Source organism: Lactuca sativa, chromosome 8, assembly GCF_002870075.4.
Source record: "Lactuca sativa cultivar Salinas chromosome 8, Lsat_Salinas_v11, whole genome shotgun sequence".
In the NCBI taxonomy this organism is placed as follows: domain Eukaryota; kingdom Viridiplantae; phylum Streptophyta; class Magnoliopsida; order Asterales; family Asteraceae; genus Lactuca; species Lactuca sativa.
The window spans coordinates 207,155,042-207,227,130 of NC_056630.2; the positions used below are offsets into that span (position 1 = coordinate 207,155,042).

General features: G+C 37.0%; 1 protein-coding gene and 1 non-coding gene across 2 annotated transcripts; one reads left to right on the top strand and one right to left on the bottom strand.

The window, feature by feature from the left end:
• Window positions 1–25,223: 25,223 nt before the first annotated feature.
• Window positions 25,224–25,297, top strand: TRNAV-CAC (transfer RNA valine (anticodon CAC)). The gene has a single exon. It is a non-coding gene; the product is annotated as a tRNA-Val (tRNA).
• Window positions 25,298–27,071: 1,774 nt separating this feature from the next.
• LOC111898980 (uncharacterized) lies at window positions 27,072–29,342 on the bottom strand. The gene is made up of 2 exons (XM_023894860.3): window positions 28,459–29,342; window positions 27,072–28,358 (listed from the first exon to the last, which is right to left on the bottom strand). The coding sequence occupies exons 1-2, from the start codon at window positions 29,300–29,302 to the stop codon at window positions 27,205–27,207; spliced, it is 1,998 nt and encodes a 665-aa protein (XP_023750628.1). The 5' UTR covers window positions 29,303–29,342; the 3' UTR covers window positions 27,072–27,204.
• Between the last annotated feature and the right edge of the window lie 42,747 nt (window positions 29,343–72,089).

Genomic DNA, 72,089 nt, shown 5'->3' on the forward strand with positions numbered 1-72,089 from the left:
TGTCAAATCATATGATAGAAATTACATCTAAAAAGTCAAGACATGAAATTGGAGAAACTAGGGTTCTAGCCATTCATGAATTGAACAAGATCACAAATCCAAAAAATGAAATTAAAGTTCTTACAAAATGAAATCAAATGTTCCCAAGTGCTAATCAACTCCAAAATCTTCAAGAAAATCGTCTTCTTTGCTCCATAAATTGATCTCCCTAAGTAAAAAATTGGTTCCCCCTTTTAAGAAAGGTGAAAAACTGCTTTAAAACTCACATTTACGTTTACACGGCCCGCGTAAATTAACATTGTCGTTTACACAACCCGCATAAACGAAAAAAGTAGAACGCTCAAGAGTCTTCGTTTACACAGCCCATGTAAACACAAGGCTTCCATTTACACGGTCGTGTAAATCTCTGAAATGCCAAAATCGTTAATTCTTTGATATCTTCCTGCTTGGTGTTCTGCAAGTCCCGAAATTTTGTCCGCAACTCTTATTTACCTCCTCAAACAAGATCCTACCTCCAAAAGTCCCTGAGATATCACAAAAATGTGTGAATGAAATTGCCTCATGTAAAATCCCAAAAAACATGCAAAATGCATGAGTTTAAACCTAAATGCAATGCACTTTTATGGAATAAAACTACAAAATGGGTGCATAAAATGCACCTAACAGTACTTGAAACCATAAACCACAAACTATAAGCAAAAAGCTTAGTGAGTTCCCCAAATACCACATACCATATCATACGAACCAAACATATCATACATATACCATAATCAATAAAAAGTGTTATGTGTCATCTATAGTCTTGTCATTATGCCACGAGCCGCCTCATGGCCTTCCTTGCCAGGCCGGGGACTAAAACCCTGGGTCTTACAAACAAGTGCCAGGAGCCACATCTTGGTCTTCCATGCAAGCATCATAAAGACAGGTAGCATAAAATCTACAGCTGCTCAACTTATAATTGCCAGAGTTCAGACTCTAGTCTTTCATACAGGTTGTCAGGAGCCGTCTCCTGGTCTTTCATACAAACTGCCAAGGGTTACCCTCGGGTCTTCCTAAAATACATAAACCAAAAGGGCCGGCATTGGTGCCTTTGACCCATAGAGTAGTGAGGAGACTCACCTCGAATGCTGAAGCTCACTAAAAGAAATCCCTAGCTGCTGCCCAGACGACTCCCCAAGCTATCAAGACCAAAATAACGCCCAATTAGCAATTGGTTTCCAACTATGATTCATAATCCATACTTGGGGTAAAATGACCATTTTACCCCTGACCCAACATAAATCAATACTGAGGCCCAAGCCTAAAACCAAAAAGGCCCAAAACCAAAATATCCACAAAGACCCACTAATGGCCTAATTTTCCAAATTGGGCCCAACCCCATATGGGCCTTATCCTAAGCTGATAATTTCCTTAGTATAATCCATATTACCTCAAGTAAGGACAAACTTAGTCCAAGACAAAAGTCAAAAGTCAAGATCAACAATCTATGTTGACCCAACACGCCGAGTTGACCAACAAACTCACCGTGTTTCTCCATCAACTTTAAATGGGGAAAACCAAGCGAGCATGCCGAGTTGACCAACAAACTCGCCGAGCTCGCCCAAGACCTGACAACTTAATACATTAAGCTGCCTTTATCGCATCCAAGAGCTCAAAAGCTCAGATCTCAACCAAAATGAGATCTAGAAGTGTAAATTTTCCAAATTTACCCCTAGGAACCACTGAAATTGGTCCAAACCCAAACCCTAGACTTAAAAGAGTGAGGGCTTAACCATTAAGCACTTAAACTTCAATGACAAAGCCCCAATTTGCAGATCTGACACCCTAGAGCTAGATGACCACGTAAAGTTGCCAATTTTACATTCATGCCTAAATCCATAAAGTTGGCACATTTATGCCAAAAGAGTCAATGGAAACCCCAGATCTGGAAGAATAAGGCTTTAGGACGTCCTAATCCCAACATTCATCCAATTCATGGCTAAAACATAACAATTTAACCCAAAAGAGAGATCTAAGCATCTAGCCATCAAGATAAGAACTTGATACCTTAAACTCCTTGCAAAAAGGGTAGTGATTTTGGATCCAAGACTTCCTTCTCCAAGCTTAGCAACTTCAAAATCTTCTAACTCCTTCACAATACACAAAATGAACACCAAACTTCCTTCCAAGGCTCAAATGCTTGACAATGGAGGCTATAACTCGTTTTGTTTTGATAACAATGGAGGCTGATAAGGAGGCCAACCAAAGGAATTTAAGGCCTTTAAATAAGGTGCAACACCCTAAACATTAGGGTTTCCTTCCCTATGGAAACACGTCGAGTTGAGGCACCTCAACACGCCGTGTTGGTTCATTTGATCCCCGCAATTCTTCCATCCTAAACACGTCGTGTTTGTCTATCCAACACGCCATGTCCAACTCGAAATAAGCTTTATTCTCAACAATTTTTCCTCAAGATTCCAAGCATTACAGGTGAAGCCATAACAAATGGTACATTGATAGAAGATCCCTTCATGTCTTTTCCCACAAGCACTACACTCGCATAAAATGGGCTTACGAAGGATATAACACATTAGCAGGTGAGGGTGGCAAGGATGATGGATGCCAATTTTTCCTACTTCTACGGCACAATTCACATGAATGTGAAAATAACATTTAGAACAATCACAACACATTTCATGACGATTGAGCTCTTGTTTACAAACACCGCATGTCTTATATATTTTTTCGCTGGGGATAAGAGGATGTGGGTGTAATGGGTGCTCTAACCTTGACGGGAGCTTAGTACAAAAATTTGTGCAATGAGAAATGACATGATGAATCTTCCATACATTTGTAGTAGTGCCTATGGTACATATGAATTTCTTGACCACGCCTACCACAAGTGACACCATGAAACCCCTTTTATCGTAATCGGATCACCGTCGTCATCTTTTTCATCATCATCATCATCTTTTTCTTCTTCATAGTAGAGTGGATACTCTAGTTGCAAATCAATAAGCTTTAGTGGATGCGCATGTTCAGGTACTTCAAATACCTCCATTATATTATATTTCTTTTTTACGATACTAATGTTAATCTTCCTATAATCGGATCACCATCGTCGTCATCTTTTTCATCATCATCATCATCTTTTTCTTCTTCATAATAGAGTGGATACTCTAGTTGCAAATCAATAAGCTTTAGTGGATGCGCATGTTCAGGTACTTCAAATACCTCCATTATATTATATTTCTTTTTTACGATACTTATGTTAATCTTCCTATCTTATTTATATAATTATTTATAACAAATAAAGAGAATATATGTGCGGCAAAAGAGCACAATCAAGTGATCCGTTTCTTTTTTCTTACTTATAGTTGTTTGTGTTATGCTTTTTTGGTATTAACTTTTCCTTTTACAAAGAAACAATCAAAAAAGTTTATTAGAAGTGGTTATAAAGAACAATCAATTTGTACCTTAAAATATGGAATTTTTGGTAATAATTTTTATATCAAGAAATTACATAATATATATTGTTGATTTATGAATGTTTTAAACATCGATAATTAAAAATAATAATATTGCAATGTGTACATTGTTTTCTCATAATTCTGAAAACATTTTCACATTTTGTTTTTTTTTTTTTTTAAGTTTCATGTTCAAGGAATAAATACAAGTAAAACACACAAAAACATGATTTTTTCTTCTTCTTCATTTTAATCACTAGAGTAAATTACATGAATTGTCCTTCGGTTAGATATTAAAAACCACGTTTAGTCTCTATTTTTAAAATTAACTTGGACCATCCCTATATTTTCATTTCCTTGCACGGTTAGTCCCTATCGCCGCTAGCCGTTAATGGTTTCCGTTTAATTGCCTCAAAAGCACGTTTAGTACCTGGTTTCTTTTAAATTAATCATTTCAGTCCCTCGTTTCTTTTTAAAAGACTATTTGCGATTTTTTTTCACTAGGTGTAAAACTCATGTATTATATGGATTCATTTAAAAGAAAAATTAAATATGAAATTCTAAACATTAAAAAGTTTGAAAGAAAAATATTGAATTATTAAATTTTTATTTATTTATTTTTTTTTAAAAAATTTAAACAAATAATTTAGATAAATAAACAAATGCACCTAATGAGGTTTTAATTTAGAAATTTTAAAATTAAAAGGAAAGTCAATTAATGACATTGATATGCATTTATTATTATTATATGGAATATAATAAAATGAAAAAAAAACACAAAATGTCATGTGGAAAAAATTTAATTGAAATTAACCACAAAATGACATGTAGCAAAATCAATAAGAGTGTGACATATGGCAAAAAGATTTTTCATTTATTAAAATAGATTTATTTATAATTTATCAATTAAATTAGATTAATTTTAAATTTTAAAAACTTATATCATTTTCATCTCTCTATCTCTCTGTCTCTCTCTCATTTTATCTCTATTCCATGTCTTCTTTCTCAATTCGAGCAACTATCTCATATCATTGCCGACAATCATCTCCTTTCACCGTCTGCACCTTCACTAACCACCACCCATCAACACTAAATTTGATACTATAACCAAAATCTAAAGCTTAAACCCAAATCTGATACTAGAAACAAAATGTGGAACTTATAAACAATACAAAATCCTAATCTAAAACCTTTAATCAACACTGATTTTCAAGATGAAGTCCCCAATCCTAAAATCAATCATGAAATCCCTACATCAATGTAAAATCCATATGGACTGTATATAGAATCGAAACCCTAGATTTGTATCCTATCTTCTTTCTCAGCTCTTGCAACCACCACTTATCACCACTGAAGAAGAGAGAAGACTTCTCGAAATATAGATCTGCGAATGGAGTATAGATCTGAAACCTAGATGTAAAAGGGTTGTTGATGGCATGCCCTAAATCCCATATTTGAATAAAGAAGACAAAAGAGGATGAAAACGAAGGGAGTTGTTATTGGCGTACCCTAAATCATAGATCCGAACGAAGTTATTGTCAAAATATAGATTTTCGTTTCTCTTTCTCCCTCTCTTTATATCATACCAACACATACATACAAGGTATGTGTGTTTTCTGTTTTTTTTTCTATGGTGAAATTAACATCACTGGCGATTAGTGGTCTGTTGGTGGTGGTCCGATAGTAGTTGTGATGTTGGTGATTTTTGGGAGTTGATCTTAAAGAAAAAAGAGGGATAAATATATATTATGTTAGAACTTTAGGGTGGGTGGAATCTAATTTCTGGTTAATACAAAATAAATTAGTTAGATTAAAAATAAAATTGTCAGGGCAATATAGTTTGTTGATACATGAAAGTGACCCTCGGCATGTAAATGGGTTTTTGAGAAGATGCGAAGAGTTTGAGTTGAGTTGATGCGGAGAGTTGTTTATTTTGATGTACCAGAGAGCTTATGAATATCAGAGATATGGAATGAGACTTAATGAAGAATTGATGACTATTTGTCTTTTTCTGATATCAGAGAGTCAGATCAATGATCACATCTTCTAACAAAGAGTGTTTGGTTGGTATTGTCAGATCCATGCATGGGAGGCATAGTTGTCTATTCCAACATTTCTTTTTATATTATCCAGTTGTAGACTTATACCTTTTGTGCTATAAATAGATGATAACTTTGATCGATTTAAGTGTCTCTCATCTCATATTCCTTGTAATTTTCTCATTTAAGTGTCTCCCATCTCATCTTCCTTGTAATTTCTTAATATTGAAATACAAGTCTCCTTATCTTCATTATCTTGTACTGTGTTGTTCATCACTTACTAACTTGTGTTTGAATGCAAACCATGTTATGATTCAATAAGTATCTTTAAGCTTGCGTATATTTATTGATGCATTTTGTTGCTATGTTTCATTTATAATTCCGCGAACTTATTATTATTGAGCATCTCTAAGATCCATGAGATTAACTTAAATTCCACACCCTAATCTCTCAAATCATAAGTTCTTCTCTCAACATAGTCATTTTATGTATGGTAAAGGATAAAACATGCAAATTTAAACTACGTGTGACGGGTGGTGGTTGGAGAAGGTGTCGACAGTGAAAGGAGATGGTTGCCGACAATGATATGAGGTGGTTGCCCGAATTGAGAAAAACGACAGGGAATAACGAGAGAGAGAGAGAGAGAGAGAGAGATGAAAATGATATAAAGTTTTTAAAATTTATAATTAATCTAATTTAATTGATAAATTATTATTAACCGAAGAAAAAAAATAAAAAAATTGGCAATATAGTATTTTAAAAAGAAACAAGGGACTAAAATGATAAAGTTAAAAGAAACAAGGGACTAAACGTGCATTTGGGGTACTTAAACGGAAACCGTTAACGGCTAACGGTGAGTTCCCCCATCGTACCAGAAGTACCTGAAACCAAAACTGAAAACCATAAGCACGAAGCATAGTGAGTTCCCCTATCGTACCACATACCATACAAACATAAAATGTAACACTCGTATTTCTAGCCTAGGCATTTATATTGAGTTGATAGTCTAGGTTAACCTTTGTAACTCATTTTGAAGAAATAAAAAGGAATTATGTGAATATTTTGTGAATTATGTGTTTTATGTTTAATTACTAGGGCTTAATTATTTAAGAATAAAAAATAAGTGTCAAAATTAAAGTGTGAGATAAGCCCGATATCTTTACATAAATTTGTAGTGGTCGAAACAAGGATTTCGGGGATATAAAGAATACCAAAATCCAAGTTATAACGAAGAAGTTATGATCTGTCGAAGTTTCGCGACAAAACCGGCACGGTGCTGAATGTCGTAAAAAGTAAGTTTTTGATAAACTACTTTTTAGCCTTAGTAATCTAAACGAAAGTCGTGGTAATCATTAAACCGAGAAGTTCGATAAAAAGAACGCCCAAATCTGACTTCGTATGACGAAGTTATGATTTTTCGAAGTTTCAGCTTAGCAGTAGACATCTAAAAACTCGAATTTTAGATCGAGTGATTTTTAGCCGACACAACCTAAACGAGAATTGAAGGTCTCATCATTAGGAGCACAACGGTAAAAAGTCTGACGAAAACGGACGTCGGATGAAGAAGTTATGAACTTTTAACGGATTTCCTGTCCCGGTCTGTTAAAAATAATAATATAAAATTTAAAGTCAAAATTAGCCAACGAAGTCTAAACGGAAGTTGTAGAGCATAATTTTAGCTATGCGTGCATATAAAGAACGTCAAAAACGGAGCTCGTATGCGAAAGTTATGGATTTTAGAAGTTTTGGCGCGAAAACCGAAAAATTTCGCATAGTCACACTTTGCCATGTCACCCTCGCTTAGAGTGTGACACGTGTCCTGCTGAGTCACCAGGCTGCTGAGTCACCAAAACTGCTGAGTCATGCGAAGCCACGTGTCCTCTTCTGATTCGACCGAGGATGAGGCCCAATCCGAAGCAGCCAGCTCCCCAGCCGAAGCTTCGCCCTGCTGCCGCGTGTTCCGAGGCACGCGTGTTCTGAGCCTCGCTTAGCCTAGCTCCGAGCCTCGCAGGTGCACCAGTAGACTCCGGTCCACTTAGAAGCTGCCAGCGAGCCCCCGCAGGTGCGAGCCATGGGCGAGCCTTCGCCTGCGAACCTTCTCAGCCGTTGGATCAGAAGCTTCTCAACCGTCCGATCAGAAGCTTCACCCTATAAATAGAAGGCTACGAGCCTTCTCGGATATTTTTAAGAAATTGCCACTTTTAACCCCTAAACCCATATTTTCTTCATCTTAACATCCCGCAAAGCCCCGGTATCGATTGTAAAGCCCGGAATACCCCACGAAGTGCCCGAGAAGCCCGGAAAATTTATCTTTTCGGTTTCGAAGCCCGACCTTTCGCAGAGCCCGATTTCTCAATAAAACTTCCGGTTTTATTAGAAATGATCGTTTTAGGAAACGAATTGCTGCTCAATTTTCACCAAAACACGTAAGTGTGTAGTTACTTTCAATTTACACATAGATATGAAGTATTTACCTCGAAATACGTGTTATGTGTAAATATGCTAATTGTTTATTCGAGGTGACTGTTGAATTAATGTTTTATACAAGTTTTAAACTGTATATGATTTTTATCTACAAAATATGTTGGGTAGAACATGGGTAGATGAAATAGTTGATGTGTGTTAAAATGGTGAGAGGCCTCGATGTTGTTGTTGTTGTTGTTGTTATTGTTGTAGTCATCTAGCGAAGTATAGATGACGACCACGGACTTTCTAGATAGTCCAGTGGAACACTAGTAGGTTCGCAACTTGTAGGTGTTGATGAATTAAATGTTCATTGGCGTACTTCATCCCCCTCATGGTTGCCTTAAGGACATGTATGGCTGAGGAAACCCCTTAGCAGTAGTGTCCATCCCGATGATATTCCTTAGGCTAGGTCCCTTGTGATAGGTGTTTAGGGACGTAATGTGAGGACAACGGGAATGGGTAATCAGGGTTATTGTTGATTGGTGAACTTAATAAGTATATTATTAATGTGGGTTGAAAACCCTATATGCTCACCAGGCTCCCAAGCCTGACCCACTCAGTTTTATGATTACAGGTAGTGGACCCCGAGCATAGTTGAAGGACGATGAGAGATTTTTGGATTATAGGCCAGTAGTTGTAAATAACTGTTGAAAGGCTTATAATGTCTTGTTTATGCTTTTGATCTATATCGGAACATGAAATCCCGAGGTTTTGATATGAAATGAAACTATACATTTCTTAAAGAAGGTTTTGATAAACTTTTGTCATATTTTGTTTGGGGACCAATTCCACAACATCTTTTAAAAATATTTCTCTGATTTTATTTTAAAAAGCATAAATTAAATCGGTCTTTTCTGGCTGAGAAATTAGGGGATGTCACAGTTGGTATCTGAGCATTAGTTTAAGCGAACTAAGAAATTGTAGAATTTCTAGACTTGAACTTAGAATGCTAAGTGATGATTATGAGATGAGTGTCTACCATATTTTAGACACGAGCACTAGTTTATTTTAGGGAAGATGCCTAAAATGCCCTTATGTGCTAAATGCTATGTGTTTGCCATGTGTGCCATTATTTGTTCGGATCTATGGTCTGTTGCCGACCGGATCTGGAAACTTTATGTGTGTAGGATTCTAAGCGTATGATTACAAGATTAGAACTAACATGTAAATGTTTCGGAGTGATAAGGGAATTGACATGTCTAACAAGAATAAAGACTTAAATTCACCTTATTCGGTATATAGATTGAAATGGCAAGAACTCGGAGTGGAGCTGGAAATGCAAACAGAAACCAACAACCTCAACCTCAAGTGGTGGAACAGGTGCCTATAGTAGGAGCTGCACCCGAACCCATCACCATGGCTGGAGTACGAACTATGATTCAGACCATGTTGGCTGAACAGAGGGAGGAATTGAGGCAAATGTTGCTGAACGACAGGGATGAACCTTCAGTTCCTGTTGAACAACATGAACTAAATGACGATCGATCCGAAGAAGGGAACAATAGTAGATCGGTTGGTCATAGTGAACCGCTTGTGGTTGGGAGGAATAACCACGAGGGTAGAGTGGAGAGAAATGAGTGCAAGTATAAGGACTTTATGACTTGCAAGCCATCGATCTTCAATGGAAAAGAAGATCCTGTCGGAGTAATGGACTGGATCTCGGAAATGGAGTTGGCTTTCATGACTTGTGATTGCCAAGGCAAGTTACAAACTACCTTTGCAGTACGTCAGTTCAGGGGTAGTGTTGCTCGTTGGTAGAGCACTTTGGGGAAAACCCTAAGCCCTAATGCGCCACTGCAATTAACTTGGGCAGAGTTCTTAGTGCACTTCAAGCGCAAGTACTGCTCGGCCCAAAACATACTTGAGTTAGAAAACCAATTTCTAACGTTGCAGAAGGGGAGTATGACCGTTGACGAATATACGAATAACTTCACAGACAAAATGGAGTTTGCTTTGCGTATTGTCCCAGATGAGTTGGAAAAAATAGACAGGTACGCAAAGGGACTTCCATGGGAATATGCGGTGCCAGTACATCAGGCACTTACTTTGGAGGCAGCTATCTGGGCTGTCAATTTTGTTGAAGATATGATAAAAGGGAGAGCCGCTAGCAAGGTTGAAGTTGGCGAAAAGAGAAAGTTTGAAGGAACTTCAGGTTCCAATAAAAAGAACAAATTCTTGAAGACTGGTTTGAGAAAGTTTGGAGGAGGAAGCGAAGCCAAGTGGTGTGAAAAGTGTAAGAAGAAACATGTTGGGAAGTGTAGCGTGGAAGTCACTTGTTACAAATGTGGAAAGCCAGGGCATTATGCCAATGAATGCACCTTCAATGAGAACATATGTTTTGGGTGCAATGAAAAAGGGAATATTTTGAGGGACTGCCTGAAGAAGAAGGACGCAGCAAAATCCAATCTACCACTAAAGCCGAAGGCGAGAGCCTTTCAGATGACACTCGAAGTTGCGAAAGAAGAAGCCGATGTTGCTTCAGGTACCTTTCTCATAAACGAATTGCCTGCCCAAATTTTGTTTGATTCTGGAGCCAACTACTCCTTTATATCGCATCAATTTGGTAGAAAGCTAGCTTTGCCTGTAGATATGCTAGTTAATGCTATAATAGTCGAGATTGTTAGTGGCAAGTTTGTAGCTGTTAGCCATCGTATGAAAAACATCCTCATTGACTTGGATGGGAATAAGTTCCAAGAGGAATTATTGCCTATCGAGTTAAATGGATTCGACATAGTTTTAGGAATGGATTGGCTTAGCGCCAACGATGCAGAAATATTATGTAGAAAGAAGATAGTAAAAGTAAACCCACCAGGGAAAGAGTCGTTTATGGTGTATGGAGACAAACGCAGAGTAAATTTTGGAATCATTTCTCTAATGAAAGCCAGAAAGTGTTTGGCCAAGGGATGTACATCATATCTAGCGTTTGTGGTCGATGCTAAGATGGAAAAGAAGGAGGTACAGAATATTCCGGTGGTGTGTGAGTATCCGGAAGTCTTTCCCGAAGATCTTCCCGGATTGCCCCCTGATCGACAAGTAGAATTTCGTATCGACTTGTTACCAGGAACGACGCCGATAGCAAAAGCACCTTATCGATTAGCACCAACCGAAATGAAAGAACTTATGACACAACTTCAGGAGTTATTGGACAAAGGTTTCATTCGACCTAGTTCATCACCGTGGGGAGCCCCTGTGTTATTTGTAAGGAAGAAAGACGGAAACATGAGAATGTGCATCGATTACAGAGAGCTGAACAAAGTGCCGATAAAGAATAAGTACCCATTGCCAAGGATCAATGACTTGTTCGACCAGTTGCAGGGTTCGAGCTATTTCTCGAAGATCGATCTTAGGTCGGGATACCATCAACTAAAGGTGAGAGAGCAGGATATCGAAAAGACTGCGTTTAGAACGAGATATGGACACTATGAATTTTTGGTTATGTCGTTCAGACTAACCAATGCCCCAGCAGCTTTCATGGATTTGATGAATAGGGTTTGTAAACCATTCCTAGATAAATTTGTGATAGTATTCATAGACGATATCTTGATTAATTCGAAAAGCAAGCAGGAGCATGAAAAGCATCTGCATGAAGTGCTAGAAGTCCTGAAAAAGGAGAAGCTGTATGCAAAGTTCTCCAAGTGTGAATTTTGGATTCAAGAAGTCCAATTTTTAGGTCATGTGGTTAACCAAGAAGGAATAATGGTTGACCCAGCAAAGATTGAAGTTGTAATGAAATGGGAACAACCAAAAAGTCCTACGGAGATTCGAAGCTTTTTAGGATTAGCTGGATATTACCTAAGGTTTATCCAAGGCTTTTCTTCGATTGCTACTCCATTAACAGCTTTGACCCACAAAGGAGCTAATTATGCTTGGAATGAGAAGCATAAGGAAGCCTTTGAGAAGTTGAAGAAGAGATTGTCTGAAGCACCGATTCTTTCGTTGCCTGAAGGAGTTGATGACTTTGCAATTTATAGCGATGCATCTGGAGTTGGGTTAGGTTGTGTTCTGACCCAAAGGGATAAAGTGATCGCGTATGCATCGAGGCAACTGAAGGAACATGAAAAGAACTACCCCACTCATGATCTGGAGTTGGCAGCGGTAGTATTTGCCTTGAAGATATGGAGGCATTATCTTTATGGCACAAAGTGTAAACTTTTCACTGATCATAAGAGTCTCCAATATCTCTTTAATCAGAAGGAATTGAACATGAGGCAACGACGCTGGCTAGAGTTACTCAAGGACTACGACTGTGAGATACTTTACCACCCTGGTAAAGCAAATGTGGTTGCTGATGCTCTCAGTCGGAAGGTAAACCTTGAAAAGAAAAGGCCAAGAGCGTTGAGAATTGAAGTTGTCTCGACAATAGTGGAAAGTATAAAGAAAGCTCAAGAGGAAGCTTTAGAGAAAAGTGACCGAAAGGAAGAACGTTTGGGCAAAAAGTTAGTGTTCGGTACAAACAACCAAGGGTTGAAGGTATTCCAAGATAGGATTTGGGTACCTAAGACGGGTGGAGTAACAGATCTTCTGATGGAAGAAGCTCACAAAACCATGTACTCGATTCATCCTGGCAGTACAAAAATGTATAGGGATCTAAAACCCTATTATTGGTGGCCGACGATGAAGCTCGATGTTGCTAAGTATGTGGCCGAGCGTGTAACTTGTGGGCACAACATCAGAAACCGTATGGGAGTTTAGAACCTTTACCCGTACCCATGGGTAAATGGGAAGACCTCACCATGGATTTTGTGACTAAACTGCCCAGAACAAGGAACGGTCACGACATGATTTGGCTGGTCGTTGATCGCTTCACTAAGAGTGCGCATTTCATAGCAGCCAAAGAGAAATGGTCTATGGATAAACTTGCGAATTCTTACGTGAAGGAAATTGTGAGGCTTCACGGTGTTCCGCTAACGATTGTATCCGATCGTGACAGCCGTTTTACCTCAAGGTTTTGGAGGAGTCTACAAGAGGAATTGGGTACTAAGTTGTGTTTGAGTACAGCTTACCATCCGCAAACCGATGGTCAGAGCGAACGAACGATTCAAACATTGGAGGATATGCTGAGAGCATGTACCCTAGAATTCCAAGGTAACTGGGATGAACACTTACCTCTAGTAGAATTCTCCTATAATAATAGTTTCCACTCAAGCATTAACATAGCACCTTATCACGCTTTGTATGGGGAAAAGTGTCGAACGCCATCATGTTGGCTGGAAGCTGGGGAAAAGCAGTTTATGGGACCTAAAATAGTCCATCAGACTGCCGAAAAGTTGAAAGTGATAAGGGAAAGGATGTTAGTTGCTCAAGATCAACAAAAGAGTTATGCTGACAAGAAAAGACAATCGATAACCTTTGAAGTTGGAGATTTGGTTTTACTTAAAGTCTCGCCGTGGAAGGGACTTATAAGATTTGGGAAACGAGGAAAGTTGAGTCCAAGGTTTATTGGACCGTTCAAAGTTCTTCAGAAGATCGGGAATCAAGCTTACAGGCTAGAGTTACCGGAAGAATATTACAATGAGATGATAAATGTTCAATAATAAAACATCCTTAGTGTTCCTTTCTCCAAAAGCTGGTGGTTACCTGTATTACTGATTCCCTGAGAAATACAAGTGGTTTCGAAAAAGTGTCAACAATTAAGTTGGTGAGTTCATAAGTGTTTTGCATTGAAAAGTATGTCCTTTTTGATAGTAAACCGATGAACGAGGTTTTCAGAAAATCCAATATTTTCTATAAATGATTTGAAAAGTTTCCCGTGTTGGAGTGCGTTTGTGTATTCCATACTTGAATAATAGTGATAAAATTTGTGTTAACGATAAAATGGAAAACTGAAATGCATATATGAATCTCGTAAATCAAACTTGTTTTTATACTTTTATGTGAGTTTTATAACCATGCTATTGACATTGATGGCCTGTAACAACGTTCTTCAGGCGTTGGAACTGTTATGACATTTGTCACCCCAGGCCTGCCGGCCTAGCTGTAGCTAACAGCTTAGGTGTGGGATTGTCAATCCCGTATAGATCTATACACAAGTATCACGCTCCCCCTACAAGGGATTATGGTATATAATACAGGACTTAATAATGCATACTCGAACGTACGTGAAGCTGTCTCACATTACTAGGTATAAAAGAATTTACAATAATAAAGACTTTACTTCTTTTGAAAGCATTTCATTTGTCGAGATGTATATGTAAAACGTATGAATCACTTGAATACTACACTCATTATAGTTTCTCAAAAGTATTTCCCATTTGGTAATAACAACTTGGTGATATAATAGCAGTTTAAACATAAGGTTATTTTTGTATCAAAACCTTATAAGAACGATATTTAAAAATGATACTTTGATTTGTAATGTACTTGTATTCCCCCCCTAAAACATGAAAAGAATTGAAAAGTAGGGGTATGAACTCACTTGTTAAGTTTGAAGAGAGAGGCTAGAGTTGAGCAGAACTTCGACCGCGGATGGTTGCGTCGTCGGGCTCTTCGGGGGTCTCTGCAGCGTAAATCTTTCGTCGGGGGCTCGAGTGCGGAAACCGAGGTGAGAAAATGGTCTCTGGAGCTGGGAGAATGGCTGAGAAATGGTGAAGGTGTGCCAAGACTCGAGCTCATGAGGTAGTCTAAGTTTGTAGGCCACTGGACCGATCCTGGCAAGGATCTCGAATGGTCCGATGTATCTAGGGTTCAGTTTTCCACGTTTTCCGAAGCGTATTAAACCTTTCCAAGGCGAGACTTTGAGTAGGACACGGTCTCCAACTTGGAATTCCAAGGGTTTGCGTCTCTTATCTGCGTAACTCTTTTGTCTATCTCTTGATGCTTTTAGACGTTCTCGGATCTGAACAATCTTCTCCGTAGTCTCCCTTATGATTTCTAGTCCAGTGAGCGTGTTGTCAATTGCTTGTCCTTTTGCTAGTTGCGTGTCCCCCACTTCAGCCCAGCACAAAGGTGACCTGCATTTGCGGCCATAGAGGGCTTCGAACAGGGCAGCCTTGATACTGGTGTGGTAGCTATTGTTGTACGAGAACTCGACCAATGGTAGATGTGTGTCCCATGCTTTGCCAAAATCGATTACGCAAGCTCTCAGCATGTCTTCTAGGGTTTGTATAGTTCTCTCGCTCTGGCCGTCGGTTTGTGGGTGATAAGCGGTACTCATGTCTAGTCTTGTCCCCAAAGTTTTTTGTAGCGACTGCCAGAACCTTGAGGTGAATCTACTATCTCGGTCCGAGATAATGGATATGGGCACACCATGCAGTCGTACAATTTCTCTGAGGTATGTCCTTGTTAACTTCTCCAATTTATCCGTCTCTTTGATCGGTAGGAAATGTGCTGACTTAGTTAACCTGTCGACAATTACCCAAATGGTGTCGAGTCCGCTTGTTGTCTTGGGTAATTTTGTTATGAAATCCATGGTTATCCGCTCCCACTTCCATTCGGGTATTTCTGGTTGTTGTAATAAACCCGAGGGCTTCTGATATTCCACCTTGACTTTGGCACATGTCAGGCATTTGCTCACGTAGGTAGCAATTTCGGCTTTCATGTTTTGCCACCAGTACAACTTCTTGAGATCGAGATACATCTTATCGGAGCCGGGATGTATGGAGTATCGTGTTTTATGGGCTTCGTCCATAACGATTTCTCTGTATCCACCAAACTTCGGTATCCAAATTCGATCCATGAAATAACGAATTCCGTTGTTCTTGGTCTCAAGGTTCTTATCCATTCCCTTTAGGGCTTCTCCTGTCACGTTTTCGGATTTCAAGGCTTCTATTTGGGCTTCCTTGATTTGCGTAGACAGGTGTGAATGGATCGTCATAGTTAGAGATTTTACTCGGCGACCTAAGTACTCCTTCCGACTGAGTGCATCAGCCACTACATTAGCCTTTCCAGGGTGATATCGAATTCCGCACTCGTAATCACTTAGTAGTTCTACCCATCGTCTTTGTCTCATGTTGAGTTCCTTCTGATTGAGGATATGTTGGAGGCTTTTATGATCAATGAAGATGGTACATTTTGTGCCGTAGAGATAGTGTCTCCATATCTTCAGAGCGAAGACGACTGCTCCTAGCTCAAGATCATGCGTTGTGTAGTTCACTTTGTGCGTCTTTAGTTGTCTGGAGGCGTAGGCGATGACCTTCCCTCTTTGCATTAAGACACACCCAAGTCCTTGGTTTGATGCATTACAATAGACCACGAAGTCCTCTGTTCCTTCTGGCAAGGTTAGGATGGGCGCACTACATAAGGCTCGCTTTAGTGTCTGAAATGCGCTGTCTTGTTTTTCTCCCCAGTCGAAGGTCGCATTTTTCTGGGTTAGGGTGGTAAGTGGCTTGGCAATCCTTGAAAAGTTCGGTATGAACCTTCGGTAATACCCGGCAAGTCCCAAAAATTGTCGGATTTCTGTAGGGGTTCTTGGAGTAGTCCAACTATCTATTGCCTTTATCTTGGAGGGGTCCACGTGTATTTCTTCTTTGCTTACAACATGTCCTAGGAAATCCACTTCCCGAATCCAAAATTCACATTTGGAAAATTTTGCGTAAAGTTTCTCTGCCCTTAATGATTCCAGTACTTGGCGGAGATGTTTGCTGTGTTCTTCCTGGCTTCTTGAATAGATGAGTATATCATCTATGAATACGATCACGAATTTATCCAGGAAGGGACGACATACTCGGTTCACTAAGTCCATGAACACTGCTGGAGCATTCGTCAATCCGAAGGGCATTACTACAAATTCGTAGTGACCATAACGTGTTCGGAAAGCCGTTTTGGGGATGTCTCCTTCCAGTACTCGCAGTTGGTGATAACCAGATCTTAGATCGATCTTTGAGAAGTAGCTTGCTCCCTGAAGTTGGTCGAATAGATCGTCTATGCGCGGTAATGGATATCGGTACTTGATCGTGAGTTTGTTTAGTTCCCGATAATCGATGCACATGCGAAAGGATCCGTCCTTCTTCTTCACAAATAGGATTGGCGCTCCCCATGGTGAGAAGCTCAGTCTGATGAATCCCTTGCTCAGCAGCTCGTTTAATTGACTGGATAGTTCCTGTATCTCGGCTGGGGCTAAACGGTACGGTGACTTTGCTACAGGGGTAGCTCCGGGGATTAAGTCGATTCTGAACTCGACTTGACGTTCCGGTGGGATTCCTGGAAGATCTTCTGGGAAAATATCCGGGAAGTTGCAGACTTCCGGAATATCTTTAATGTTTTTCGATTCTCGTTTCTTGTCTACTACGTGGGCTAGAAAGGCATGATATTCCTTACGAAGATATTTTTGTGCTTTAATACAGGAAATGATTTGTAAATTTGAACTAGGTTTGTCGCCATAAATGACCAGAGTTTCGCCGTTTGGCAGATTTAGGCGAACAGCCCTTTCGTGGCAAAGGATATCGGCATGGTGAAGGCTCAACCAGTCCATACCGATGATGACATCGAAACTTCTTATGGAAATGGGCATAAGATCGACTCGAAACAAGCGCTCGTTTAAACTTAGTGTGCACCCTACGTACAAATCGTTTACGTGTTCTGTTTTACCGTTTGCCATTTCTACAGTGAATATTTTATTGAGTGGTTGGGGTTTTTGATTAAGTAGGTGTTTGAATTTATGACTCACAAAACTTCTCTCCGCACCACAGTCAAAAAGTATGCATGCATAAGTGTTGTTGAGTATAAACGTACCCGTAACCACCGTGGGGTCCGCTATTGCTTCTCTCTGTCCTACTGCCAGCACTCTCCCCACACCGCCAATATTCCTTTCCTTGGGACAATCCCTCCTGAAGTGTCCAGTCTCTCCGCACCCATAACATGCCCGGCTTACTCCAGTGCCAAAAATTTGAGTGATTGGTCATGCCGGTGCTTTACAGAAATGGGCTGTGTGCCCTTTCCTGTCACAGTTCTTGCAGTACATCTCGCGACAAATACCATGGTGATGGTAGTTGCACTTGCTGCACTTGGGCAGAATTCTCGCATATGGTTTTGTTGGCGCAGAGGTAGCAGGAGTTGTGGTGGGGGTAATAGCAGCATGAACCGCAACCATTTGCTTCTTTGAAGGTTCTTGCGAAGTTTGTCCCTTCCTTTTGTTCCAAAGTTTCTTCTTGTTGTTGTTGTTGGCATTGTTTTCATTGTTGCTGTTCCCTTTGGTTGGTTCAGCCACAATAGCTGCGACTCCTTGACAGACACCATGATCAACAAGAGATTGCGCTAATTCCTTGGCACTGGCGAAAGTCAAGGGTCTGGAAGCTAGCACACTTCCTCGAAGTTGGGGTGATAGTCCCCATATGTATCTTTCGACCTTCTGGCTCTCCAGGGTTAACATTCCTGGGCAAAGTGTTATTAAGTCACTGAACCTGTTGGTGTAACCTGCTATATCCGAACCGACCATCGAGAGGTTCCATAGTTCCTGTTCAAGCTTCTAAATCTCGCCTCTTGGGCAGTATTCTCGAAGGAGCATTCTTTTCAGGTTTTCCCAACCCATGGAGTTTGCCACCACCAGGGTTAGTGTTTGGACGTGGCCGTTCCACCATGTCAGGGCGCGTTCGGAGAAAGTAAAAGCGGCGAACTTTACTTTGCTTTCTTCAGGACATGCACAGATTTCAAATACAGCTTCCGTTTTCTCTATCCATTGAGATAGACCCAATACTCCCCCAGTCCCGTAAAAGGGAATAGGTTTTCCTGGTAAATGGAATCCGGCCATTTGTCTGTACTAGGATAGACGTATGAGAACTTTATAAGAAAAGAAAATTCTATTTAACGACTTACTATTTCTAACTATAATTTGTACAACTATTTTTAATAATATTCCTATAATATTACAATTTGGCGAAACTAAATTGATTTGTATTTGGATAAGTTCTTGGCTTGTTGTCCACTACGACCATTCCTCAACGTACGTTGGTCAAATCCAGGATAAATATAGTTGATCAGGCTATATTTATTCTCGACCTGATTACATACCCCGAGGCTCAATCGTAGTGTCGTAACTTGCCTTAATACTTTTTAGTAAAACTTGTTATGATACGAGATTAATGCATGCTTTTTAAAAATGTATATCTTTAAAAGAAAGTATTTTGTTCATGAAAATGTTTCATCAGAGGGTTTTTGGTCCCCTTTGTATTTATAGTTTGTATATCGTATGTGGTTCGATATACTTACTTCACTATAAACAATGCTCTGATACCAATCTGTCACACCCCCAAACCAGAATGGCGGAAACATTCGGGGGTGGATGACTTCACGTAGTATCACAACCATTGAATATTGTAAAGAAAGTAACACAACCAACACATATATAATGAAAACGTATGTTGTTGCGTTATACATAATAGCAAAAGAATATTACAATGAGATGATAAATGTTCAATAATAAAACATCCTTAGTGTTCCTTTCTCCAAAAGCTGGTGGTTACCTGTATTACTGATTCCCTGAGAAATACAAGTGGTTTCGAAAAAGTGTCAACAATTAAGTTGGTGAGTTCATAAGTGTTTTGCATTGAAAAGTATGTCCTTTTTGATAGTAAACCGATGAACGAGGTTTTCAGAAAATCCAATATTTTCTATAAATGATTTGAAAAGTTTCCCGTGTTGGAGTGCGTTTGTGTATTCCATACTTGAATAATAGTGATAAATTTTGTGTTAACGATAAAATGGAAAACTGAAATGCATATATGAATCTCGTAAATCAAACTTGTTTTTATACTTTTATGTGAGTTTTATAACCATGCTATTGACATTGATGGCCTGTAACAAAGTTCTTCAGGCGTTGGAACTGTTATGACATTTGTCACCCCAGGCCTGCCGGCCTAGCTGTAGCTAACAGCTTAGGTGTGGGATTGTCAATCCCGTATAGATCTATACACAAGTATCACGCTCCCCCTACAAGGGATTATGGTATATAATACAGGACTTAATAATGCATACTCGAACGTACGTGAAGCTGTCTCACATTACTAGGTATAAACAGATTTACAATAATAAAGACTTTACTTCTTTTGAAAGCATTTCATTTGTCGAGATGTATATGTAAAATGTATGAATCACTTGAATACTACACTCATTATAGTTTCTCAAAAGTATTTCCCATTTGGTAATAACAACTTGGTGATATAATAGCAGTTTAAACATAAGGTTATTTTTGTATCAAAACCTTATAAGAACGATATTTAAAAATGATACTTTGATTTGTAATGTACTTGTATTCCCCCCCTAAAACATGAAAAGAATTGAAAAGTAGGGGTATGAACTCACTCGTTAAGTTTGAAGAGAGAGGCTAGAGTTGAGCAGAACTTCGACCGCGGATGGTTGCGTCGTCGGGCTCTTCGGGGGTCTTTGCAGCGTAAATCTTTCGTCGGGGGCTCGAGTGCGGAAACCGAGGTGAGAAAATGGTCTCTGGAGCTGGGAGAATGGCTGAGAAACGGTGAAGGTGTGCCAAGACTCGAGCTCATGCCTTCTATTTATAGGGCTGGAAAACCTCGTACGCGGCGCGTACTTCCGGAGTACGCGGGGCGTAAAATGGCGTCATGGCTTACGACTCGGGTCTAGCTAGCGTAGCTTGGGCGGGTCGATGGGATTCTTGGGTCTAGCCGAGCGTAGCTTGGGCGGGCCGATGAGACTCGACTCTGGGTCTAGTACGCGGGGCGTAATCCCTGCTTCCGACTTCTAAATTCCGTAACTTTCGCGTACGAGTTCCGTTTTTCGCGTTCTTTATATCCACGCGTAGGTGAGATTATGCTCTACAACTTTCATTTAGATTCCGTCGGCTAGTTTTGACTTTATTGTTAATGATATATTTTTAATAGGCCGAGCCTCCTAAAGTTCGTTAAAAATTCATAGGTTCTTTATTCGACGTCGGTTTTCGTTTGTCTTTTTATTGTTTTATTACCATTGAGGAGATCTTCAACTTCCGTTTAGGTGGCGATAGCTAAATAACACTCGATCTTCAATCTGAGTTTTTAGCCCTCTACTACTGTTACGAAACTTTGAAAATTCGTAACTTCTCCATACGAGGTCCAATTTGGGCGATCTTTTTATGTACGCTCACCTTTCAACGAGATCTACGACTTTGGTTTAGATACTTAAGGCTAAAATGTATTTTATTAAGATTCTACTTTTTATGACAAATAATGTTTTAACGTCGTGTCGTAAATATACGAGTGGTTATAATTTCTTCAATATAACCCGGTTTTGAGCGTTCTTTATGTTCTTGGAAACCTTGGCATGATATCTAATATTTGATGTATCCCAACTTAGATACTTGAACACTTTATTTTCGAGGTTAATTTCGTTGCTTTTTAGCTTTCGAGTGTTTACAATGCTTTTTGGGAAAAATAGGGTTGTCACACGGGAGTTCGGACACGTACATGGGGCGTACGTGTGATTTAATGAAAACCCTAATTTCGGGTTTGGACACTATATAAACACATTTATGGCTCATGAAACCCTTATTTATCAGGCTCCACTGTCCTTATAGCGTCATGCATGAGACCCTAAACCTCTCCTTTGTGTTTTGAGCTCATTGTGTCCATTTTGGTGTGTTTTGGTCCATAATCAAGAAGTAGAAGCTTGGTGCAAGCTGGTGGATCAAGGAAGAGCTTGTGGATCTTGATTATCTGCTTCATTTCTAATTTGTTTGAGGTAAAAAGATCTGATATTGTTCATTAAAAGTTTAGATCTAGTCTATATGAGTTTTGGACCCTTTTTCGTCCCATAAATGAGATCTAGTGGTTTGTCACCGCTTCAGGAGCTATGAGTTGCCACTCTTGGTGTTTCTAAGGTTCAAGATTCGTAAAGTTGGCACCTTTAGGGTTTAGAGTCATCCATGCATGAGATTATGTCCTTTAAGTGAAAGTAGAGTGCTATATCTTGAGGTTGGGTCCTTATGGGGCATGCAAAGTCACCAAGTCAGTGACTTTATGGTTCTAGATGCTTATTGGGACTTAGATCTATGGCTTGGACTTCTGGATTTAAGCATTAAATGCTTAAAATGGATTATGGTTTAATGGATTATTACGTTGGGCGTACAAGTCTGTACGCACGATATACAAGCCTTTTAGCGTGTACGCTTAATGTACAACTGAGTACGACCCCGCGTACTCAGTCAATTGGGTTTCTTTACTTTGGGCTTTGAGTTGGGCCTTTCTTTTGGGCTTAGGTGTTTGGGTTCTTGATGGGCCATCTGAGAACAAGTGTTTTGGACTAGGGAAAAGTTATTGGGCTTTAAGGTAAGGCCCATGTAAGGGTTTGGGCCCAATTTGGAAATTTGGGCCATAAGTGGGCTTTAGTCTTGGATCAAGCGAGGTGAGTGGTAAAATAGTATTTTTACCCCAAGTATAGATCGTTGGATTTGGATTGGAACATAAAATTTATAAAAAAATATAATAGAAATATGTTTTTTCTCTTATTCCAATCAACCATAAATTGATACAAAGAAGGGTATTTGAAGAGGAACATAACAATAATCCTATAAATAATCAAACAGAAAGAAAAACACTAGGAACAGATAAAGATGAATGGTGATAATGATAATATTGATCTTGAATCTCAATACAATCCATCTTTGTCTAACATTCGTATTTGGGGAGTGTTAGTGTCTCATATCAACTAGACGTAGTTTACTACTTTTAGTCGGTGTTCATCCAATGTCTCTTGAATAAATAATTTTTTAGAGTTCTCCAAAAGGTGATATACAATGAATAGCTAGAATTAGATATTTGACTTTGTTAATTATGATTTATATAATGGAATTGAACCAATAATGAACAACTTTTGGATTTAATTGTTATTTCTTTCTTTAAATGTGTATTCGTTTATCGAGGTTTGTATTTATTCGTAGAGGTTATGTTTGACAAATTAACTGAAAATCTAATTTTTGCATGACAAACTAGTTGATATCTAATAAATTTGCTGAAATATTAATTGCATTTGATAAAAAAAAAATAGTTGATGATATACATGAAAATTATGAAATGACATAAAAAAAAAAAGGCTTTTACATATTTAACTAAAATTAACAAACAAGTTAATACAAGAAACATAAATGTCTATTAAGCACAAACTTATACATATAGTTATATGAAGATCGATATTGAAAGTTTTCCTGAATAAGTATTTCAGTTTTTTTTTATAGTTTTTTGTTTAAATTATGTTTTTGATAGGGTGTGTAAAAAAATGAAACCAAACTAATAATAGAAAAAGAAAAAAAAAACATAAATGTCTATGAAGTACAAATTTAAATTTGTTTTTAGAAAAATTGATTTTTTAGGTTCGTTTGGTTTCTTTATATCTAGAAAAAAAAAACAAACAAACAAAACGAACCGAACAAAAATACACAAATTGACGTCCTTCTATACATAAATATCACAACATTAGTAAAGTAATCCATAAAATAATAAAAATTAATATTTTATGGTGTAGATGAAACGTGTATATAATAGGAGAGGTTAGAGGTTTGAAAGTCTTAAAAAAGTCAAATCACATACATCTTATATTGATTGTGAGATTCAAAAATAAAGATTTGTTTATACTTTAAAATGAAAGAAAATAGTTAACTCATCCATTTCACAGTAATTATTTATAAATAAAAATGCATATAAAATATAGGCACAGTCCTTTTTTTTTATGTTAAGTAATTTTTGTATTGTTTAAATGGATTGGACATATTTCATATTTGTATTGAAATATATATTATATAACTATGAGCTTTTAAAATCCAATGAGCTGAATCTAATAATTTATTAACTTAAAAACAAAACAAAAAACAAAACAAAAAACCGAAAAAAACCGACGGTTTGGTTTTTCTAAAATAAAAAACCGAACTTTTTGGTTCAGTTTTGGTTAGGGATAAGCATATGGACCAGGGAACCGGTCGGAACCGGAATCCAATGAAAGCGGTCGGACAGGGATTGAGACGATATTTATTTGGATTTTTGGAACCGAAAACTGGTAGGAATCGAAATCGGTAGAACCAGCAAAAACCGGTAGAATCAGCAAAAACCGAACCGTATGTTGTTTTTTCTCGAGGACCGGTTCCAACATTTGAAGACACGACAAGAATCAGTAAGAACCAGAACCGATAGAACTGACAGTCCGGTTCGGTTCCTATTTTCCAGCAAGTTCGGTTCCCGGGCCGGTTCCAGCTGGGTCGGTTCCTTTGCTCATTCATAGTTTTGGTTTTAACGAAAAATCGAACCATGTTTACTCCTAGTTTTTTTGAACTTTTGTCCGACTTATTTTATAACATTTTTACTATGTTGTTTCATAATTGTTTTTTTACAAATTGTAAGAAGCATATATAGAAAAAAATGAGTTTTTATATGTTTTTACCTTAAAATAATGAAAGTGAATATTAAAAGCATTAATTTGTAAAAACGATAAATCTTTAAAAAATATGTGGAAATCGAATATGTAAGAGGAAGCTGGGAAAAAAATATAAAAAAGACTATAAAAATGTGTAAAAAATTGAAAAAATAATTGTTAAAAAATATAATAAAATTGTAAAAAATTAACTTTTATAAAACATGTAAAATAAAAAAAAAATTTTAAAAAAGTTTAACATACAAGTATATATTTGGAAAATTTGTGAAAAATCCCCATAAATTTATCATTAAATTTTTTAAATAGTTTTTTTAAATATTTTTTAATTATTAATTATTTTAGTAGTCTCAACAAACAATAAATCTATTATAATAATGTTTTTTTGCCACATGTTACACTCTCATTCAATTTGTCAAATGTAAGTTTATGGTTATTTTAAATTATTATTTTTTTCCACATGTTATTTTTATGGTTTTTTTTTTATCTTATTTTATTAAATTCTACATAATAATTTAATATAATATTTATAATAAATATACTAATAAATGAATATCAATTTTATTAGTGGATTTACCTTTTAATTTCAAATTTTCCAAATTAAAATATTTTAATTTTTTACTAATTAATTATTTTTCTTATTTTCTTATAAATTTCAAAATTATTAAATATTTAGACATTTATATTTAATTTTTTTTAAATTAACTCATATGATATATAGATCTTACAATTAATATATAATATGCACAAAAAATAACATTCAAAAACTCATCGACGGACACATTAAGTTAAATGAAAATCTCTAAAATCTTGTTTTACAAATATTATTATTCTAACAACATTATTTGTTTAATCATCTAACATATTTTTCTAATAAAATTAACAAAAATTTATCTGGCGGAAATATCAAATATCCCTTGTTTCCACCAAGACGAAACTCTATAAAAATGAAAAAATGAGACGATTAAACATAAATGTCTGGGTGGTGTAGTCGGTTATCACGCTAGTCTCACACACTAGAGGTCCCCGGTTCGAACCCGGGCTTAGACATTGAAACGTTTATTTCATTTTGTTTAGTTAATCATTTTTTTCACTTTATTTATTATTGTTATATTTTACTTTTAATTTAATACCTAAGTCGAATTATGTCTTGACATGCATTCTATGTTTTTTTATAGTAAAATAGTTATGAACAAATAGATAAATACATACACATAAAAAGGGTGGTTTACGTACGTTTTGCATATGGAGGCTATATCAAGGGCATAAAATCATTTTATTAAGATGCATCAAGGTAATAGGATCAAGAGTTGTATCGGGTTTTGTGCCCAATTTTTTTAAAAGTTTATATCATATGCATACTCTAGATTACTTACTTGATTAATTCTTTCCATTTGGTATTAGTCTATTTGGCCATTAGACATTAGAGTTTAATTAGTCCAATACTCCAATTTAAGTCCACGCCATTACCCTTGTTGGGAATTTGATGGTTTGTTTGGCAAGACATGAATCTTTAGCAGACGCATTCCTATACTAAAAAGCGTACAAATGGGAGTTTAATTAGTCCAATATAAGTCCTTACTTATGACTCCACTTTAAGTGATTCTAACATAAAGTAACTGGTTTAATTCATTTTTAGTGATTAATTTTATGCAACCATCACATAATCTAATTTTAATTTCACACTTATAATGGTTAAAAAAATGGGAATGAGGATTTTGTATTTATAAATGGGTAAATGACATAAAAAAACACTCTTTTTATACAAAAATTCGATTTTGACACCGTGTTTTTTTGTGTCAATTTTGACACTGTGTTTTCCAATTTGTTACAATTCTGACAACTTTATACAGTTTCAAATGGAAAATAGACAAAATTGAACAAAATTTGATAAATGATGTTCAATTTGAACAAAAAAAACATAATGTCAAAATTGAAATAAAAAATTAAACTTAGTGTCAAAATCGAATAAAAGTAAAAATTTTGTGTTTTTTGTGGGAAAAAATCAATTTTGACAAGTCAGCATATCTTGTCAGCATGCCACGTCATCAAAACTGACACATCATCATGCACGTCAGCATGCAACCTGGTTAACCGGTCAAGTGGTCAGAATTGTAACAAATTGGAAAACACAGTGTCAAAATTGACAAAAAAAAAAAAACACGGTGTCAAAATCAAAATTTTGTATAAAAAGAGTGTTTTGTGTGCTATTTACCCTTTATAAATTGGTTCAAACTCATTAAGAGCAATAAGGCTATGCTAGCACATGTTCTTTAAGTTCCAGAAATCAATTTGTCTCATTCTCTTCTTAATAAGCTCAAATACAAAAGAGAAAGTTAGAGAGCTTACTTGATAGAATCCAATCTTTTAAGAAGAAGATGTCATTTAATTCTCGTTATGCCGTCTTAATTTGATGGAGAATTCCATAAGAAATTGATTTGTGTTCTTTAGGTTCGTCAAGAGTAAAAGAAAATCTCACTCTTGTTTATGTGCATGTTATGACATCTGAGGGAAATCATATTACCTTTCCATCAAGTAATAGTTATGTAAGTTGAGGTAATAGTTATGTCATTTTGGCATAGTTATTATCATATTTTGTAAATATAGAAAATCAAATAATTATTACAATATGATTATAAGGCCACATGGCCCACATCAATAGAAATATTCCAACAATCTACTTTTTAAATTGATTTGATTTCCAATTCAAAAACAACCACATGAACAAATTAACAAAGTATAAGAAGAGTTAACTAGATTCATAGTTATAAATAGATGCTTAGGGATGAAACAAAAAATTGCAAAAGTAGTTGACATACATGCATACGGGAAATTAAATTTATTTATTGCGTCATCTTGCACATAAAATAAGGAGATATACAAGAAGAAAGAGTAGCGACAATTACACATCATATTTTGTTTTTTCAAGAATGCATGTGGAAGAGAAACTAGAACCTTCATAAATTGTTCAAATGCTCACAACACTTGTAATGGATTGCAAACTTACACTCGAGACATTTAAAGATCATATCACAGTTAAAATTCTTATGACATATGTTGCATCGACCATCCGACACAATTCCTTGAGCAAATGAGAGAGGGTGTTGGTGACCATCACTCTTAAGAATGTCTCCAAACTTTATATTCACAAAATCATGAAGGCCTTTCAAGTAATAAGAATGATTGTATGTCTCACTCTGAAGTATCAATTTAGCACAAACCGTATGTATGGACTGAACACAATCTTGACAATGATAAAAAGATCTATGAGGATTCAAATCCTCCTCACAAACTTCACAAAAATATTCACCCTTATGGTTCTCTATCGGGAGGTAACTTAGGTGCAAGGGATGCTTGTCATGCTTGCGTCTGATTGTTTCAGGTAATAACAAAGTACATTGGGGATGCATATAAATATTACAAACATTGCACTTGTATGAAAGATGAGATTTTAGAGAATCATACCTCCTGAGAGAAGTGAGACAAATACGACAAGACTTATAATAAGAATATGGTGATCGAACTAGTGAAAGAAGGTGATTCGGGTGAGCTTTATGTGTGATTTCTTCAGGTATAAGCCCACAACCAACATCAATATAGAATCCACATTCGGCACAACAATACGCAAATCCATTGCAAGGTTGTTGGCACATAGCACAACAGAACACATCGAAAAATGAATGAGGGATGTTTGAGTGCATGAGATTTAGGGGATGTTGTGGGTGACCTCGGTGTTTATCTATTTTTGGGGGAAGTCGAGCGCACCACTCATGAAGAGCAAAGTTGCAAATTACCTCAGCACACTTGTAAAACAACATGCTTGACATGATTGGTCTAATACATCCATTGCAGAGCAGTTGGGTCTTTTTCATTGGGTTATGACACTTCAATAACAAAGAGGAGGTTTGACCATTGATATCAATTTGCGTCGGGTTAACTAGAATTAGAGGGTGTTGATGCAATACATCTTTTAGGTTTGCCTCATAATTGCTTGTTCCACTTTCTAAGAAAAACAAGTGTTTTGGTAAGCTGTATGTTTCATCCGGGAATGGGAGATGAAGAAGATGAGGATGGTCAACATCTTTGTAATTTTTAACGGTTTTACCAAGGCCTAATATATAAAATTGGAAATAGAATAATAAAGTTGATTAGTATATCTCAAACGTAATTATAAATAGTTAACAAAAGTAGTCATTTAATAATCTTTTTACCAGGAGGCAAGAAGATGGACATGAATGGATCTTTTGTCGGTGTTGCACAATCCACATGAGCATAATATAGACATTTATCGCATTTGTATATCCAAAGTTCCTCTGTATTAAAAAACCGTTTACCGCATACTCTGCATTTAGGATTATGTTTAGCATTTTGGTCTTTTCGTGGGAAGGAATATGAAATGGTGAGTGGATGAGTATGATAAAAAGCATCATATGTAGTTTGTTGGATTAACAAAGATTTTGGTAGGAAAGCACATTCAGTGTGTATGGTGAAACCATGACAAATGGTACATTGATAGAAGATCCCTTCATGTCTTTTACCACAAGCACTACATTCGCATAAAATATGCTTATTAGGGATAGAACACATTAGTAAGTGAGGGTGGCAAGGATGATGGATGACAATTTTTCCTACTTCTAGGGCACAGATCACATGAATTTTAAAATAACATTTAGAACATCTGTACCACATTCCATTGTGCGTTTGTTTACAAACATTGCATGAAGAATATATTTGATTTTCATCGAGTATAAGAGGATGTGGGTGTAATGGGTACTCTAACATAGATGGGAGCTCAGCACAAAATTTGTGCAGAGAGAAATGACATGAAGAATCTTCCATACACATGTAGTAGTGTTTATGGTACACATGGATATCTTGACCACACCTATCACAAGGGACACCATGAAAGTGCTTTTTAATAATCAGATCACCACCCTCATCATCATCATCATCATCATCATCATCATCTTCATCTTCATAGTATAGTGGATACTCTAGTTGCAAATCAATGAGCTTTAGTGGATGCACATGTTCAGGTACTTCAAGTACATCCATTATAACTATATTTCTCTCTTTACAATATTGATGTTAAACACTCTAGCTTATTTATTTATAACGGATAAGGAGAATATATGTGTGGCAAAGTAACCAAATGGATCGATCTTTTTCTCTCATGTATAGTTGTTTATCTTAACCTTTTTTGTTATTAACTTTTCCTTTTGCAAAGAAACAATCAATAAAGTTTGTTAGAAGTGATTCCTAATAGTAATTTAATCTGCTTTTAATAATTTACCAACCAAGTTTTCCGATTTGTCCATTTATATGGAATTCTTAGTAAAGATTTTTATATCAAGAAATTACATAATATTAATTGTTAGTTTATAAATGCTTTATACATGGATAAACAAAAATAATGATATTGTAATGTATACATTGCTTTATCATAATTCTGAAACTGATCTAACATTTTTTTTTCATACGTAAGGAATAAACATAAGTGAATCCCACGAAAGCATGATTCTTTTCTTCTTTTTTCTTTTTAATTATTAGTATCACCTCTTTAATAAGTAAGGAATAAATCAAATAGTAAGAGATGATATTGACACTAAATGTGTTGAAACATAATTGAAATAGTATCGATGGAAATAACAAAGTGGTCTTGTAAATTATGCAGAACAAAAAATACAACAGTCAACAACACCCAACACCCTAACAAAAGTTAATTTTCTTCTATACCTCATACTATGTCATAGGCTACTCATGTCATCAATCAACTTAAAAAATTGTTTTTTTTGGTATTACAGTTGTGTAATTAGTTATGAGAGGCTACTTCAAACAATTAATTTCGTATCCACCAGATTCATTACTAGTTTAATAGATTGATTGTATTGCAAATTTGTCATAACTCATAACTATCAAGATTGTTGATCTATATCTATGAGATCACATAACTGAAAAATTGGTGAACAAATTGGGAGTAAAGTTTGCTATCTTATTTCATTCACATAATATATATATTTATAGCAAGACAATCCTACAATTTTAGTTATTTGATTGCTGATCAATATAGAATAGTGATTGTAAGATTGAAATGAGAATAGCAGGCACCTGTTTGGTTTATTTTCGCCGGAGAACAAGGAGCCGATGGAGATGGAAGAATCGACGGAGAAAAAAACAAATGGGATGCGATGCAAAATCAAAAGTCAAAACTGCTAGTGGAGGAGAAGGTATTTTGACGACGTTGACTTTTCTTTAAACTGAAAATAGGTTTAAAATTTGATTTTTTTGTGTGCTCTAAGTACTTGGACTTACATTGGATTAAACTATAGACCAAATTAGGTGGTTTATAGTTTAATTTGTAGGCCCATAAATTCGGTATGTGCTATTAGGTAATATTTTTCTGTTAAGAATCTCTTAGAAAAGAAAATGCATACATCACTTTATGTATGTATAATTGTATACATATGTCATGGTGAGCGACCAATATGATAAATTTTATATTGGTAAAACTAATGAGAGTTATATTTAATGGAATCATTATAATATTAACTAGGATTTTGTTTTTGTTTACTTTTGTTAGTTGCTAAATCAAGTTTAATTTAATTTAAACAAACCCACCTTCTTAGTTTTCTCTTTTAGAATAATTAATTGTTTTATCTTATGATTCAAAAAATCGTATTCGTTCCCCTTGTGTTTGACACTTTTTTTAGCATACATATATTATTTCACGATTAGATGTACTACCTAGTGTAACAACTAGTAGAGATAAAATGTGATTTGAAAATTTAAAACTAATGTATAAGTAACACATCACTACCTCATGTATAGTATTTGGGACGATATCACACTTCTATCTTAAAAATATGTAAAGACTATATAGGAGAAATATCAAATATATAGAGTGCTTTATGATAAGTATTATATATGCTCCACATGCTATCTAAAGACTTAAAACTTAAGACGAAAGACTAGTGAATATAAGACTCAAGATGACTTGTGAATGATTAAAAGCATAAATCATTGTATATGTTGTTGTTATATTATTAATGATGTTTATTTGCAAAACTTAAATTGTTTAAGTGAAAATGAAAAACTTAAGACTTTTTATTATTTCACTATTGCTTCAGAAGAAAGACTAAAGACGTAAGACGAAAGACTAAGAACGCATGACAAAAGACGAAAGACTTAAGACGTATGAGTAAAGACTAAAGACTAAGGATGCATGACAAATGACTTATGATTTGGAAAAATATACAAAAAAAATATGTTTTAAGACTAAAGACTTAATATTCTTAAAAGGAAATTATTTACTCTGCAATACATAAAGGTTCAAAATGATTTTGGGATTCTCATTGGTTTAAGAAATATGACAATTCCTTCTGACATAAAGATGTTGAATATCAGTATTAATCATTGAGCATTCCCATTGCCTAAGCTAAAGTTGTATATTGGAGGTCTCAGAACGGTCCAGTCTTTTTTTGGACTGGTCCAGACAGTCTCGGGCCAATATTTTTTCAGTTTGGTCTTTTTCGGACCTGTCTTTCTCGGTCTTGTCTTTTCCGGGACTGGTCTCGGTCTTTTCGGTCTGGTCTCGCGGTCTTTCCATGCACCTTTTTTTATTTAGTTACTGAGTTTTTTTGGTTCGCTTTCGATATTTTCTAGTTTTTTGTGTTTCAGTTTCAAGTTCTTTCATTAACAAATATATGATTAACACAAAAATGATAGATTAGAATTTTTTTAAAATGATTTACTCAAGTTTATTAAAAGCAAAAAGGAAATAAGTTAGATAATATGTAGTTAACAAAAAAATGATATGTTTATAAACTTTGGCTACCTGTCATATTTTTAGACCGGTCTTGGGTCGGTCTCAAAACGGTCCGAGTTTTTTCGGACGGTCTTGGTCTGGTCTTTTTTAGGATCGGTCTCTTTTTAGTTTGGTCTCGTTTTATACCGGTTTGATCTCGGTCTTTTTTGGGTCCGATTTGAGATGAGTCTTTTTGTGCAAGTCTAGCCTAAGTTATGTATTTTTATATGTATTAATTCGAGAGTAGTGTTTGAAGATAGTAAAGGAGACCTAGACGTTTAGAAGGCTATGATTATGTAGTGGTTCCTTTAGTTGATGTTATGATATCATATTGAAAACACTCTACTATAATCTTTTGAACAGTGAATGTTATAACAACTTAAGACTTTGAGACCGTATCTTCTGCAAAAGAAAATTTTAAAAGATTGTTAAAATTATTTTAAAACAAATTAATCATTTAAGTTAAAAGAGTTTTGTTTCAATTTGGTATCAAAACGTTAGTTTAAGTGAACCAGATGTTTAAGTGAACCAAATGCTTATTTTAGTATATGTACTTAAACTATATATGCACTTAAACTATAATGCTTAAAGATGATTAATGCTTATTTTAGTATATGTACTTAGACTATATATACACTTAAACTATAATGCTTAAAGATGATTAGGAAGATAATGATGATGACAGTAGGATATGCCTAGGATATATGACATAGGATGTTATGTGTTTAATTCTAAATGTTAATTTATCATTTAATAATTAGCATGTGGAATCCTCTATAGTGATAAACCTAAGGAGCAACTAGTGCCAACAAAGGAAGAAAATGTTGTATAAGACAACATCAGAGTGTAAACACTTCTTCATCGTCTTCTCCAAATATCATCACTAGTTCTATGAAAATTTCATAAATATGATTTTAGGATGGAATTGAGATAATAGGGATTTAAGAATGCATCTATGCATTTGATCCAATTTTAGCTTCAATTCCTCTGTTCCAAGTTGAAGTTTAGACCAAATCATGTTTTAGGGAAATTTCTAACCATAGAGTTTGGGATTTCAACTTTGAATTAAAGTATATGAATCTAGTGCTTGTTTTAACATGGATTTTATTTCCCTTATATTGACTTAATGAATCCAAAATCTAGGACTATCACCTTCTATTGAGCTTATTGGGATTTCAAGCTTTCAAATGAGCTTCAATGGAGTTCTAGGCATGGAATTGTGATTATGATTTGGTTCTACATATTTGAAAGTTCAAATTACATAATAAGATTGTTTTATTGATCATCTGAATCATAATAAATAGTATTTAATGATCATTTGAGGTTATTAACATAGAAGCTTAAATGATCACTAATGGAGTTGAACAAGGTTTCAAAGCTTTAAAGCATTTGATCTCTAAGTTGGAATTTTAATTTCTCATGTTAATAAGGTTATGAGATGTTAGTCAAGGATTAAAACATGTCAATGTATGTTAAGTACCAATAAAAGGTCTTTTTGTGGAGCTCTATTTAACCCTATAGAAGATATCAAAGAAAACTAACATTATAATCCATTGATTGCACATAGACCATGTATTTACCCCATAAGATAGGGAACATGCCTTTATAAAGCCCATAAACATAAAAGTTTTTGGCCCAACTCTATCAAAAAAACTAACCCACTATTTTATATAACGCTTAGGTCAAGCTTCAGGAGTTCATGTCATCAAACGATCATCAGATTTAGGAAGCCATATGCATGATTTTACGTCTATATTTTACAAAAATAAAACCCATGGCTTATTAATGTTCAACTTATTTATTTATTTTTTAAGTTTCACCAAACTGAATGTTCGTTTTTCCTTTCTCTTATAAGCCTGTACTTCTTCATATGCGACACAAAAGTGAATCCAAATGCGAAAAGCAATTTTTGAAACAGTTACAATGAACCACACTAATTAAGCACATTTTATTAAGAGTCTAACTCAAGAAATCTTTATGAAACATGAATTCTTGATTTGCTATTTACATCCCCACAAGGCCACAGTAATCCAAGCGGTGTAAGAGAATCCTAACACTTGGCTCCCAATGTGGAGGGCAAAAAGGGTATTTCACAATCATGGTGTTTGTTGACAAACGATATTACAAAACAGTATACAAACTCATGAATAACTTGTGCATTTGCTAATGGAGTTGACCATCATTTATATTCATTTATATGTAGGGTAAAAAGACATAAAAGGCCACTTTACTGGCATGCTAAAAGCCTACAAGATTCTTGGTTTCATGCTTATACGAAATGTGATCATATGAAAGAACCATAAGCAATCGATCATACTTCAGAGCTTGTTGCCTAAAAGAGGATAAAAGAAATCCATTCATTTAACGAATGTTAAAATGATTATGTTCAGAATAAAATACACCTTTTACAATGTAACGTACAATTTACTGTATTTGATTTGTTTTTCTCTTTTGTTATTCTTTTTCGAATCCCCAATAAGAAATTATATAAATTATAAACTACATTGTATTAAGATATTATTCAATTTAGTTTCTATTTATAGCTATACAACCATATAAGTTTTCGGTTTTATGTTCTTTATAACTTTAAATAGAAAGTAAACTGAGTATTCAAAATCTTGAACTGGAATTAATAAATTGGTTGAAATAATATTGCAAAAAAATTGAATTCTGTTGTCAAATATCGAAAAAGGAAATCTAAATGTTCAAAAGTGTTTTTGATTTTTTTTTTAAATAAAGAGTTTTTGATAGTATAGATAGATGTGGCAAAGTGTAACAAACAGAATAATAATAATAATAATAATAATAATAATAATAAATAGTGACAGATGACACACACAAAGCCAAGCATGATAAAGAGTATCCAATGGAAAGTAATAAATCACTTTTACCCTTGAAAAACATAATTGTTTTTTACACGCCCCCGATTACCTTGTACGTATAGAATTTATTGAGAAGCTAACAAAATACTAAAAAGATTTACAATGAACCAAAATCAAATATGAGTTTTTTTTTTAAACCTCTCAACCCATTGAATATGTTTTCTACAAAATCTATTTGAGACCCAAAAAATGTGATACAATATTGTCCTAAATGGCTAAATGACAAGCGTCTTTGAAAGATTGATGAACAATCTTAAATATGTTTTTCTAGCATGATAAAGAGTACAATATTGTCCAAAACCATATTGGTACGAAGGTTCCAAAGGACCATAAAAATAGTCACGATGATTGCATATAAATATTTTTTTACAATAGAATTAGATTTTATGGTGAAATATCCCACCAAAGTGCAATTTTATTCTAGGAGAATTAATAGTGCAATGGTATAAAAAGGTGGGATCTAAAGTTACGTTCGTATGAGTTATTGAGTTAGTAACACACGTATAAATAAAAAGTAATATTGTAATATGAAATTTTCGCAAAAATACAAATGTCATCAAACCCATATTTGTTAAAAACATCACTCATTGTAGTGATTCATTGCTCATCATTAAATGTTCTAGTCTCCATTGTTATATGTTTGAAACCCTTCCATACAAAATTATGTTCATGGTTGATTACATCATAACATCATATTTTACAACTAAACATGACGTGATTATATTATCATCACTTTTAAAACCCTAACTAGTCTTTGACTTCCACAAAGTCATACTCATAATCAGAACAATTAAGTGTACGCCTAGATACATCCAAACAACACATAAACAACAAGAAAATTGTGGGATAATTATAGACATAAAGTTGAAACAAAAACTGAAAAGTATTCGAAATCTAGAAACACCCTTTTCCTTTTTCTTGAAATTCAATAAACCGTTCTTTTCTTTTTCTCATGATTCTTTTTATGCATTTGTGGATCCGATTTTTCAAGAAGATACAAAATAATTTGAATAAAATTAGGAAGAAAACAAAATAGTTGTAAGAATGATTAGGGAAAATAATTGAAATGTCTTTTAGTCAAAGGAGACAGACTGCACAGGAGAATGTTTGTGGACACAATAACTAGAAAAGCATGACGTAACAAGGACTACTACAACATATCAATGTCTTTGTTCTTTTCACCTTTTAAAACAATAAAATAAATAATAAACATCATACTTTTTGTGTATTTTTATTGTACTGTTTGTGTTTCTTCCGATTATTTTTTTAATTTCGAAAATATGCCATATCAAACGTTCGAAAAACCAAAACACGACACAAGCTTTGTATCTGTTTATTGATATCATCATATAACAATCACCAAAAGCTTTGTATCACAAGTGGTCTTTCTCTTTGAGCTCCATGGTTCAAATCCTGAATCATAGGTGGAATCATGAATGGTTTAGGATTGATTAGATTTGTCTTTCAAGAAAATAGAAAAACTAATTAAATTATTATAAATTGTATTCAAAAAATGTGAATCATTATATAAATTATATGTGAGATGTCACGTTTATATCAATGTGGATGTTTATATCAAATGGGCAGGTGATATCTAATGAAATGTCATGGTTCGCTTAAAATTTAAAAACACCCAAAAAAAACAGTGGATCCCATTTTGTTTTTCAATTCTACCCTTATATTAGTTATATGAAAAGTAACAATATTACATTCGCAACAAGCTGGTTTTTTTAGATTAGAGTAGTGATATATTTTAATAATAAGTTAGAGGTAGTATCACTATTTTAATAATGATGTAGGTGAAAGTCATCAAAATAAAAGTAAAATAAATATTACAAAACGAAATAAGTACATATTTTCCTTAGTTTCATTAGCCCCCATCAAAATTTTATTATGACATGGTGGGTATGTTCATTATTTAAAAGCCACGTATCAAAATATAGTGATCTATAACGTTGAGGAAATAAATAAATAAATTATTGGTATCTTATTGCTACTTCTAAACTAGGCGCATGCTAGCTTAGGGGTATTCAAAACCAGATATCCGAAAATTCGCGCATGCTAGCTTAGGGGTATTCAAAACCAGATATCCGAAAATTCGGATAGTTAGATTTTAATATCCAAAAGTGTTGAACTTTCAAAATAAAATTTAAAAAATATTTTATAAATTGCATCCAGTAGCCAAACAAACACTATCTATTAACAAATGTTCATGTATTCATGTATATATTCACGTCGATGTCCATGGATTGAAAAAAACTTCAAATTTTGTTTTAAAAATTGGATTCATACACCACTCACGCACCCCATGTACATCAGCTGAGTTAGCCTCATATAAGAATGCAAATAAATGATTCAGTCTTTGAAATTGTATGATCACTCCATTATTGTTAGACATTTAATTCTGGTGTTGAAAAAAAGAAACAACATGAAACGATGAAAAATGGGAGTAAAACATACAAACTAATGAATTTTTTTTGGATTTAACGTATATAGAAAAGGATAACCTTTTGAAAAATAGGTTTAATGTTTTTGACACAAAGGATTTAAAAAACCGTAAAACTGAAAGTAATAAAGTATATGGGAAAATGGGAATCCAATCGTGAAGCAATCTATATTAAAACCCCAAATCCCTACGTGTAACTCAAATTGAAAGGTAAATCACAAGAAGTCAAAACAAAATTACATTATAAAAAAAAAAAAAAAAAAAAAAAAAAAACACTTTAAAATATAAGTTATACATATTTGGGTTTTCTTTAAAATCGATATCCGAATCCGAATCTGAATCCGAAAAATCAGATATCCGAATTTCGGATATCTTAAATTTCGAATAATTTTAGTTCGGATGTTCGGTTTTTCGGATACGGATATTTTTGAACACCCTATTTCCGACGACTTGGACCCAGGGGGATAGAGGGGGAGTTTATGCATCATATTTCTTATCCTAATCGAAATTCAACGGGAGTATATTGGGTAAGGTCAGGTTTTTCTATTGCGAGCAACATTCATTGGCTAATTCGATTGTCGATAAAGAATTCGATCACGAGGGTCATAGTTCTTGTACTTCATTCAACAAATTGGGATATATGGGTCAACTTGAAAGGGAGCAATCGTTGGACTCTCTTTCATGTGATAAGCCCGACATACATGTTACAAATAATTTGTTGGGCTTTCTTTCAAGGGAAGAATTCAATCACAAAGGTCATAGTTACGAATACTTATGATTTCGAGTCTCATGATAAGCCCAACATGCATCTGGAGGTGGAGGAGATTAGGTTGAATAAATGGGAACTTCTTATTAGTAAAACTTCTAATAGAGTTATTTTGGGTGAAGTCAAGGAGGTTGCACTCATTCCAAACATTCATGATTTATGTATGAGTGAAGTGTTCATCAGGTTAGATATTCAGTACATAGGAGGTTTATGAGTGGTGGTGGAATTGAAATCTTCACTAGGTACTAGAGTGTTGTTTTATGGATTAAAGTTATTTTTTAAAGATGTTGATGTTAGAGAAAGATTAGTTTGGCTTAAAATTAAAGGTATTCTACTGGGAGCGTTGAGTAATGGCTCTTTTTTAGAAGTTAGTTCAAAGTGGATCAAATGAGTAACTTGTATACCAGGAAAGGTTGGTTACTTGTCACGTCCCAGAAACCACGATAAGATTATCATTTTTAAAAGGAATTTTCATAAAATCCATAAGATAATCAAACATTGTTTCAAGATAAAACCATAGAAATCAGAGTATCAAAATAATCTCTCAAAACATGAATCAGCAGGAGAATGTGTACGATCATGCCTTCGCCTTACCCTGATCATCTAAAGTACATGAAAACATCTAAATCCACAACTGTAAGCCAAAGCTTAGTGAGTTCTCCCAAAATAATCCACACAACAATACATATATAATGCATGTACACATGAGCCTACAGTCTACATGGACTGTCTCGCAAGGCCTACAAGATATCTGGATCGCTCTGTTGAGCCTACAATCTACTGGCCCGCCTCGCAAGGCGTACAATAGCTGGACCGCTCCCTTGGGCCTACAGTTGACTGGACCACCTCAAAAAGCCTACAATATACTGGACCGCTCGGGTATCTTGGCCTACAACACAAAGCAGGATCGCCTCAACCCAACCATAACATGTCGACATATACACATAAACAATCAAATAGATAGTAGCCAGAAATATAGGTAATCATAACAGATCTACCAATCAACAGATCACTACAACATACCAACATCCTATCCATAAGGATACATAGATCACTACAATATAAAAACATCCTACACAAAAGGATACATATTGCAATACAAGGTATAATGAGAAAACTCACATCGCAGTCTAGCAGATGACAAAACTGTCACAGATCCAATAACTGACACTATAGGCCACCTATACAACAATCATGGACCAAATCTCAAATTACAACCCAAAACCCTCAAATTGACCTAAAGTCTCACAGTTGGCTGCCACACCATGGCTAGCTTCAACCATGTCGTCGTGAACTCATGATTAAATAGTCGCAGAAGCCCCTAACGTCACGCCGTGGAGGCTGTATCTCCATGTTGTGGGATTTGTCCAGACCAACTTAATTCATTAAGCTCTTAATCTTTCAAACTACCCATTCATACTTCTAAAAGGCTTTTTGTCATCAAATAATTCATAAAAATCAGTGCTTTGTAGACATGAATGTCGAATGCATGTATTGAACTCCAACTAGGTCAACATGGAAGAAAATGAGGTCAAAAACTCATGTAAGGATTCAAAACTCAATTATTCTTTAGATCCAGGACATATAACCAAAAAAGGACCTCAATGATCCATAAAGTTGCCAACTTTATGGATTCCAACCATACCAACCAACTCAAACACGAAGAATAAGGCAAGGAAACCTAGATCTAGAAACATGTAGAATAAAGGTTGGATCTTGAAGACTCACAAGGGTCCAGAAGATGAGCTAGGAGGTGGAGGATGAGCTTGTTTGCTAGATCTACACACAATGAGTGCCTTCTTCTTCTTCTTCTCTCCAAAAATCACCACAAGACTTCAAAACTCAACAATGGTAGGTAGGGTTTCTTGAGAATTGAAAGGAAGATGATGGAGGCTGAGAGTGTGCAAACCCTAGTCCTCACTTTCCTTAAATAGAGGCACAAACCCCGAAATTTAGGGTTTAGCATAAAATGGTTGTCGTATCGTGGCCACTATACTACCACGTTGTGGCACCCGCTTAAGATACGCGATTCCATCAAACCTTATCATGTCGTGGAAGCTACATCACCACGTTGTGAGCTTGAAAATCAATCTTTTTGGACTTGAAAACCATAACAACAAAAGAAGCATATATACCTGGAATTGGGTATTACAACTAATGACTAATTACATGGACCATATAATGTATTCCATAATGATGGGTTTCCATGATATCTCTATTGTTGTTATAAGGTGGGTGTTAGGGAAACCAGATGATACTTGTCAAGACCCGGAACTAATCTGATGCGACTTACCAAGTTCCGATGACCCTTGTTATGAAGTAGTGCGGACACAAGGACACACTATTTACGTGGTTCGGTCAAGGTGACCTACATCTAGGGGCAGGAGGGGAGTATTCTTTATTCACTGATTTCTCAACTAGAAATTATAAGTACAACTCAATAGAGATTTGACCTACTCACTAAGGATACAAAATACATGCCAAATGACTTAGCATGCTTCCCTATATATACTGAAGGGATCATACCTAGAAACATAACGGGCCAAGACCATTGTACCATAGGCCTATAAATGGTTTCAACCAATCACAATCCGCCATACAACAACTTTTGGAACATTCATCATTGATTTACATTGCATGAGCATCAGTAATACACATTATGGAGCACCATGATCCATAGTGACTCATCATGATTCAATAGTGGCACATCAAGATCACCATGGATCATAAATCATCATTGTGGCACATAAAGCAATAATACTTGAGCATCTTCAACATCTGAGCAACCTTGAACAATCTTGAGCAACATAGAGGAATCTACAGCATAAGTGGCTCATCAAGGGATACCATGGCTCATCAGGAACACATATGGAACACTAAGAACATGTATGGCTCATCAAGCCACGTAATGGTGCATCATGATGCAAAAGTGGCGCATAATGATCATTTATGGCGTATCCATGCTTCAGCAGCACAACAACAACACATCAATACTTCAGAGTACTCCATGTCACATTAGAATGGCACACCTTGTGCCAAGGTAGCACATCTTGTGCATGAATGGCGTACCTTGTGTCCAAGGTTGCACATCTTCCTTAATCATGGTGCATCTAGCTTCAAGGTGGCACATCCTCCTTCTAAACAGGCACATCTCCTTCTCATATGGTATACCTTACTACTTAATGGAGCACCATGCCTCCTAAGTGACACATATATTCCTGGAGTGACGCATCCATGCACCAAGGTGCTTCATTCTACTCCCAAGTTCTCCATACCCTTCTCATATGCTCCATTCCTCTCTCATGTGCTCCACACCCTTCTCATATGCTCTATTCCACCTATATGATGATTCGTTCCTTTGTCACATGATTTATTCCTTTTTTACATGATCCATTCCCTTGTCACGTGATCTGTTCCTTTGTCACATGCTCTATGAACTCCAAGTGCTCCATTAAGTTCCAAGTTCTCCGTTGAACTCAAATTGTAACACCCCGACTCTTAGGTATAAACTTCTCACTCTTACATTTCTATTTAAAAGGTCTAGTCGACGATTTAGATGCCCTGACTCATCGAGTAGGCACGATTTTGGTCGCGGGTTTTATGTGACCAACTCGACGAGTTGGAGCTAGAGGATGAAACCGTAATTTTCGGGGTATTGCACCCTATTTAAAGGGTAATTAGCCTCCCTTACATCTCCCTTTGAGTCCAGAAACCCTAAATCACCTTTTCTCTCCATATTTATGTGTTTTAAGCTTGGAAGGTGGATCTTGGTGAAAGGAGCTTGAAGATCAAGAAGCTTGAGCAAGGAACAGTTGAGGATCTAACTATTCTGCTTATTGGCATCACTTTGAAGGTAACAAGTCGTTACCTTGACCTTCCTCATCTTAGATCTCTTTATGGTTAAGATTGGGGCTTTTCTAGCTTATAAGTGAACCATATTCGGGTATGAGCTAGGATTTGAAGTTGCAACTTCAGATCTGAGCTTATCTTGGTCTCTATAACTATAAAGTTTCCAGACTTAGAAAGTATGAACTATTCCCATTGAGTTAAACCCCATTACGCTTGAATTTAGTATTTTAAGCCTTTAAAGCCTTGCACACACGTAAAGTTTGCAACTTTACGTGATAAGTGATATGAGCATATCTAGTTATTAAATTCATGCATTATCTTAATACTTTATGTTGTTTTTGTCTCATTTAATGAACCAAAAGTGCTTAATTAGCTTAAATATTTCATTTTCAGCAACAAAGACATGCTCGAAAGGAAAAGGAAGCGGAACTAGCGATTGGAGGCTTGGATCTTGGATTTTGAAGAAAGAAGGATGTTGCTGGACAGCTTGACCCCTCGTCGGTGTTTTGGCCATATCTCATGAACCATAACTCCGATTGACGAAATTCAAAATGTTTTGAAAACTAGACACGATTTTAGATGACTTTCGTGTTTTGAGAAAATGCTGATTCCAAACTGAATCGGCGAGTAGGCCATCAACTCAACGAGTTGGTCAGAAGTTTCGCGATTCTTGACTTTGCCTTGCCGTACACGGGATTTTAAGTGATGGACTCGGCGAGTAGGTCACTGGACTCGCCGAGTAGCCCCTGTTTTCAGAATATATATATATATATATATATATATATATATATATATATATATATATATATATATATATATATATATATATATATATATATATATATATATATATATAAACGCTTCTCATTCGAACCCTAACGAATGGGGGAAGTTTAGGACGATTTTTGGAGGCCAGAAGGGTTCTTAGAAGCTGTGGTTTTCGAGATTTCAACCTAGATATCAAATTGGAAGAAGATAAAAGGCAATAACACACTACTTTTATCTTAATCTTTTACATAAACCATGTTTCAATCATTAGATTATGTTTTTAGTTTGTTATTTGTTGTAGATATGAGCTAAAAACTCATAACTTCTGTTTAGGAAAGATGAATTTGTGATTATGGTTTGATTTTATGGTAGGATTGATTTAATATTGGTGATTTTGTTGATTTTAGCTTGTTAAAGAACCTTATGTATGAATGATAACTATTTTTCTGTTAATAGGAAGATAATTGAGCTGCATGAACATCTCTTAGTTGTTAACCTCATATGTTTATGTGACCGCTTTATCATATGTCTAAGATTAATGAACATAAAACTAGAATTAATAAGAAAAATAGGTAAATTCATGTGTGAGCTTGTGTGATGACCATCAACAAGAGGTTAACTAAAGGACCAAATTAGTTAACCATTACAAGTCCAAATTAACCCAAATAAATAACCTAGTGAATTGAATTAAATTAGACAACTGGCCACTGTTTGAGTTAGTTTGTTCTCTAAGGATTAGTGCAGCGAACGTGAATCTAATCACTTGAATCGATAGCCAATAAAAGAATTAATCCATTGCACTATTACCATAATATCAACCATAGGATCAATTGAGTTGAACTAAACAGAAGTTCCCTTCGTTATTGAATTTAGGTGAATCTTTGTTTATCTAGTTCTTAGTTTCTTGGTTTAAATTTTAGTTAACTGTTTAAGTTTCTAGTCTTGCAAAACTAGAGAAAACCCATTTTCTATTACTTGTTTTATTTAGATAATATTAGCATTTATTTTAATTGTTTACCGTTCCCTGTGTTCGATACCCTACTTGCTTGAACTATATTACTAATCGATAGGTACACTGCCTTTCGTGTGTTTATTTTGTGTCTAAGTTAGTAGGATTAAAACTAGTTTGTTTCACACACATCAATAAGCATACCTTAGGAAGCTAGATCTACCATTTGGAGCCTTGAAATGGCTCAAAATCATCTGGACAAGAAATGGACATTATGAACTCGATGAGTCGGATAAGGGACTTGACGATTTAGGAAGGGTTTTCCCGTTGTTTGGTTTCTGCATGGACTCGGCGAGTCAATAGAGGACTCGATGAGTCAGTTAGGGTTTTCCCCGACTTCTGGACACACATAGACTCGACGAGTTGGTCGGAAACTCGGCGAGTCAGTGAGGGTTTTTATGACCTTCTGAACTCTTAATGAACTCGACGAGTTTCTAGCTGCACTCGACGAGTTGAGTCAACATGGACTGTTGACTTTGACCGTTGACTTTGATTTGGACCAATGGTTGACCAGTTTGACCTCTGGGAGTATTTTGGTAATTTAGGAATTTATGGAAGGGAGTCATCAGTGATTGTAGGTGTTGGATTAGGAGCTGTATTTGGAGGAGTTTGAATTATCACTTCGAGCTACTTGAGAGGTGAGTTCTCCTCATTATACGAACAGGGTCTACGGCACCAAGGTCGGCCCTTTATGATTTACATCCTGGTTTAGGATGGTTTCTATTTTATTGATATGTTAGATTTCATCCTAGTTTTAGGATGGTTGCTATGTTAGTAATCTATTAGATTTATATCCTGGTTGTAGGATGGTTGCTATGTTAGAGATCAGTTAGATCGGTATCCTGGTTATAGGATGGCTTCCATGTTAGGGATCTATTAGATTTGTATGACTACCTGTTATTGCATGCTAGCGCATGATATTTATGTGCACATGATTGTTTGGGGACTTGGGTTGAGGCATCTCCTGCTGTGTGCTGTAGGCCAAGACACCCAGGGCGGACTGGATAGACTGCAGGCCCGGGCTGGGGAAATTAGTGAGAGGGCGAAGACCCGGCGAGCAGTCCGGATAGGCTGTAGGCCCCGAGGAGGGTGGTCCAGACGTGCCGAGGGCTCGAAGAGCGGTCCAGATAGACTGAGAACCAGAAGGCGGTCCAGTCAGACTCATGGCTCGTTATGCATGTTGTTTGCTTATATGTTTATATGATATGGTTATATCTGTATGGCGTTGGTATTTTGGGGGTAACTCACTAAGCCTTCGAGCTTACATTTATCGATTATTTTTTTAGGTTCTTATGATGATCGCGGGAAGGTGAAGGCATGATCGTACCGCTCCTCACATTTTATGATTTTATGACTTGATTTTGTTATACTCTGACAATATATTATTATGAAAACAAGTTTTGTAATAATCATGGGTTTTGAAATGTTTTAAAAAGTTTAAATTTGGCATGATTTTTTTATAGGTGTTACAAATTGGTATCAGAGCCTTTGTTTGAGTGAATTCGAAGAAACACTCGTGTGTCTCCAGTCTCAAACTGAGGACAAGAAATTAAAACGATTTTCTTAAAATGTTTTCAAAATAATAAAGGAGGATGCAAGTGTACGATCAGTCGGAGCTCGCGGATAGACCCCAAAATACCTTACGGATTATTTGATTTCTGTGATATGTTAGAACAACATGCTATACTAGGCTAGGGATCTTCATGAATTTCATGATAGAATTGTCTGATTATATGATGTCTGATAGCCTAGGGTTTTCCTTATATGAAATTGACATCATTACTGTAGTTGCTTAGTGTATACATCACGGTTGTACATAATTAAGATCTTATAGCCTGAGAATGTTTTGTTTGGCCTTTTTCCTGTTCATATTTGATGAAGGGCTTAGGGTAGGATCAGGTATTCGAAAGTCTATAGGGTACAGCGTTATGTATGACTAGCATACACGAGTGCTGCAGGGTTGGTGGAAGTTTCATGGATAGGTTGTTGGATGAGTCCGCCTGTTATGAGATATTTAGTCTTCCTCTAGGAGTGAGGATTGAGCGCATACCATGCTTATGTATGTTTTAAGGTGTTGTGATGATACTTGAGACAAATATGGGTAGATGTAGGAGGTTGTGACATCCCCATTTTCACGGCCAGAAAAGACCGATTTTGTTTATGCTTTATAAAAACCAGAGTACCTCTTTTAATAAAAATGTTGTGGAATTTGTTCCCAGTAAAACATGATAAATACGTTATCAAAGCATTTCTGAAGAAAAGTATTTTTATTAATTTTAAAACATTTGGGATGTCATCGTCATTACAAAAACATAAGCATAAACAGAACTTACATTCATTATCACTAGTGATTTATATCTCCTTAATCTCTCAGTGTAATGTGACTTCATATCAAAACATGTGATATAAATAAACTGAGTGGGTCAGGTTGGTAAACCTGGTGTGTAACATCCGGATTCCCAGACATAATATTTTATTCCTTTATTTTTGGAAGTTGTGAGGGGACTCGGCGAGTTGGTGTTTAAACTAGCCGAGTATGGTCGCGGATTCTTATCTGAGTTCACAGCTGGACTCGGCGAGTTCATGAGTGGACTCGGCGAGTCCACACTGTTTAATGAAACGCTAATTTCCTAGGTTTGGGACCTATTTAAAGGCCCTTAGGGCCGTCATTTGCAGCTACCAAACCCTATAGAGAAACCCTAAGAGATCTAGAGCGTTTGTGAGGAAGGAGAGGCCATTTGTGATCATTTTGTTGGTGTAATTGCAAGAAGGAGGAAACCAAGGAAAGATGAGGCTGAAGGAGGTGTGATTCTGGTGATTTTAGAGCTCATAGACTTCATCTTGAGGTATTTTTCGGACCTTCTTCAGATGTGGTGTTGATTCCTAGAGTTAGGGTTTTCTAACCCCCTTTAGAGGATGGATTTGTCGAGTAATTGGTCCCTTCTCGAGTTCATGCTTTGGATCTGGACTCAAAGAGGTCCAGAGACCTTAACCCTTGGGGCTTTTTGGAGTTTTTCTGGGAGTCATGAACTTAGGATGTTATTTTGGGACTAAATCACCAAGTAAGACCACCTAGATGCTATTTGAGTGTCAAGGTCAGAACTTTACGTGATTATCATGCTTGGGAAGGTCAGATCTATGTATTAAAGGAACAGATCTGACCTCAGGAGGTCTATGGAGTTTGTGCATGGCATAAACTCACCGAGTCCAAAGATCAGACTCGGCGAGTAGGGTTAGGGTTTCCCGTAAATCATTCAGTGTGTAGACTTGCCGAGTTGGGGAAATAACTCAATGAGTCAGAGGGGGATTAGAGGACTGGAGTTCAAGGCGGAACTCGCCGAGTTGTTCTTGAGACTCGGCGAGTTGAGTCGGGGTGGCCCCGCGATTCATGCCAGGGGTGACTCGTCGAGCAAGGGGAGGAACTCGACGTGCCGAGTGGGACTAAAGAATTAGCAGACACGTGTAGACTCGCTGAGTTGCCCAAGTGCACTCAACGAGTTGGGTCAAAGTTTGACCGTTGACTTTTGTTGACTTTTAGGGTTTGGTCAACAATGAGGCCTTTAAGCCAAGAAAGGGGTAAAATGGCCTTTTACCCTTCTGAGGGTGTTAAGAAAGGTTTGAGTATAGTTATATTTATGAGAGTATTACTTTTTGTGATTAGGCGGAGGCTAGATCATATTTCTACTGAGTTAGAGACTTACCGAGACACCTCAGAGACTTACCGAGACACCTGAGGTGAGTCTTCTCACTATACGTACCTAGAGCGGTATTATATGTTGACCAGAGGGTCCTACGTGTTATATATGAGATTGTGTGCTATATGTTATATGTATGTTGTATGATGTTATAAACCGGACCAGAGGGTCCAACGATAGAGACCGGGCCGGAGGGTCCAACGAGCTATGACCGGACCAAAGGGTCCAAAGAGCTACGGGACTGGAGGGTCCCACTGAGACACATCGACCGGATGGTCATATTATAGCCTCGAGTGGCGTATGTGTTGTATACGGTATTTTGGGGAACTCACTAAGCATTTATGCTTACAGTTGTTGTGTTATATGTTTTAGGTACTAGCGTGGACCGTGGAAAGGTGCCGGCGTGACTCGTACACACTAGAGAGAGTTTGATTTTTATGATCTTGGGATATGATATGTTTCAAAAACTACTGTTGGAAATATTTGAAAATTATTTTATATGAACTTGGTTGATGAAAAATCAAAAATTTGTTTTGAATTTATTTTGTTACAAGTTGGTATCAGAGCCTTGGTTTGAGGGATTCGGATGCATCTTCGGGCATATCTGAACTCAAACTGAGGATTTGAGGAAATTTTTTTTTGATAATGAAGTAAATTTTTTCAAAAAGAGTAAAAAGAGTTTTGAGACAAACAGAGCAGAGTCGTTTGTACGATCAGCCAGCGCCCGAACGGTGAATCCCGAAAAGTACCCTTACATTATGTGTTATGAGATATGCTAGGTTATATTATGCATGCCAGAGTAGGATAGGTATTCATATTAGGACTAGAGTGGCCTGATTTGTGATGCCTTAGCCTAGGGGATTTCTGCTGCTGAGTTGCTTTGAGAGCGAGTAGATAGCAGTTAGGAGCTCATGAGAGGTCTATCGAAGGGTAGCCAATGCATAATGAGAGTAGAGTACTTGTGATCCAGTATCCAAGGAGGAGGACTTGGGGTAAATGCTGATGCGGTGTGGTCAGTAGTATAGGGCCCGTACTACTGAAGACACCGGATCAGTGGGCATTCCAAGTAAGAATCCTTTGGACAACGGAGGACGAGTAGGGTTGCGTCATCGATTATGAGTATGATCGATCGAGTCTATGATATTATTGTTGTATTTCAGAAGCATCATGGTTGGGACTCGACACACACCTGAGAGCAGTGGTGTCAGCGACGAGGAGATCCATCGATTGATTCATGAGGAGGTGGCTGCTGCCATCCGGGCTGAGATTCTAGAGATGTTTGGGGACATCAAGACCACATTGATTGAGACCTTTGATGAGCGGTATGCAACTCAGGGAGGTGACTCGTTGTTGTTTCGGGAGTTCAGCAACACGAAACCACCAGAGTTTGATGGGACGCATGACTCGATTGCTGCGATGAGATGGATCTCTGACATCGAGGGATGTTTCTATACATGTTCTTGTCTAGAGCACTTGAGGGTACAGTTCGCTCTGTACCAGCTCCGCTTGGGAGCGAAGGATTGGTGGAAGTTCGTGACGGCGAACTTCACTTTGGCAGAGATTTTTGAGGTGACCTGGGAGAGGTTCACTGCTATGTTTAGAGACGAGTATGTTCCCCCGGTGGAGAGGGAACGGTTGATTTAGGAGTTCTTGACCCTCAAGCAGGGTACTGTTTCTGTGGCAGTGATCACCAGGAAGTTTCATGAGAGGTCGATGTTTTGCCCTAAGCAGGTGTCTTCTGAGCAGGCTCGTATGAGCCGTTATCTAAGTGTTCTGAGGAGAGATATTCGGGAGTTCGTGGTGAACTCGACTTACCGGACATTTTCTGAGCTCTAGGCAAATGCCCGGAAGAGGGAGATTGAGTTGGAGACTCAGGCAAGGGAGGAGGCCGAGTCACAAAGGGTGGATCGGCGACCGGCTCAGTCTCAGCCGGCAGCCAAGCGGACTAGACCCGCTGATTCGAGATCTGGAGGTGCGAAGGGCCACACTTGTGGGAAGTACGGCAAGAGTCAGGAGGGGTCGTGCAAGGCTGGATTATGCTACAAGTGCGGGAAGGAGGGGCATATCGCGAGGTATTTCCCCAAGGGATTTTCGGTTTGCTTTCATTGCAACCAGACCGGCTATCGGAAGGCCGAGTGCCCTCAGCTACTTCAGGGATCAGCTCAGGGATCTGCGCCTACTGCTAGGGCTACCGAGGTTCGTCCAGTGAAGGCCGAGGCACTGAAGGCTTGTGGGAGAGCTTTCCAGTTGACTGCGGAGGAGGTCCACGCGGCGCCCGATGTTGTGGCTGGTATGTATTCTATATTCATCTTTTATTTGAGTTGAGTTATTGTGCTTATATGATGATGTGTGTAGGTACTTTTCTTGTGAGTTATGTGCCTGCTTTGGTACTATTTGACTCGGGTGCGAGTTAGTCGTTTGTTTCCGTAGCATTTAGTTAGCACATTAGTATCCATCGAGAGGCATTGGATCGACCTCTGCGAGTTTCCATAGCTGATGAGCGAGCAGTGTATGCTTTAGATGTGATTCGAGGATGTGTCCTTGAGATCTTCGGTGTGGAGTTTCCGATAGATCTGGTTCCGATTGCGATGGGGGATGTGTGTGTTATAGTGGGTATGGATTGGTTGAGCCGATATGGAGTTGTGATAGACTGCGAGCGTCAGTTGGTGATGATACGAGACCCTAGTGGGGGAGCACTTACAGTGTTCGGTGAGGGAACCTGATGTGGGTCAGCATTTTGTTCGGCCGCCAGGGCGAGGTAGAGTTTGCAGCAAGGGTGTAGTGGATTCATAGCCTATGTCTTGGACACACGAGTGGCCGTTGGGAGGCCAAGTTCGATTGATGAGGTTCCGATAGTGTGCGAGTTTCCAGATGTTTTTCCCGAGGAACTACCGGGTGTGCCTCCCGAGAGGCAAGTGGAGTTCCGTATCGATTTGGTTCCGGGAGTAGTTCCTATCGCCAAGGCGCCTTATCGCCTCACGCCGACAGAGATGCAGGAGTTATCCTTGCAACTTCAGGAGCTGTTGGGGAAGGGGTTTATTCGACCGAGTAGCTCACCTTGGGGAGCGCCGATCCTTTTTGTCAAGAAGAAGGGTGGTTCACATCGGATGTGCATTGACTATCGGGAGTTGAACAAGATAACAGTCAAGAACCGTTATCCGTTGCCGAGGATCGATGATTTGTTCAATCAGTTGTAGGGGGCGTCTTGGTTCTCCAAGATTGACTTGAGGTCGGGTTATCATCAGATGAGGGTTCGGGATGAAGATATCCATAAGACAGCGTTCAGAACTCGTTATGGGCATTACGAGTTCGTGGTGATGCCTTTTGGGCTCACCAATGCACCAGCTGTGTTCATGGATCTCATGAACAGGGTGTGTAGGCCAATGCTGGATCGGTCGGTAATCGTATTCATTGATGATATTTTGGTGTATTCGAGGTCTAGAGAACAGCACGAGGAGCATTTGAGGGAGATCCTTGGAGTTCTGAGATCGGAGAGACTTTATGCCAAGTTCTGGTTACGAGAGGTTCAGTTTTTGGGGGATCTCGTCAACCAGAATGGGATATTGGTCGATCTGGCCAAGATTGAGGCGGTCATGAGGTGGGAGGTGCCGAGATCACCCACCGAGACCAGGAGATTTCTGGGTTTGGCCGGCTATTATCGGAGATTTATTAAGGATTTCTCCAAGATCGTCGTGCCACTCACCAAGTTGACCCGGAAGGGTGCTGCATTTTCTTGGGGTCCGAAGCAGCAGACCTCGTTCGAGACACATTCACCAGAAATTATGCGAAGCCCCAGTATTAGCGCTTCCGGAAGGGATGGAGGATTTCGTGGTATATTGTGATGCATCGATATCCGGATTGGGAGTGGTGCTTATGCAGAGGGGGCATATGATAGCATATGCATCGAGGCAGCTTAAGCCTCATGAGTCGACATATCCCACCCATGATCTGGAATTGGGAGTGGTAGTGTTCGCCCTCAAGATCTGGCGACACTATCTGTATGGGGTTCGGTGTACGATATACACGGACCACAAGAGCTTGAAGTATTTGATGGATCAGCCCAACCTGAATATGCGCTAGAGGAGGTGGTTGGATGTGGTCAAGGATTATGATTGTGAGATCCTATACCACCCGGGCAAGGCTAATGTTGTAGCCGATGCACTGAGCCGTAGGGCGGAGGGCGGCCCGATGCGAGATGTTTGTTTGAGATTGACAGTGATGACCCCGGTGTTGGACACTATTCGTGGGGCCCAGGCTGAGGCCGTGAGGCTAGTAAACCAAAAGAGAGAGCGAGTTGTCGGGCTGGTATCGGAATTCGTTACTGATAGTCGGGGGCTTATGACATTTTTGATGGGTTTTATCCAAACAATCCTATGTGTGCATGCAACCCTAGAATTGGATCTATGTTTTCACTATTAGATACACAACATTATGAACACATAATAAAACCCTAATATGGCTTACTATTTTTCGAAATTCACCAAGAAGGTTAGATTACATACCTCTTGTTGTTATATCGCAATAACAACTTAAATCTTCAAACCCTAAGTCTTGAAAGCAAGTACCACAAGTGTAGTACCTCTAATGGCTCACAAACACCAAGAGCAAATGGAGAAGATATAGAGAGAGAAGAGGAAGGTAGAAATCGGCCCTATGATCTCTTAGAATCAAGTGTACGAATTCATGAGGTCTAGGGGTCTTTATATAGGGTTGAGATTAGGGTTTCAGTCTTTATCCTTATCTAGTTGCTTGCCCACCAAGTAACAATAAGATAAGCCTTGAATGCCCTTATCTTTGGACGATTTCAAGGATCCTTATCCTCTTGATTTCGTCCAACCCATATCTAGGATAATCCTTACCCTACTTTGTAACTATCACATAATTACAATTCATCCCCTCTAGTTTAATTAATTACACTTGATCACAAAATTAATTCTTAATTAATTATTGACCAATATTAATTAAACATATATGATTTCTCCTTTAATATATTATTCTTATAACATATTAGTAAATCATAATAACCTCTTTCTCTATTATTTCAACAGTCAAGTTGCTTTGGTGAAGGCAACCCAAAAGGACCATGCACAATTGGGTCAAGTACTTGAAAAATATGGTTACGGGCTTAGACACTAATCCAACAGTCTCCCACTTGGATAAGTCTAGTAACTATAATAGTAAATACTACCCGATTAGCAATCGTAGCTCTCAAAGACGTTGTTGAACTCTGATCTTATCAGTAACCTGTCCTTTAGATAAGGGATCATATATTCCTCCATTAATAGATATCGTATAGACGTGAGACATGGATTGAAATCATTCTCTTAGTCTATGTGTTGTTTCTCGATTTTCGATTTACGACGACTGACTAATTGAACAAATCAAATTAGCCCTAGCCCGGCCGAGCATTTACGTTTGTCATCATGAAATCATCGAGGGGCCCACATATATCGTTTTTATCCCACTTTGGGTCAAAGGAACGGATAAACTTCGACTCAATGTTTGCTTGCACTCACTCACCAAATCACACACAACAATAAGTTTTATAACACCAAGTTACTGGTGCGTTTACATATTATCAATTTGTAACCGATTCGCAAGATACAACTCACACATCTCGGTTTCAAGAATACAAGATATTATCGTCTCACCAATCGCTCGTGATAAAATCCATGAAGCGATCCAAGTGAGCGTGGGTTTAATCCAATGCACAAAATCATATTCATAAGCACTCATGAACGTTGCAGCAAACCTTTACTATGTCTAATACACTTTAGACAATCTACAAACCAATTCATGACAGTCTTCATTCATACCTACTTCCAACATATGAACGACTGTGGACCATTCGAATAATTTGATTATTTTGAAATAATTAATTATTCAGGAAGTCAAAACATGCAAAGTGAAACACAATGATAATACTTAATCTTATATGACCCCAAACTTGTGAGTATAAATAAAACACCTTTATTTAATCACCATATTGATTACTCATTATCCATTGTTTAATGTTTCAGATAATCAACTTTATAACTCAAATCATAACCACAATTGTCCCATGCTCCAAGCATGCACAATTTGGTTTCCTATGGTCCATACTTTGTGAAATTGATCAATTGAAAAACTTTTCAAATGAAACTCATTTCACAATCCCCAATCCTTATAATTAATGTAAGAATACCAAATTCTTGCCATCTTTTGGAATATGTCAAATTCTAATATTTTTGCAATGATCATGTTGTGAAGTCACGGCACAAAATCACAAAGACTCGGCCAACGAAATCACAAGGTACTCTATCATTAATTGTTACAGAACAATTATATAGATGTGATGTCTCTCACTCAAAGTACATTCCTTTGAACATCCTTTTGCATAAAATTTTCTAATCTAGACATAATTTTTTTAATTTCCAACTCCTAATTATAGAAACATTTCCATATTTACCATATGACAACTCAGTCTTAATAGAATATTATCTATTCATAATAATGTCGATATGGTCAATTCAATACCATACTTCCAACTACTCACAAGCAATCAATCCTCAACGAACTTTGGATTGTCCTTTGATAGTTGTTTAATTATCTTAGTTAATAACCGATTCTTGTCCTTTTTACCTCTTAATGCGCTAGACATTTGGAAAATTTTAGAATGGTCAAATATTATAGCACTTGCAATCGATCCTTTACCCGAAGCGTATGGGACACGATGCATAATGTCTTACATAAAGATACGATACTCTATCAATCTTCTGCCATAATATTTTATGTGTCACGTTCTTACAATTTGAACTATGAAGAGGGATACCGTAATCATAATCGAAATTTAAGAACACACTATGTATCCTTTGACTAAATTTATTAAAATTTCTCAATCTAAGCTTTAGATTTTGAACGAAGTACAATATTCTCTCCCTTAATTATAGAAAAACAACTTTTCAACTCTTACAACTTTGCAAAGTATAACTCTTGTTTTCAATAATTAATATTGCTAACTTGCAATACTTACCATAATAATCATGCTCCCACTTACACGATGATTATTTCTTTACCTGCATAACACTTACGCTCCCACTAGCTTCGACATGTATTCAGAAATCAGCTGAACTTCTAGAAAACAATTTCTTAAGTTCATATTTCTAATACTAGATGCTTCGATAAGACTCTATCTAAGCTTCTCAAACTCATACATTTTTCCTTGGACAGCTCATATGTATATGTCTAAACGATTCTAAGACTCATATCAATAAGTCTAAGATATTCAGACCCATTTTCCATTTCCCACAATTCGAACTATGAAGAGGTATGCCGTAATCAAAGTTGAATTTGAGAAACCCAAATCATATAATGCTATCTTCAAAATCTTTCTTAGTGAAAGCGTTTCCTCACAACCATTTTCATGAATGAGAGAAACCTTATGACACTTAGATTTTGTGGTGTATTCATTCCATCCATGTGAATTCGTCATAATCACAAGATAATGCCAGTGACGAATCCAAACTCTTATGGATAGAACTTGTTCTTCTTAATTTCTTGCCATCAAGGGTCCCACCATTACTTCCAAGTTATTGAACAGCCCACCCCTTCATTTTAATGTACTTTCCATTGAACAAGGTGTCTTGCCCCTATACAATCCATTGAGAACTCGTAGAACTCACATATACAGAAAACTTAATTGGAATGGCACAGAAAACAAAATAGTGTCAACACGATAGGTTGTAAACCTCAAGTCCTGTGTTGGTGACGATTGATAAGGTTTATTCTTGATTTGTTCTTGAAACCTTTCAAGACCATTAAGACTCCCACTGACTCCTTGACATATAAGGTTCTCTTGTCAAGATACATTCAAAACAAACAAATATTCAAGAGTTAGTGTAGCTTTTATCAAGACAAAATACTTCATATGATTGGTCGTAGTTGGTCTTTGTCTTATCCAAGACATCACAATATACCAATTTCAAATGTGTGAGAACAAGAAATTTTTTTTTAAGTTCCACATTTGATGAAAGTTATAAACCTTCTTAAGACTTGTCACCCAATTCACAATCTTGGAGTATAACTCTAAGACTTGATATTAGAACGAAGTATGATTGACTTCTTGATTTAACCATTTCCACAATTCTTGATTCCTTTTCTTAGACATACAAATTGTACTAAGAATCACTTAGAGGATCAATTGAGATATGGTTCTTAATCATTAAGTCCTAAAATAAAACACAATAAAAGGTACTCTCCCTTCTTCTTAGAACGAAGAAACTTTTATCTTTCTGCCTACTTGATTCTTCTTATTCATTATGCTATTGATTGAAACTCTTTTAATCAACTCAGAATTATACTTAATCTTATAAGTACAATCATATTCACTAAACTTTAGTAAATCATGATGAATATCTTTGTTACTCTTGTGGTAGACTTGATCAACGTACGACCTAGTGTACTTAATCTCTTAAATTCCTTCAATTAATTAGTCCAAATTTCCCAAATGTGAAAGTTTCCATTCATCATATAATACTTGTTATACGATTCCAAGTTCCCATCCACTTGAAACTTGGGCGATGAGAAACTCTCCATATTTGGTAAACTCTGGACACTTCCATAAATAACCTAATTAAGAATCGAATCCATTTTGTTAATAATAGAAGTACACAAACATCAATTTTTCATATATGCCATTGTAAGGATAAACAAATAAGATAAAACCAAAATTTATTTTATTCATAAAAGCAGCGGAAAACATGTCCTTACAATGCAAAATTCAACTGAAAAACTATGTAATCAAATACTCGTAACAAATCTATCATAACTTCCTAAGCTCAAAATCTGATCTTTGAATCCATACGATCGTAATCCATTTCTTTGTGATTAGACTCATCTTGCTCTTCCATCAAACTTCCTCTCTTTTCTCTAATCCTGTAATCTTATCACATTATGTATAAAGAATAGGAATTTAATGGAGTTAGATAGTGGGTTTTATACCTGAAGTAGAGCCATACTTCTCGACTCTCCCATCTCTTAGACTCTTCAGGTCCTTTGGGCAGCTTCATATCCATTTCCCCTTCTCTTGGCAGCAGAAACAGGTGGGTTCTTCTAGAGTGTCCACAGAAGCATGGTTGGTTGAATTATTAGACAAATATGCTCCATTGTTTCGCCAAATCATTTCTGATTCAGCAACAATAAGCATGTAAATTAAGTCAATGAGGGTCACGTCAATATCCATCATATAATACTCTCTTATGAACTTATCATATGATACAGGGAGTGACTGAAGAACCCAGTCCACAGCCACCTTATTGGGGAAAGACGCACCTAACATAATCAACCTATCGATGTGTGATTTCATCCCTAGGTTGTGAGCACACACGGGTTTACCATCTTCGTGTTGCATTGCCAATAGGGTCTCGGTGATCTTGAACCTTTCAAATCTTCGATCTTGTGGGTCGGGGAGAACAACGGGAGGAGGAGGAGGGAGCGAAATCAAGCTAGTCCATATTGATCCTTCACTTTGGAACAAGCTTTCACTTTCAACATGAACACTTTTTCCTTGGGATTCGGGAAGACCACGGTTAGAGTCAGACATCTACAAAACGGGAGAAATTTCAAGTTAGTTGATTGGATCCTTAATGAAACACCCAAATGAGACATTAAGGCTAGGATCCAACAACATTATTTACACATTAGAAGAGGGATGCCGTAATCCAACATGCAAATAATTCGGAGGTAAGTGAATGACGATTCACTAATTCTTCACCATGGAAAACATAAAGGCTTAAGTTTTTAAATGTATTAAGAATTCCTAGATTTCCTTTGAGATCCATTGAATTTTTCAATGGCATGTTTAATTCTCGATATGCCCCTCTCGTTTGTGACTGGGATGCCGAGGATCACAAAGTGGGTGTGAATAACCATGCAAATTTACATGGTGCCCTCATTGTTACAGTCACCTATTCGATGTGCCGATAAACCACACACGCTCCATCGAACCATGACAAACATTGAGTCACCCTTTGCCACCTTTGCTTAGAACCCAATTAGTGTGCCGGTTAACCACACACGCTCCACTAACATCTTAGCAAGGGTAAAAAGTGTAATTTCATGGGATTGCATCAATTTCACTTTTGCCTAAAGTAACTAGGATTGAGAATTTGTAAAAGCGTTTAGTTACTTTACATAGATTCATTATACTTATTAATGAAGAGAGGATTGCCCTATCCTACCCGTTCGGCTAACGACCCTCCACCAATCAAGGAAGCGGTGGGTAAGAGTGGATACCTATTAAACGGCCATTTTATAGGCCATAACCTTATACCCCCCCCCCCTTTTAGACCGGCTTCGTGAATGAGGCCTACTAACGGTAAGACTAGCATTTAGTTATACATATATAATATTAAACTTTTTAATGTTATACATAGTATAAGGGTGTATTTTACACTTTTAAAATACTAGGTGGTTTAAATTACACTTTTAATTAACCAATTTCATTATGGATTTATTAACTCTCTTTTAATTACACACTTAATTAATTTAATAAAGCCATAAGGGTTTAATTTGATCTTTTTCAAAATTAGGGTTTTAGAATTTAGACTTTCAAAATTAAACTTTTAATCAACAATTTAAATTCCAAAACTTGAGGGCAGGTCTTGAAACTTTTCAAAACAATTAAGTTTTAATCTCACTTAAAATTTTTTGAATTTAAGACATTTAAATTAAAATTTTAAATATTAAAACTCTTGATTTAATAATTATCTTGAATTAAGCTATTAATTTAAATTGTCAAATCATAAGGGATTATCTAAATCATAAGGATAATTACCATTTAAACATTTAACTTATCCTAATCCCTTAAACTTCTACATAGATTTAGAAAATAAGGATAGGATAATGCAAAATCTTTAATTACCATATATAACAATTAAAGGATAACTACAAGATATGAGATAATCAAAATCCCTAAAATTTAGGATCTTATCTTGGGGAGGAGGCCAAGTTTGAAAATCAAGGGGTTATGAAAAACCCCTAGATTTCGAAATCTAAAGGCTTAAGGAAAGGATTTGAAAATCTTTTTCAATCTTTTGCAAATTAGGGTTTGGAAACCCTAATCTCGAAAATCCTAGCCTCCTAGGGTTTATTGGCTATAAACCCTAATATGTCAAGTTCATACAATTGTATAATACTAATTGAAAACAAGTTAACCAAAGGCTCTGATACCACTGATGGGTTTTATACAAACAATCATATGTGTGCATGCAACCCTAGAATTGGATCTATGTTTTCACTATTAGATACACAACATTATAAACACATAATAGAACCCTAATATGGCTTACTATTTTTCGAAATTCACCAAGAAGGTTAGATTACATACCTCTTGTTGTTATATCGCAATAACAACTTAAATCTTCAAACCCTAAGTCTTGAAAGCAAGTACCACAAGTATAGTACCTCTAATGGCTCACAAACACCAAGAGCAAATGGAGAAGATATAGAGAGAGAAGAGGAAGGTAGAAATCGGCCCTATGATCTCTTAGAATCAAGTGTACGAATTCATGAGGTCTAGGGGTCTTTATATAGGGTTGAGATTAGGGTTTCAGTCCTTATCCTTATCTAGTTGCTTGCCCACCAAGTAACAATAAGATAAGCCTTGAATTCCCTTATCTTTGGACGATTTCAAGGATCCTTATCCTCTTGATTTCGTCCAACCCATATCTAGGATAATCCTTACCCTACTTTGTAACTATCACATAATTACAATTCATCCCCTCTAGTTTAATTAATTACACTTGATCACAAAATTAATTCTTAATTAATTATTGACCAATATTAATTAAACATATATGATTTCTCCTTTAATATATTATTCTTATAACATATTAGTAAATCATAATAACCTCTTTCTCTATTATTTCAACAGTCAAGTTGCTTTGGTGAAGGCAACCCAAAAGGACCATGCACAATCGGGTCAAGTACTTGACAAATATGGTTACGGGCTTAGAAACTAATCCAACAATTTCAGGGTCGGATATGGGTAACGTCTGTGGGCGGGATGCGTACCATTTTGATGGAAGAGGCTCATCGATCGAAGTTCTTGATCCATCCCGGGGCCACGAAGATGTATTTGGACCTAAAAAGAGAGTATTGGTGGCCCTGTATGAAGAGGGATGTCGCATGGTTTGTAGAGAGATGCTTGACCTGTCGCAGGGTTAAGGCCGAGCACCAGCGTCCACATGGTAAGCTGCAGCCGTTAGAGATTCGCGAGTGGAAATGGGAACAAATTACCATGGATTTCCTCACCAAATTGCCAAGGACTTCGAGAGGCGTCGATGCAATTTGGGTGATTGTGGACAAGTTGACGAAGTGCGCTCATTTCCTTGCTATCAGTGAGAGCTCTTTCGCGAAGAGGTTCGCAGAGATGTACGTGCGAGAGGTGGTATCGTGGCATGGAGTGCCGATCTCGATTGTCTCAGATCGATATGTACATTTCACTTCCAGATTTTGGAAGAGGTATCATGAGGAATTGGGTACAAGACTGCATTTTAGTACCGCATACCACCCACAGACTGACGGGCAGAGTGAGCGGACAATTCAGACGTTCGAGGACATGATCCGAGCATGTGTGTTGGATTTCGGCGGGATTTGGGACACGTACTTGCCCTTGGCAAAGTTTTCCTACAACAACAGCCATCATTCGAGCATTGATATGCCACCCTTTGAGCTGTTGTATGGGAGGAAGTGTCGGACCCCCATTTGCTGGGGAGAAGTAGGGCAGCGTGTGATGGGTAGTACCGAGATCATGCTTTAGACGACAGAGCAGATTCAGCAGGTCAGACAAAGGTTGTTGACCGCTCAGAGTCGTCAGAAGAGTTATGCGGACAGACGTCGGTCCGAGCTCGAGTTTCAGGTCAGCGACTTTGTGCTCCTGAAGGTCTCTCCTTGGAAAGGAGTGATTCGATTTTGGAAGAGGGGCAAGTTGGGGCCCCGATATATTGGTCCTTTCAGGGTGATTGCGAGGGTAGGCAGGGTAGCCTACCGTTTGGAGTTACCTGTAGAGTTGGGTCAGATTCATGACACTTTCCACGTGTCGTAGCTACGAAAGTGTATAGCCGACGAGTCGGCAGTGGTGCCATTAGAAGATATTCAGGTGGATGCGAGCCTGAATTATGTTGAGAGACCGGTGGTGATTAGGGATCGGAAGATCAAGGTTTTGAGGAACAAGGAGGTGCCTCTGGTGCAGGTCCAGTGGCAGCATCAGAAAGGGTCAGAATTGACTTGGGAGCCGGAGCGTGAGATGCGGGAGCAGCATCTAGAGTTGTTTGCAGAGTTAGACTTCGAAGGCGAAGTCTAATTCTAGTGGGGGAGAATTGTAACATCCGGATTCCTAGGCATAATATTTTATTCCTTTATTTTTGGAAGTTATGAGGGGACTCGGCGAGTTGGTGTTTAAACTCGCCAAGTATGGTCGCAGATTCTTATCCGAGTTCACAGCTGGACTGGCGAGTTCATGAGTGGACTCGGCGAGTCCACGCTGTTTAAGGAAACCCTAATTTCCTGGGTTTGGGACCTATTTAAAGGCCCTTAGGGCCGTCATTTGTGGCTACCAAACCCCATAGAGAAACCCTAAGAGATCTAGAGCGTTTGTGAGGAAGGAGAGGCCATTTATGACCATTTTGTTGGTGTAATTGCAAGAAGGAGGAAACCAAGGCAAGAGGAGGATGAAGGAGGTGTGATTCTGGTGATTTCAGAGCTCATAGACTTCATCTTGAGGTATTTTTCGGACCTTCTTCAGATGTGGTGTTGATTCCTAGAGTTAGGGTTTTCTAACCCCCTTTAAAGGATGGATTTGTCGAGTAATTGGTCCCTTCTCGAGTTCATGCTTTGGATCTGGACTCAAAGAGGTCCAGAGACCTTAACCCTTGGGGCTTTTTCGATTTTTTCTGGGAGTCATGCACTTAGGACGTTATTTTGGGACTAAATCACCAAGTAAGACCACCTAGATGCTATTTGAGTGTCAAGGTCTGAATTTTACGTGATTATCATGCTTGGGAAGGTCAGTTCTATGTATTAAAGGAACAGATCTGACCTCCGGAAGTCTATGGAGTTTGTGCATGGTATGAACTCGCCGAGTCCAAAGATCAGACTCGGCGAGTAGGGTTAGGGTTTCCCGTAAATCACTTAGTGTGTAGACTTGCCGAGTTGGGGAAATAACTGTTGGATAAGGTGTCTAAGTCCATAACTTATTTGGTATATACTTGACCCGACCCGGCATGGTCCATTTGGGTTGCACTTCACCCGAACTATTTATGGATAATTTTATGAGAGTCCAAGACAAAATTCATCCAACTCGGCGAGTTGGTTCATGCACTCGACGAGTTTGACCCCCAGACAGCATATCTTCGAGTTTTGGTGCGGGAATTGGTCTAGAATCATTACCTTAAACTGTTTTGGACTCATAAAGCCTGTTTTTGATGTGGTAATGATGATGGTGGACCAATTTCAAAGTTATAATCAAAATTTCAAGTTTATATGTGTTCATATGATTCTTGAAATTGTTGATGTGGATGTTCATGTTCATATGAGTTTTGTTAGATCATAGGAATTATTTGCAAATTGTTTGTTAGTTAATTCTTGATCTTAATGTGTTTTAATGGAATTCTTAATTTGTCCTCAAGTTATGGAATTCCAAGAGTTATTTCTTTTAAATGTTTTTTAAGAAGTTGTAGGTTACATTTTCTTGAAGAGTTTTTCCTATAAATGTTTATGGACTCCATAACTTGTCCTCAAGTTATGGATTTCCAAGAGACTCTTCATTAAAAGCTTTAAAACACTTAATTAAAACTCATAAGTTATGAATATCCAAAAGTTTATGAATTGTTCAAAACTTGCCCTCAAGTTTTGGAATTTGTAAAGTCTCACACAAACTTTAATTCCACATCCTAGAGTTTTAAAAGTTAAAATTCAACACTTATACTATTTATAACATTAATGGTTAATTATTATATATATGTATAAGAACAAGTCGTTTTACCGTTAGTAGGCCTCATTCACGAAGCCGGTCTATAAGGTGGGTATAAGGTTGTTGCCTATAAAATGGCAACTTAATGGGTGTCCACTCTCACCCACCGCTTGCTTGACTGGTGGAGGGTCGTTAGCCGAACGGGTAGGACAATGACTTTAAATTCTCATTAAAAGTATAATGATTATTATAAAGTAACTAAATGTTTTATTTAATTCCCAATCTTAGTTACTTTAGGAAAAATGTGAATTTGGTGCTAGCCCATGGAATTCACACTTTGTACCTTACCAAGTCGTTGGTGGAGCGTGTGTGGTTAACCGGCACACTAACTTGGACTAGTAAGGATCACGAAGGGTAACTTAATGTTTATCATAGATCAATGGAGCATGTGTGGTTAACCGGCACATTGATTGGGTGATAATATTAAGGGTACCAAGTGAATTGGTATGGTTATTCACACCTTGTTTTGTGATCCTCGACATCCCAGTCACAAAATTTGAGAGGGCACACTCGTGATTGAAACATGCCATTGAAAAGTTCAATGAATCTCAAAAGATCTAGGAATTTCAAATCCAATTAAAACCTAATAAATTATTTCGTTTTTCATGGTGGAAATTGGTGAATCGTCATTCGCCTGCCTTCAAATATTTTATAGCTTGGATTACGGCATCCCTCTTCCAAATTATAAAATATTGTGTTGGGTCCTAGCCTTAATATTTCATATTGGGTGTTATATTAAGGATTTTGAATCAACTAACTTGATTTTCTCCCATTATAGATGTCTGGTTCAGACAACTATGATCTTCCCAAATCTCTTGAAGATGGTGTCCCTCAACATCATGCTTCACTTCCTCCACCTCCCCCAATTATTCTCCCTCACCCACAAGTTCTTGAAAAGTTTAAAGTCACTCAATCCCTATTGGCGAGCATAGTCTATGTGTGCTCACATCTTGGAGATAAAGTCACATATTGACAAGCCGGGAGAGTTGGGTGTCAAAGTCTTGTGAAAGTTGGATGTTCAATCACTTTCTTAGTAACATAGTGAGTCTCTTTGGGACTACTATGAGACAGACTATGACATGACCCTTAATGATGTTATCTATTTGCTTGGTGTTGTGGAATCAGCAATGATTTGGAACACCAGTAAAGCAAATTTGATTAAAAGAACAACTTCCCAAGTCTTAAATGGACATTGACAATGGTAGCATTGGATATCTAGAAAAAGATTTCTCTTCCCAATGGAAAGGGATCGGCCATAGTCAACTCAGTTGACCAAATGGTAAAGAGAAAGGCTAAGTCTGAGATAGTCTCATGTGCCATTACCAAAGGGTCCATATGTTTTGTTGCCAAAGGAAGGGGCATTGGTTGCGAAGCTGCCCTATTCACCTGAAAGGTCATAAGGTTGATCAAGTCAAGAGGTTTGACTCTACTTCGGGTAAAGTCCACTGTCTAACTCTATTAAGTTCCTATTTGGAGATTCTTATTACATAATGTGAATGGGTCACATGTTGATGTTTTTAAGAATCAAAGAAAAGATAGGAAGCTTAAAGTAAGTATATGTTGATTCTGATTGCAAAGGTGGGTTTCGATCGCATGGTTCGGCAATCAGAATTTTGAGCTGTTGCTTAAGAGTTATAATATATTGCTTATGAATAGATAACAACAAGGTTTTCATGTGGATTGTAAGGATAAGTTTTTCCGCAAAGTTTTAAAATAAAAGAAAAAAAGGGTTTTAATTTTATTTATTTTAAAAATATCCTTACAATGGCATATGTGGAAAATTGTTGCTTATATGTTTCCAGTAATAGCAATATTGGAAAGTGGATTTGATTCTTTCATTTGTGGTAGTGTCTGAATTTACCGAATGAAGAAAGTTTTTCCATCACCTAAGTTTCAATTGGATAGAAACTTGGAATCATACAAGTTGTATTGTATGATGAATGAGAATTTTCATCTTTGAAAATTAAGACTAATTCTTTGATCACATGTATATGTGAGTCAATTGAAGGACTAAGGAATTAGGTACACTGGGTGTGCGCTAGTCAAGGTCCACCACAAAGATTGATTTGTCATGATTTACTAAAGATTAGTAAATATGATTATACTTATGAGGTTAAGTATAATTCTGTAACATTGGAAAGGTTACAATGTATGACAAAACAAATGAGAAGAATCAAATTAGGCAGAAAGATAAAAGTTTCTCAAATCTGAAAGGATTGGAGAGTACTTTAGTATCATATTTCATGATCATCTTAATGATTATGAAACCATATCACAAATTCATACTCTAAGGACGTCTTAGTGCATTGTTATGGCTAAGAAGAGAGGTCATGAATTGTTGGATTGGTTAAAATCAAGAAGATGAGTCATACTTCGTTCCAAAACAATTCTTAGAGTCATACTCCAAGATTGTAACTTTGAGTGACATAAAGGAAGATTTATTAACACTAGTCAAATGTAAGAGTAAAATGTTTTCTACTCTTGTACATTTGAGATTGGTAAGTTGTGATGTCTTGGATGAGACAAAGACCAACTAAGACCAATTGTGTGAAGTGTTAGTCTTGATAAGAATCTGCATTGTCCCTTGAATATTTGTTTTGTCAAGGAATGGTTCTTGACTGGGGAAACTTATATGTCAAGGGGACAGTGGGAGCCTTAAAGATCCTGAAAGAGTTTCAAGATTTAATCAAGAGTAAAACCTGTAATTTATCACTAGCACACGACTTAAGGTTTGCAACCTATCGTGTTGACATAATTCTTATTTCTGTACCTACTTCAAATAAGTTGAATTTGCATGTAAGTTATCAGAGTTCAACTTGGAAGCATTGGTGGGCCTTGTGCTACCAAGGTGACAAGAAACTAAGATTGAACAAGTTTAATCCATGTAAGGTTGAATTTGTCACTAACCTTATCTTGTGATTATGGTTTTGACAAATTCACATGGATAGGAACTCATACACTATAAAATCTAAGTGTCATAAGGTTTCTCTCCGATTCATGAAAATGATGATGAGGAAACGCTTTCACTAAGTAGATTTTACGTAGATATCAATTGTGTTATTTGCATTTTCAAAAGTCGTTAGTGGAGCGCGTGTGGTTAACCGGCACACTAACATGAACTTGTGAGAAATGGAAAATGCCTAAGCAATTGAGACTATGATTACGACATCCCTTTTCATACTTCTGAAAATTGTTTAGACACACATGTGAGCTATCTAAGAAAGGGTGTATGAATCTAAATTTCAGAAGTCCAGCAGATTTCTGGAAATATGTCAGAGCTAGTGGGAGCATAAGTGTTATGCTGATAATCACCATGTTAGTGGGAGCATGATTATTACGTTTAGTGTTGCAAGTTAGCAATGTCAATTATAGAAACAAAGTTTCAATTCATGAAGTTGCAGGGGTTGAAAAGTTGTTTTGCTATAATTAAGGGAGAGGAAATTATACTTCATTTCAATTCTAAAGCTTAGATTGAGATTTTAATCATCTTTAGTCAAGAATATATATATATATATATATATATATATATATATATATATATATATATATATATATATATATATATATATATATATATATATATATATATATATATATATATGAATTTTATGTTGGAATGGTTCAACTTGAAGAAATTCTATATATATTGCATTTTTAAAATTTGATTATGATTACGGCATCCCTCTTCTTAGTTAAATTTTGAAATCATGGAAAATAAAAAATATTGTAGCAAAAGACTTGTCTAGTATCATGTCTTTATGTCAAACATCATGAATCGTGTCCCATATGCTTCAGATATAGGATCGATTGCATGTGCTATAATATTCATCTTTTCTAAATTTTCCAAATCCTTAAGGCATTGAGAAGGGAAAAGTCTAGAACTGGATATGACTAAAGTGATTAAGCAATTGTCGAGGACAATCTGAGGTTCGCCAAAGATTGGTTGCTCAGGGAAAGTTGGAAGTATGATGTAAGTTGTCGGAAAGGACCATATTGACATATTCTGAAAAGAAGTAACTCTTGTTCGGAAGTGATAGTCAAAATAGGACTATGGAAATGTCTCCATAGGTGGAAGTTATTCAATCTATGTAAGATTAGAAAACCTTAATGCAAGAAGGATGTTCAAAGCAATGTACTTTGAATATGAGACTTCCGTTCCATAGAAGTTGACCTTCTTTGGAATACTCTGTAATGACTGGTGACAAGGTTTTGGTGACTTTGTGCATAATCATTACAAGAGGAACGTTGCATAAAAGTTTAAAATCTAACAAATTTTTTGGTAAATGATAGGAATCGGGGATTCTCACATTTACAATAAGGATTTTGGATTGTGAAATGAGTATCATTGGAATCATGTTCAATTGATCTACATCACAATGTAAGGATCATAGACAAACATAGTGTGCATTCTTGGAGTATGGCATAACTATTGTTTAGAAAAACAAAGTGTACATGCTAGGAGCATGGGACGACTGTTGTTTTTATTCAGGTCTTAAGTTGATTGTTTGAAACATTATACAATGAATAATGTGTAATCAATATGGTGATAAATAAAAGGTGATTCTATTTATATTCAAAAGGGTTCTGAGACCATATTGGATTCGATTATTATTGTGTTTCACTTTGCATGTTTTGACTTCCTAAATAGCTAGGTTATTCTTTCCGAATGACTAAGTTATTTAAACACTCCACAGTCGTTCATATGTTGGAAGTAGGTATGAATCAAGACTGTCATGAATCAAGTTTGTAGATGGCTAAATGGGTTTAGTCAGAGCAATGGTTGCTACAACATTCATGAGTGCTCATAAGTTATGAGTATTGGAATAAACCCACGCTCACTTGTATCACTTTATGGAATTTATCTCGAGTGATCGTGAGACGGTAATATCATATAAATCTTCAAACCTAGAGATATGAGTTGTTACCTATGAGTTGGTTGTGCATTGATTGCACGTAAACACATCAGTAACTTGATGTTATAAAATATGCCTTTGTATACAATTCAACAAGTAGTAGAACAAGCATATGAGTCGAAGTTTATCTGTTCCTTCTAGAAATAGAAGCGATATTTGGGCCCCTCGATGATTTTGTTGTGACCTATGTACCGGCCGGTCAGAACTAAATTGATGTGTTCGATTAAGTTCTTTGTCAAACAAATCGAAAATCGGGAAACAAACTGCTGGACAATAAGTACGACGTTGTTCCATGTATTTTTCCGACTGATATCATGAGAACAGAGGATTATATGATCACTTATCTAAAATGGCGCTTCATAGTTCAACAGAGTTTTCGAGAGCTACGATTGCTGGTTGGTTCCTGAAGTAACATACGCAAATATAGTTATTAGACTTATCCAAGTGGGAGTCTGTTGGATAAGGTGTCTAAGTCCATAACTTATTTGGTATATACTTGACCCGACCCGGCATGGTCAATTTGGGTTGCACTTCATCCGAACTATTTATGGATAATTTTATGAGAGTTATACACATATGTTTATTAATATATTATAAGTTATACTATATTAATATGAAGTCATGTTATTTAATTAGTCTTAGTCTTAAATTAATTATGAATTAATTTAGAGATTAAAAGGAAGACTGATTAGATTGTGGGCTATTGGTTTTATATAGTGTGGGCTAACACTCATTTGTTAATGGGCTAGGCTTATATGGAAGTCCATGGATGATCCATGGAGCTTTTAACCCATGGATCCTTGGAAAAGGAAAGGTCATGGGTTATTAGGGTTTCACCCTAACCATACACACTATATAAGCATGCTTATGTTGCATGAACTAGCCACTAGTGTGGTTTTGTGTGTGTGGCCGATTTTCTATGTGTGTATACACTCTCTCAAAGTTTTCCAAGTGTTTGTGGTGATTTGTGATTCCATTTGAGGCATTCACAGTATTGGTTCTTGGCTCTCAAACTCCAAACAATCAACCATCATCAAAAGGTATGTATTTCTAATAGTACTTTTATGATTCATAATCCTTATGCTATGCTAGTTAGGAAGAAACCTTGGAAATTATTATTTGCATGTATTTTAGAAGAAAACATAGATCCAAGGTTTATTAGGTTTGCATGCACACTTAGGAAGTGTTAGATTGCTCAAAACCCAACAATAACTCAGTGAGTCAGAGGGGGATTAAAGGACTGGAGTTCAAGGAGGAACTCGCTGAGTTGTTCTTGAGACTCGGCGAGTTGAGTCGGGGTGGCCCCGCGATTCATGTTAGGGGTGACTCTCGAGCAAGGGGAGGAACTCAACGTGCCGAGCGGGACTAAAGAATTAGTGGACACGTGTAGACTCGCCGAGTCGCCCAAGTGCACTCGACGAGTCGGGTCAAAGTTTGACCGTTGACTTTTGTTGACTTTTAGGGTTTGGTCAACAATGAGGCCTTTAAGCCAAGATAGGGGTAAAATGGTCTTTTACCCTTCTGAGGGTGTTAAGAAAGGTTTGAGTATAGTTATATTTATGAGAGTATTACTTTATGTGATTAGGCGGAGGCTAGATCATATTTCTACCGAGTCAGAGACTTACCGAGACACCTGAGGTGAGTCTTCTCACTATACGTACTAGAGCGGTATTATATGTTGTCCAGAGGGTCCTACGTGTTATATATGAGATTATGTGCTATATGTTATATGTATGTTGTATGATGTTATAAACCGGACTGGAGGGTCCAACGATACAGACCGGGCCGGAGGGTCCAACGAGCTATAACCGGACCACAGGGTCCAAAGAGCTATGGGACTGGAGGGTCCCGTTGAGACACAACGACCGGAGGGTCGTATTATAGCCTCAAGTGGCGTATGTGTTGTATGCGGTATTTTGGGGAACTCGCTAAGCATTTATGCTTACAGTTGTTGTGTTATGTGTTTCAGGTACTAGCGAGGACCGTGGAAAGGCGCTGGCGTGACTCGTACACACTAGAGAGAGAGAGAGAGAGAGAGAGTTTGATTTTTATGATCTTGGGATATGATATGTTTCAAAAACTACTGTTGGAAATATTTGAGAATATTTTTATATGAACTTGGTTGATGAAAAATCAAAAATTTGTTTTGAAATTTATGTTGTTACATGGTGAGTACATAGGGTTTTCAACCCACAATAATATAGTTAACTTGTTTCTTCACATAATACATGTCAAACAATTAACCCGATTACCCATCTCCATTATCTTCATTTTGATATTCCTTAAAGTATTACCTTAAGGTTCATCTCATATATCGTATTTACCTCTCATCTCTTTACATCGCATTTCCTTATATGTTCGTTCCTAAGGATCATCGCCTACATCATACAGACAATAATTGTTCAGGGATTACTCCCTCAATGCGTACCTAGTAAGGATTGGAGTTTCATTGCATAAATACGTAGTTACAAGATTGCATGAACTCGTAATTCATAGTAAGGGTTAAAGTATCATCAGATGAATACGTAGTTACAACATCGCCTGAACTCGTAATTCATCACCTACAGGTTATGAGCCTACTGGTGTTTCCACGGGGTTGTCTATAATAGTCCGTGATTGCCATCTATACTCTAGTAGATGACTACATCTCCAAATTGCCGGACAAGGTTATAGTATCTTTCATCCTACATTATTGATTCATCATCACCTATCTATCCTCACCTAATTATCATCGTCTTGCTATCATCACCTACCTCTCATCATTTTATTTCATCACACACCAACTATTTCATCTACCCATGTTTTATCCCAAAATATTTGTAGATATAAAATAAATATACAATTTAAATCATTTAAAACATGTATTAAAATCATTCATCCAGCATAGATAGCAAGTATTCAGATAATATGCACACATAGCACGTAATTTATATAAAATACTTCATATCTATGTGTAAGATGAAAGTAACTATGCACTCACCTGAAAGGTGGTGACTCGGCACTCGAACATCACTTCGTTATCTCAAAACAATTTTCCCTCGACAAAAACCTAGTATCAATATCACTAGGGTTTAGTATGACGTTAACCACGACTAATTAATACTCTAACTATTATTACTATTATTAAGCGCACCACAATACTTTTCACCCACTATATACAGACGAGGCCATACATGCTTCACCGGTGGGCATGATCGTTTTGGCATAAAAGCACTTCTGAATCCAGCAACCCAAGCGACCCTCCAAACCGGACCCTATACCGCGAGTGGTTAAAATATATTATAACGGCATTATATAACCCATAATAATAGCCCAAATAATTATTCTAAGGACTTAATAACATTACTATAATTATTTAAAAGGTATATTAAAAATAGCATAGGCGTAGCCCACTTACAACGGGTTTTCTCGAAAACGGGCTCCATTTGGAGCAGCATTTCCGAACCGAAAGACCCTTTTTCTCAGGACTCCAGGAGCCTCGGGGCTTCCTTCGGGTGCTAGGGGGTTAACCTAGACTTGGGGGGGGGGGGGGTTAGAAACGCTAGAGAGAGAAAGAAGTTAGAGAGAGAAAGAGATTTGGTGCGGAAAACTCAGAAGAATTCCCACCTATTTATAGGGTACAGCTCCTCGGACTACGTTGCATGTTCAGTAGCACTACGCTGGGCGTAGTTCGGACGCATGACGTTCAACAGGTCTGCGCAGGGTGTAGCCTCGGATAAGACTGCCAGCTCGCACCAGCTGGCTCGCAATGTCGGACAGATAAGAACTGAGGTATGTTAGGTGTACCAGGCCTCGGACGCGAGGTGTAGCGAAGGGTGACGCGTCGTTCATCGGATGCAAGGCTGGTCATCATCGGACGGTTGTGGTGCTGCCACATCACCAAATTCGCATCAAACTTTCGTATTTTGCCTTCCCGGCTTCTAAAATCTGTAACTTTCGCATACGAGCTCCGTTTTCAACGTTCTTTATATCCACGCGTAGGCGGGAACGTACTCTACAACTTTAGTTTAGACTTCGTTGGCTAATTTTGACTTTATTTTAAAAGTTATATTATTTATAGGTCGGGACAAGATTGGTCCGTTAAAAATTCATAATTCCTTCATCCGACGTCCGTTTTCGTCTGTTTTTTTATCGTTACGCTACTATTAAAGAGATCTTCGATTCTCGTTTAGGTTGTGTTGGCTAAAAACCGCTCGATCTAATATTCGAACTTCGGGCTGTACACTGCTAAGTCGAAACTTCGAAAAATCATAACTTTCTCATACGAAGTCAGATTTGGGCGTTCTTTTTATGGACGCTCTCGGTTTAATGTATTCAACGACTTTCGTTTAGATATCTATGGCTAAAAATCTCTCTACCATAAATTCACTATTTATGCTTCCCGGTGCCGTGCCGGTTCTCCCGCGAAACTTCAACGAGTCATAACTTCTTCGTTATAACTCGGATTTTGGTGTTCTTTATATGTACAGAACCCTTGAGACATATTCTACAACTTGGTTGAGATTAATCCTTTTAAATAATCTTCCATCTAAAACTAATTCTTTTTATGCTTGTTGTCTCTAAATTGACTAGCCCGGATCAACGGGGGTTACAAAGGTAGTATGGGCTCGTACTACTGAAAGCACATGGCCCGTATGCCTAGCAAGGAAGTCCCAACCCTTAGGGTTTTGATGGGAGTTGGTTCCCGGATTGTTATGTGG

Coding starts and splice junctions, on each gene's coding strand:
- LOC111898980 (XM_023894860.3), bottom strand. CDS start 29,302: ATGGATGTACTTGAAGTACCTGAACATGTGCATCCACTAAAGCTCATT. Junction 28,359..28,458: donor GTCCATCTTCTTGCCTCCTG/GTAAAAAGATTA, acceptor TTTATATATTAG/GCCTTGGTAAAACCGTTAAA.